Genomic DNA, 72,089 nt, shown 5'->3' with positions numbered 1-72,089 from the left:
CCACACAACACATTAGTGAGGAGAAGCGAGGGCGACAGGAGTTGAAAGGCAATTATGTCTGGTCTCTGATGAGAGAACAAACTCAGACAGACAAAGCCCTGTGATGTGGTGAAGCCATCCAACCATCCCCAGGTACACAGGTAGACAATAGACAGCCGACTCTAAGCCTCGCAAAATGCATTCTTTCTAGACACGCGAACAAACCAAAGCAGACCAAAGAGTCCATACAGAGAGGATGAAGATTCGTTAGTAGGTGAGACAAGAGCAAAAAGCAGAAAATGCTTTGAAAGTACTTTGAAGCACGTGAAATGCACTTGAATAAACCTGTTAAGCACTTGTCTCATTAGTGGGCACTCCACGTTAAAGATCAATCAAGAAAGATTATTTTACAGGACTCTTTATGTTTAGAGGAGGTATTTTAAACATGTTCTTTTTGTCCTAAGACACAAAGAAGACTCAAAGCCCTAAGTGGATTTTCAAGACATCTTCATCTGGATAACATGAGCCAAAACTGCACCCGCGAACCACTAACATTACTGTTTTATGCAGGTAGCTTGGCGAATGTGGAGAGTTCACTGCTCTGTTTTTACTAAATGCAGTAAGATTGCAGAGTCTTGATTTTTTTTAATCTCCATCCGATTATATCATAATTCATATCAACATAGGGGATGCAAATTACTGGACTACGAGTCAACAATTGCAATGTAAGGATTAGTCGATGAACCGATTAATCGAACGACAGAAAAATAATCTACTAAATAAATATATTTTGAGTTATGCAAAACATTTGCTGGTGCCAACTTCTCTAATGTGAGGATTTGATGCTTTTGTTAGTCATATATGATAGTAAACTGAATATCTTTGGGTCTGTACGAATAAAACGAGCAATTTGAATACATCTTCCTGGGCTGTGGGAAGTTATAACGTGAATTTTTCACTATTTTCTTACATTGTAAACAGACAACGTGATTAATCGATTCATTGAGAAAATAATCAGCAGATTAATCGATAATGAAAATAATCACCGGTTGCAATTGAAACACTGCTATACTGAAACGTATGATTACATTAATTACAAAAACATATAATTGTTTTGTCCTGTGGGACAGTTAAACCTTGAAGAAATACTCCACTTTTGAGTATCAAAGAGTGGTATACCAGTTTCGCGGTATACCATGGGATGATGGTTATCATACCATGTACATTTGCTTATCTACGGTATTGAAAAAGAAATGCTCACATGAATCGCACCTGCGCATCTTTTTATTTATTTTCAAAGGGAGACTTTTTATACATACATCTATTTAAAAAACAAAACAAAAAAAAGGTTTCAAGTTTTGTCAGGACATAATATTTTGTGAAATTATAATAAAGTGTTTGTTCAACCCAAAAAACCCTTCTGTTTTTGTTCCTTTGAGGGTCATTGTAACTGTTAATAATGATAATAATTGTGTAATACCGTGAAACCATTGCAACCCTAGTCAAAACATATCAAAATGTCCACAGTAACTTCTCAAACCACTCCCGCTGATCCATATTTCCAATATGTTCTTATTGTTGCTTCTTCTGGTGGTCCACAACATAAAATAAACTACTTCAATGTCACACTATTTTCTACTTTCTATTTTCTAGTTCTGAAACTCCACTGAAAGTGTTGAAGTAATTTACTGGTGAAACAAGGATTGTTTGGAACATATTAAACATAGGGATCAACGACAGAGGAGTGGATTATTGGGTTTATGTGGATGTTTTTGAAATATTTTGACATCTTTTCCCCATGTGATTGGAATTCATTGTAGCTATTGTGATTTGGAGCGCACTACAGCTGCCTTCCTTCTCAAAAGAGCCAGCTATAATCTTTTCAAAGCCACCTTCCAAGGCTACAAGTGGTGAGTATTTGAGACTTAAAAGATTTTCTTTATTGCATTTGTAAATCAAAGTAAAGCAAATATTAATCCTAATATAAACTTTGTAAGACTGCTTACTGGACTACTGCTGCACTGTGCACCCCCAGACAAAGTCACTTGAAAGTCCTACTGTACTGATGTAGCATAGAGTGTAAGCTGTGAGTACGTCTACAATAACCTCTACTGCCAAAATAACTTTAGTCTTTTGTAGAGAAGTGATGTATTTTGATATTGACGTTAACACCTGCAATGCTTTCTCCCTTCAGTCTAAATTTGTTTTGTGATGGTTGATTGATGATATAAGTTGTCATTTGTCTGTAATAACCGTGTTGCAAGTTTTTACAAGGCCAGCATGAACACCTGCAATCATGTGCTCTAACTCCCTTTGATGCCACGCTGGGGCTCACAACAACAAATGCATTTACTGCGTTAGAAGAACTACTGCTACCAGAGATGGTACAGTCATCTTGCACAGACACACATAAAACACACACATGATCCTGCGGTTTTCAAAACCACAACAAACACTTACTCTGGGACTAATCCCATGTCTGTATGTAGTGTTTTCTCCTGTACACTCTCCAGTAATGATAGGACCATTAGACATGAAACTTGGTCCCACATAAAAGGAGTCATCACGCTTCATCATCACAACAGTCTGTTGCCTGTAAGGAGGACAGTGAGGCTGGGCTTCCCCTTGTATGGATGCTAATCTCTTGACTCATGGGTTCCCACAGCGGTTGTCCCTCACATGTCCTGATTGAAGGTAAATACTATACTGTATCTCAGTGGTTCTCAAGTTGAGGGTCAGGACCCCCGACAAGAGGCCACAAAAGCAATCTGAAAGATCTAAATATGTTTAATAAGAAAAGCAGAAACAGCATATTTCTGCTACACAAAATCATGTTTAATTTTTCAGACTTTCACCTAATTTTTGCTTTTATGTTGTGATTTACTGGATCATTCATCTAAAAAATACCTATGTACCTTACATATATAACTCTTTGGTTGAACTGGTCACAAATGGTAGACATACTGTATGCAACCAGTTATGAGGGGCCTCAAGTAGACATTGCTTTGTTTTAATGATATATCATCACATGAGCCATACCATTGCTCATATGAGTAATTTTAAACATTGCTCTATATAATGATACATTTTCAAAGCATCAAATTGTGATTTTGCTCTTAAAGGAAATGTCTGGTGATATTCTAAATGTATATTTTACTTATTGTTAACAAATCCTGTGAAAAAACAAAACTAACAATGTACTGATCCTATTAAGTATTAAGTATTGTCTGTGTAGCCAAATGTTTTTCCAGAGGATGGAGCTATTCCTCTGTGCCACAGACCTTCATTGTTGTCCAAAAACTATTAAAAGCACATAAACACATAAATGAGCCACAGTCTCTATAGACACTATAATTTATGATCTATAATTTATTTTGAGTCGATCCCACATATACTCTCCTGCTACCAACATAGTTTAGCATGTTAACATGCTAACATTTGCTAATTGGGGCGACTGTGGCTCACGAGGTAGAGCGGGTCGTACTCTGATCACCTCCTCCTGTCCACATGTCGAAGTGTCCTTGGGCAAGACACTGAATCCCAAATTGCGCCCGATGGTTGGCCAGCACCCTGCGTGGTAGCTTGCTGCCATCAGTGTGTGACTGTGAATGGGTGAATGAGCGGCAAAAACCTTGTAACCCGTGCTTTGGATAAAAGTGCTATATAAATACAGCCATTTGCCATTTTATTAGCACTAAACACAAAGTGCAGCTGAGGCTGATTAAGCATCATTAGTTTTGCAGGTAATTGGTCATAAACCAAAGTACTGGACAAATTAAAATTTTACCTCATGACGGCGCTAGATAAAAAGTGAAGGGGTTACCAAAGGAAATTAATATCTGTACCAAATTTCACAGCAATCCATCCAATAGTTATAAGATATTTCACTAAAAGCCAAAAATATCAACCTCATGGTGGCGCTAGAGAAAAAGTCATGGGATCACCAAGGTCAGAATAATTCTTCCTCTAGGGACCATGAATGTCTGTACAGAATTTCAAGGTATTTTATATATTTTCTGTAACCTATTTTTAAAGATTTATGAATGGTCTTATGGCTGAGTGCCACAGACAGGGTAGGAAAGTTGGAAAGCTTTGAGTGACAGACTAGCACTGATTTTAGTCTTTTCATGGGATTTATTGACAATAACAAAAATATAGAATTTCACTAGCCTTATCCTTTAAAGTAACACTTCACAAATAATCTTTCTTCTGAGTACATGTATGAAATACTCAGCTCCCATAGGCCTGAAAGATGGCTGTGAAAAGTGCGTTCTTGCTCTTTCACAGAGGACAGCAGCTGTAGTCAGCTTGGATTCACAACGGTGAACAATGTATTCAAATGCTGAGTCACAGTGAGAAAAATGGTATAAGAAAAGACTATACCTTCAATAATATATATTAAGCTATCAGAGCAATTTGAGGATAGTGAGCTGTTACAGATCTGCATGTTCTTACAGATATGACAATGAATACAGTATTGGAGCTACGACATAACTGAATTTCAAAGGGTCTTTTTCATATGGTGGCCAGTGCAACTGGCATGTTGACTTCTTTGTCATCGCTATCAGCATGTGTCAACATGTGCCAAGTCCTTCATATGGAGGCAACAAAACATAATCGACACTGTCCTCTCTCTGAGGTTAACTGCTCTCTCACTCTCACACACACACTGCAATAACCTTTTGCAGTGTGTAAAAGAAGTGTCTGCTGAGGCCAACTCACTCATATGGAGGCAACAACACATAAATATCTTTGATGTTTTGGATGCAGACCCAGCTGAGTCCACATGTTTCCCAAGGATGTGAGTAATGGCTAATAGAACAGAAAAGGATTAACAAACATCACCGCAACAGTTCATGAACTTTATACACAACAAACAAACGTCACATTTGTTTGTATAGTGGTTTTGATTGTTGGTCTTGTCTGAGATGTTAATGAGTAATGAGGCAATATGGGATCTTCCAGAGAGAAAAACCGCGGTGTTGGTAAAGTGGACCTCGCACGTGTGTGTTACATCAGTAAAGTTAATTCACATCACTGCTGGGCTCTTCACAAGGGAATATGGCCTACTTTCTCAAACCAGTAATACATTACTTTGCACCTGTAACTAATTTTAAAGCAACAAAATTACATTCAGTACAGAAATCCTTATTAGGACTAATTGGCTACATTCATTATTATATAACTCTTCATTTATACCCTCACAATCCTTGTTCATCTTCACAGAAACTGAGGTCATCAGGTTATTTTCCCTGTCCATTTCTTTTTTCTTTGTTCTCAAACAAACAGTAGTGCAGTTACAGCTAAGAATACGTACCTGATTTTTATATACATTTTTTATTTATAAATACAAGATTTTGCACTTTGTTTTGTGTCATTTTTAACTAATGTCTGCTTTATTCTTGTCATGTAAGGCTGTGTTCAGACCGACAAAAAATCGTAGCCCTCTTATTCATTCTCAGTTTTTGCACCTTCAGTTAAGTAGGAATACCTCTAAAATAGCACAGGGCCCTTTGACATTTTGTATCCAGGCTAGTTCAGTTGACATGTTTAGATCAACAACGTTATAAGACAACTGATCTGCCAAGTAAATGTGATATTTAGAGTTGTTGACACCAATAACTACAAAAGGAAAAATTAATCAGATATTGTCAGAGTTGATTTTTAGTTCACTATCACCACTATCCTCCCTTCTCTTTCCTCAATCATCTTGTGCTGTGTCACTGGCTTCCCAACATTGTTTGACCTGTTTGTGTGGCACTTCTCTCTGTGTATATCTTGGCAGCAAGAAGAAAGCAGCCAAGTACATGGTATCCTCTGACACAGATAATGGAGAAATACCATACTGTTGCCTCAAACTCCTACATCAGCTCAACACATTCTGTTAAGATGTGGCAGGATAACGATAAAACAACAGAGATTGGACCCAGTCAGCAGTGTATCTTTGATGTGATCTGTCAAGCATCTGGTGTAAGTAAGGCATATCATGGGTAGACTAACAAGCCAGCATTAGCTTAGCATATTTGTTAGCCATGTGGACTGACAGACAGCTGAGCAGGCTACAAAATTAAACTCATCAGAGACACATTAACCACCTGCTGCTGTCATGGACAGGTCTCTTCTTTAATAACAAACTCTGCAGAAGAAGTGGTTTTCTTTCTCTTCATACTGTTTGTTCTATAATTTTACAGCAGCTCAGCTTACTCAACAAGAACACTTGTAATCTTGCTGCCAAGAGACTTGCATTTTCACACCTATAATAGGTCTCTAGTGAAGGCAGAATTTCCAGCAAATGTGCAAGCAAGCTGTGGATTGGTGGGAAATGTACCACTTACAGAGGGCAGAAGGGAGAATGCATGACTGAATGTATGCATGCTAATGTGAACAATTGTTAGATTTGATTTATTTTTGTATGAATATTGAGGGGGAAAAATACCCATTCAATTTTGCTTCTTAGGCTGCACTGACAGTCAGAAAATGGATAGATGTTTTATTGGATACCTTTTATGTCACTTGGGTTGTTTTGGATGTGAATGTGGTTGGTGGAGCAGACAAAGACTGAGGAGAAAACTGGACTTTGCCTAGTGGTGCTACTGGGAAATAGAGTATATGACCCATCTTACAATCATCCTTACTTTAGACATTCGTCTTTGCAAGCATTCACTCATTCACTCACCCTTCTTTCTAATTGACATTCATATTCAACTATTCTGCATTAGTGGTTGACATTCAGTGAAAACTCATACTTGTAGTTAAAGGTGATATTTTTATTATTTAACCATTACCTTATTTTTTTCTGAATACTGTAAATTGTCACATCCTACTTTAGTGGCGACTTGACGACCTGCAGAAAAAAATATGCAGTTGCAAAACTTTGGGAGTTAATACATAGAAGATATGTTTGATATGAACACTCCATCAAGTTTGATGGACTTGTTTTTTAATAATTTATTGAATGGTTTCAATCATAATCATAAATGGATCATGCTGTAAATGTCTTCAAATGGAAATTGATCCATACACCATCAACTCACCAGGGAAATAAGTGAAAATTACTTTTTTTGGATGAACTCTTGTAGAATAGGCTCAGATGACTTCTTGTGTGTGGCACTGGCAAAAATTAATTGAGGGCCCTGATGCTGTATTATATCTATACATTAGTTCCCATTCTACCTGCCTACCTACCTGGATGTAGTTCATTGAAGCTCTTGCTTTATCTGCTTAACTTGTTTTATCTTTATTCTCATTATTCTTATTATTCTTTATCTTTATTCTCATTATTCTTTCTTTCATCAGCTAGAATACATATTTCTTTCTGAAGGAGAGGTTCCCGCACATATGCAGACAGAAAAAAATGTTTCTACAAATTCCCTCACTCCTTTTCTCACTCTCTCTGTCCTTTTCTCTAGCTGTCTGACTCTCTCCATGTCTCTTTATTTATAAGGTCCCATGACCTGAGTTCCTCTCACTGATAAATCAGTTTCATCCATCTAAAGCAACCACGCAAAACACATTTATACTTCATGGGCACTAAGTCTTTGAACATTGCAAGACAACTGAGGTTTTGGTTTCTCAAGACACACATAAACATTTACTTATAGAGGACAAATAAGATTACCGTATCAACTGGTTTTATTAACTGCTACTCTTTTAGATAGTGTTTTAGAAGCTGAGATTTATAATAAACCTTGAAAGATAACATTTGCTTGTCGAGACCCTCAGCCATTTCCCGCTGATTCAATGACTACTCAACCTTTCACTGGTGGGGATTACACTACTCTGAAACCTCATTATATCGTGTCTGATTATGGATTTAATCCTGAGCCTGACATTGACTGGTCCACTGGACCGAGACAAGACATCCGCTCACTCAACAGGAGGGACCTGGATCATGGTCCACTGAAACTTGCTGACAAACTGACAAAGTCTTGAACCGAGTTCTTGAATTCAGACCTCTTTCGCCTGTCAAGATGATACACAGCTGTGCTGCTGATTAAATTAATTAGCATCACACATTTTAGCAAAAAGCATCATAATGCTTTACCACATTTAGAACAAATGCTATATAACTGTACACTGTACTTTATAACTGTAAATTAAGCCCAAAGACAGATGCCCTGAGGGGTTGCAGTGAACGCAAGTGTAACATTGGTAAATCAGACATTCATGGAGGGAGGTTAAAGCACAAAAGTATAGGCAGTGCAAGACGCTGGCTGAGGAGACCTGGACCTTTCCTTCAGCACCACACTGCATAAAAGTTTGCCCCTTTTATAGCAAAAATCACACTAAAGATTCAAGTTGCAAAAGATATTGAATAACGTAAGTCTTTATGCACACTACATGATGTCTCACAGAACTCAACCATAATTTCCGGCCTTAATGTTTGCTGTGGGTGTAATGACACTCACAGCAGGTGCTGAAAAGTTCAATCCTGAAACTTGTTAGTGCCAATCCCAAAAACTCGTCTGGGACATCATCATCATTGAAAATTATGAGACTGTCCTTCCAAGAAAAATGACAGCAGTCGTTTCAGCAAATGCCCAAAAACAACATCTGTTTACCCTCTACCGGTCATAGAAATGATTGCTTTTGTCTGTCAGGAGCAAAGGAGGAAATAGTGTGACGTTATTATAGAGCAACAAAGTCCGCAGAGGGATGAGGGTCAGGGTGGGTCAACCAAACGGCGGACTTTGACTTGTGAGTCAACTGTTCGTTTCCTGTTTCCTTCTGACAGTCAACATTTGGTTTCTTGTTACCATGACGACAACCTTAACCATGTGGTTATTATTGTAACCATGACATCGAAGGTTGATTAACCTTAACAAAGTTGTAATTTTAACCCAAACCACAATGTTTCCCTGACAAGTGGCTTTTGTGACTAAACCTAACCAAACCTTAACCATAACGGTGTCAGATCAGAAAACGGTTTTGTTTTTGCAGCACTGATTGAACGGCTTTGTAAGGCATTAGACATATGTGGACGTCAAACACATATGCTTGTATTGTGTTTCTCTGAAGGGCAGTTAAAACTGTAGGTGTCAGTTGGTTGGATTTGGGCATTTGGTCTTGTTCTGTGTAGAAAAAGTGTTGCCTAGAGCTGCACGTTTTTTCAAAAGTGGAAGGTCATAGTAGTTTGACTACTGAAGTCTCATGTTGGGGCAAATTTTTTTCTGATCCCATAGTATATTGATAGTTACATAATATAACAGTTTTCATGTCTGATTTCTCCAGTAGCACTTTGTTTATCGTGGGAATCATATATCTATCTTCGTCTTCACCGTGAATTATTTGTTGAGAAAAATTCAGTCGATGTTCGATAGTGCCCCTTTCTTAACATTTGAGAGTAGTCTTCTCTGATTAAACATACAGCAGGAGCATATTTTAAAAATGGATGCTATGTTATGCAGCTCATCATATATTTTATTATAAAAATGTGTGGTTAGGTTAAAAAAAAGCAAACATTTCAAAGCAGCTGCTAAATTAATGTTTTTAAATGTCCAGTGGTAAAGATTTCCATTCATTTTCGATTTGGATTACTTATAACATAACAGTTTTGTTTGGCCTGTGTGGAGCCTATTAAAGCTATCTAACAGTTAGTGTCAAATCAGCATGTCGGGACCTCCAGCAGTGGATCATACCAGCCCGGTGAGCTCAGTAGGAAAGGGTGACCCACATTTTGTCTGTCTGTCTTTCTCATTGCCTGCATGTCTGTTCTGCTCACAGAGTATTTTCAGATGGTTTTCAGCAGATATCGCTACACTTTTAATTGACAGAAATAGCAGAGTGAGAGGGGTCTTGTTGGAAGTTTAAATGCAGCTTTACATCAAACCACTTTACTGTTATAGCTTCTTTTACCATTCATCCCTGGACAAGTGATCTAATAAAAAGAAAAGCAAAAGAAGCCTATATGGAGACATTTTTTTACAGTAAACAGACATTCACTCCTGACTAAGTAAATAATCAGGGTTTCTGTTGGATAATGATTGTTGGTGTTGTTGATACAAGAATGGGTTGAGCTTTAATTTAAGTGTCCTGCTTGTTATGCTCTGGAATAAAGCCTGGAAACTGCACAGAATTATTATGTTTAATCTAGCATAAACTGAATTTTGTTTGGCCATTTCTGCCTACAGTATATCTGTGTCAGTCTGCCTCCCTGTTTTTTTTCTTTTTCTCGTTCATGCACACAAACACGCTGCATACACACAACTACAAAATTGTAACATTTTTGTCATGTTCCTGAAAAGTTACAACAATCTTCATTTCCTAAAATTGTTTGGTGCTGTCAAATTATAAACTGAAATCAACCCAAAACCAGTTCCCAGCATGCTCATCTGTTCCACTTTTAACCCAGCAGATGAAGTGATCCTTGCGGTGGTAAATCTGTTAATGATGTTATATACGTCTGTCCCTCACATCTAGCATATGCAGGCACCAGCATGAAATCAAGAGGAGTCTACTTGATGTTGGGAGGTGGAAAAAGGGTGCCGGGGACACAAAATACTGAGCTTGTGATGAAAGGGAAAACGTTTTTTTTTGTCCCAACAGTAGCTTGAAAACCACAAACTGGAATGGATTGCTTCACTGCAAAAATATCCACAATTTTCCCAACTTTCAATACATCTATGAACTCAATCATTAAACTGACTCAGATTAAAACTTTGTTTTAAGCAAAAGTCTGGGTAATCACATTTTGAAACATTTTCAGTGGATTTTATGCTCAAATACTCTAAAACATAAAAATACGAACCATCCCAAAGAATAGTAAGAAAGCTGATGTCTAGTGATAAATTAAGCAATGAGCTAAAGCTTTTAGGGATGTGTGTTAAGAGGGGGAGTATTGAAAAGAGTGGGTGGGCTGTGATATGTGTAACAAGCCATGATGTCATGAGAACAATTTGTCTGGGAGATAAAGACAAGTGGTGAAGTTGTTATCTAAGAAAGATGGAGAGAGAGATAGACAGAGAGAGGTTGAATGCAACAAAATATATCACCACTAAGATACATTATAAGATAACCTCAAGCCAGTATTTGCACTAGTTTGATTTCAGCTGAGACAGAAAAAAACTTTGTGTGCTTGTGATGCATCATAAAAACTAATAAAAGCAACTTTTAATTTTTTTTCAGCTTATTTCTGCTGTCCAAGAGGTTTCTGGATTGTTGCAATACTCCAGCGCTCTTGCATTTCTTCCTTTGTCACTCCCTTGCAAAGCAGAGATCTTGTAAAAGTCCAGCTGTGAAGACGAATTCCAGAGCTTCCAGGAAAAATGCTATCAGACAGCATTAGTCCAAATAACGTTGTTGATTAATCATTTACTAACAGGCTCTGACGTCGCTTCAGATGAGAGACATCCAAAGGCTAAGGCATTACTCACACCGCCTTGTGTGTGTGTCACACACTGACACACACACGGGCATGCGCACACATACATGCAACGGGAACACAGTCATGCACGCGCATACAGAAACACATGTATGCATACCCTCACGCACAAAAACACTACTTGTACATGTGTGCAAACCGCTCTCAGGCTCCTTTGGCCTGTTACCTGACTGTAGTTCGCAGACCAAGTTTGGTTTGTAATTCAACCCTTCTCTCCTCTGAACATTTGACAAGCAAAGCTCCAGCAGGTGACAGAGACAGAGAGCATGACATGGACGAAAGCTGGTGTTTTTGTTGATTTTTTTCCCAGTGGGAAATTAACCTTAGCCAGATAAACAGTGATTAATTTACCTGATCAGAAACACATGGTTAAACTGCTGTAATGCTCTGATGAGAAGTGACTCTAAGGGCCAGATACTCTAGATCTAATTCATTACTGTAAGTACATGTAGATACATTGCCTCAGCAACATCAATGGATCAAAGCAATATCAGCAGATTGGATTACCGAACTTACAGTAATGATGATTGCTTTTTACAGCGAGACAGAGAGAAAGAGGCAGGGGAAGATTAAAAAAAGGGAATTTGATATCTCTTTCTCAGTAATCCTTTATGTGATGACAACATTATTTTCATGCTGATGTCTCCCTCGTTACAGTAAACCAGAACACATGTACGTGGTGTCGTTTGTTTGTGCTTGTAATTAAAGACCCGTCACTTAGAGACACTTACATCTCCCCAGGGTAAGACACACACAAAGAGAGATGTCTGTTGTATAATAAAACTAAATGAATCATTGTAATTATTGTCAGACGGGTGCTGGGAGGGAATACCTCAGAGGCCAACATTATAGTGTCACGTAAGCCTGGGCATCGCTTTAGTTTTAAAGCTTTGTGTGTGATTTATACAGTGTATAGAAAAGCTATTAAAGCAATGAAGTGCTCTAGATGCAGGTGTAAAGCAAATGGCAAATAAAGAATATAATGAACTCATCTGAACAGTTATCCTCTGTGCTCCAAGAAAGTCTCTAGATATTTGATGGCATACCTGCTTAACATATCATTACAAGAGACAAATGGTTTAAACAGTGCTGAAATACTTTTTCATAGATGGAAAAAGACACATAAGCGCTGCAGGCCAAGTTGATTCAGCTACAAATCATATTTTAATTTTTTTATTTTTTGGTGCTGCGGTTGGGTAAAATCCCTCAACGCAACTGCTGCAAAACTATCTGTCCAAGAGGAGAGTAATCAGTGTCAGGTGAAATAACATGGATGGACCATGAATCACTGGAAAAGTTCTAATGTTGATTAAAAATCTGTATTGGAAATCTTAAGCAATGCTTTGGGCAGCTCTTATGAGAGCCTTGAAGTCGGCTCTTAGAAAGTGTTGTTTTTCAGGATTTTAACATTACTGTTCTTGCTGATGTGACTCAGTTTTTGGTATTTGGGAATTTATACCTGTTAATGTGTGCCGTTTTCTATAGAGCGTAACAGTTTAAACACCTGGAGTTATTTGAGCCTCCCAGGGTTTCTTTCAATTTATGTACTGCACAGGGTGATTCACATAAGCCTAAAAGTGTTTCACACTTTTGTTAATGGAGACGAATTACATCTATTATTTTTCAACCATAAATTTCTAACTGTGGTTATTTGTATGTATTTCTTGTGTGGTTCAAATGGTTGTGATTTGAATGATTGACGATAGAGTTTAAATTCTATTACAAATCTGCTGTGGGAGACCTGAGCAGAGCAAACTTCCTCACCGGTCTACAGAAAGACATGATACAGAACAGTCTTTCGTCCCAACATTGTCATTACACTCAAGTGGAATGAATGTCACTGTAATCCCTTTGTACACAATAAGAACTGAACAGAAGTAAACACAACAACAGGTGATTCTACTGGTTTGTCCCTCACATGATGAAGATGAGCTAATTTATTTTAATGATTTCACAGAAAGGTACAGTAAGGCAGTGTTGAAAGATGTGCATATCCTTTACTTATATGAATGTAGCCACAATGTTAAAGATCCTAAATTAAAATTTTCTCTCATCAGTATTGTTTCCAGTGAAAAAGCTCAAAAAAACAACTGTCGGCTACCTGCTCAGTACCAAACAGCAGACAGACAAAGTTAGCAACTAGCTGGAGAACATAGTGGAGCATTTAGCAGCTAGCAGCCAGATATTTCCCTCAGGAGTTGGTGGAGACCAAAACCAGAGCTAAAAGGAGACTTATATTGGACTTCCATTCATTCAGTGGCCAGAAAAACGACTCCAAAAGAATGCTAATGTTGCTCTGTAACTGCTGCATGTGTAAATAAATACTATTTGCTAAAAAAATTACCATATCAACTTTATAAGGTGATAATATGTCAGTGTTGTGTTTACATCTGATTTCTGCTGCCCCCAAGTGGCCAAACAAATCAGTTATTGCAGCTTTAAGTATCAAAAGTAACAAATACTCGTTATGCTGAATGGCCTTGCCTTGCAGCATGTTGTATACAGGCTATATAAATTATATTATTGGAGATAATTATTATTGGGGAAGTAACATAAACATTTTTTTTTAGTAAAATACAAGTACCTCAGTATTGAACTTAAGTACAGTGATACCACCACTGATAAATGGTAACAGTACACATGCAGCTTTATGAGTACTCTATGAGATTTAATGTAAAGGTAATAAGTAAATCCTGTTCTTTTCTTTGTTTTGCTTTTACATTCTCAAGATATTATCAAAATATTTGCTAATATTAGCTCTTAACTATGCATTTGTTTGTGGAATATCACATAGTAATTGGTAGAAAGTCTGTGAGAGTGCATCTGCTTCTCTCTTCTGATTATTTTATTACATGTCATTATTTTTCCAAGAAGCCATGTCACATTTTTCAAACATGTCTTTTTTTTTAAATGTAATATTTCAAGGGAGGAAGTTTGCCAAGAACTTCTGAAAAATTAAACAGATACATAGTTGGAAAGTGCAAACTAGTGACTGTAATAACAAAATGTACTGTAGTAATTCCTCATCTGCAGTCCTTCTGCTGCGGTGACTTATAAAAGCATTATTATCAACTCTGCTGAGTATAAAACCTTGTATCTTGTACTTTCTTCTTTTACTGAAATGTACATAACCTTTGATGGGTTCTCTTTAAAACCTGTGAATAAACAGAAATATCCAATATACAGGCATCAGGGTAGAAACACAGCTGTTTTTCTTGGTTACTAAAAAGTTTAGGTATTGGAGATGTGGGGTTTTCACCCGACAGCAACGATATCGGAGAATGCGAATCCATCTCCTCTGGCTCTGGAGTGTTTAGTCTGAGAGTTGCACTCCCCCATCTGCTTTACAGCTGCCTGTTAGTTGGTCCAATTAGAACAATGATAATGTCCAATCATCTATGCTACATAAAGATAACATCTAACAAAACCAATCAGGAAGTCAGGGAGCATGAAGGCTCAAAGCTCATGAGAGGAGCTGTTACTGTCAGAATTTAAATTAATCACTGCTTTAGAACATTGATAATGTTGAACTTACAAACAATAGAAAAGTTTTGTTTGTAATCATAGAGAGTAGTATTTGCTGATCAATATTGATCCAATGACCAGGAGATGCTTTATTCAGTTTGTTTAGTGTGTGGTTCACACACATGACACGTCTCAGGCTGTTCAAGTATCTTGCAAGTCATATAAAGTCTAAATTAGTGTTGAAATTATTAGTTGTTTTCCATTACTTATATAACTCACACAACCTCTTTTGTCTCAGCACATTTCTCTTTAACCAAACCATCTCTTACTTCACAGCATTGCAAATTTTCCTTCTCAATGTTCTTGCCTCCATCACTCGACGAAAACATCTTCTCTTACCCGGTCTCCCTCCTCATTTGCTTAACTTCTTATTTCTCTTCAGAGCATCTCAAAATCATCGGTATAACCCCAACACTACATTTCCCCGAGTTCTGCCCTTTCCTGGTTATTCCCCTGAATCCCCAACATCACTTACAGTATCTTTTCTTCTTCTTCCTCCTCCTCTTCTTCCTCTTCATCCTTTCTCACTCCCATGCCCCTCAGCCCTGACACCAGCCTCCCTTTGAAGTCCTCTTTTAAGAGCGCAATTAACCCCGTCCTCCAGACACTGCACTCACTTCTCACCTTTTTAATAAGGTACTCATAGACAAGTGTCAGACCTTTCTTTCTCTCACACGCACTCACATGCACACTTAGATCTACTGGTCCTTACAACACGCCTGTAAATTCTTTGTCACTTGGCTGCAAACTCAGAGACCCCTTCCTATGTATAGAGAGAGAGAGAGAGAGAGGGCAAATGAAAGAGAGAGACAGAGGTGGTTTTTGGTGGTTTGACTCAGTGTTAATGTAGTTTCCGGTACTTTGATACAAAGTGAATCAGTGGTGACTGGGGGTGAAAAAAGTCATTAAAGCAGTAGACCACCTAATTGTCGCTCAGCATGTGCTCTTTTGTGCACAATATCTGTGCAGTTCAGTTCAAGAGAGAATATTTGTCTGTTTATTGCACCAACATATACAAAAGTATATGGACAACCAAGGCTTATTCCAAAACCATAGTCATTATTAGAGATTTGCTCCCATTCAGCCACTAGAGCTCAACTTGGCATGTCACGTCCATTCTCCTGCAATTTGCCCTCATACCTCCACGATCTGTACATGCTCAGTGTTTCCTGCGCTGGCGGGATACATGACCTCGGTGACTCTGCGGCCTTTGTGACTCAGCCTATAGCACAGGGATGTTTTGCTCCAGGGTCAGGGTGCTGATGAATATTGCCTGATAGCAGTAGACATAATGAAATAATAATGAAATCGCTTCTCTGCTTCATCTTGTTTTTGTCTTTGTGGGAAATAAAACTGTCGTAGGTGGTGATGTGTCCAAAAACCAAATTCTCAAGTAGGACTAATTTGCTATGACTATTGGGTAAATTAAGACTTTTTTCAAACTAAAAAACATGGCTGACTGAGCAACCACATCAAATCGCTGAGCTCTGTTCAGAGCTCTGAGTCAGAAAATGTTTGTCTTCTGGAAAAACAGTTGCAAGGACACTTTATTGAGGAAAGAGTGTAACAATACAAAAAACTTCCAGTTACATAAACTCTCAGTGCAGGTCAGTCCTGTAGCAAAGATGAGGAGCTGTGGCTGGGCTCAATACTTCCGCTAACTCATCAGTCAGGCTAAGGATAGTTTCTTTGGGCAAACGAAAATGACTGATGATGTCACTGCCGCTGGTCAGCAGGTGTCACTTATTGTTACCATAGAAACATGGCTCTTCAAGTGTATTCACAGTACAGTGGAAAAACGAGGGTCTTGCACAGCGTGTTCCTTGTTGGTCTGCGCTGTATTTACCACTCCAGAGCCCCCGGTAGCGCTGGAACTTTTTGTACATCGTTCAGTTTAAGCAGAAGTCAGCGATTGGCTGCACCCGCAAAGGTCAGCGCAGCTTGGATCAAAGTTCAACAAATTTGAACTTTCAGCGCACCCCCACGGACATCTGCAACACACCACATACACAATAACGAGGAGGCAGGCGCAGAAGCTGTTTGTCCACAAAAATGGGAATATGTCTTTAGTTCTGAGTTAGCCTGGGGGTAGGATGGCTAACTTTTTAGTCTTGAAACTGTCCAACTTGCGTTAGACTAATCAAAGTCTAACGCAATCAAAGAGCAAAATAAAGACTGGCCTACCATGACAGACCAGTCTAAAATATCTTTGTGAAACCAGCTCTTGGTTGCAGTCTGCGTTTCAGTTCATCCCGGAGGTGTTGGATGGGGATGAACTCAGGACTCCATGAAGGCCAGTCAAGTTCTTCCACATCAAACTCAGAAAACCATTTTATAAGGACCTCAGTTTGCGCATGTGGGCTTTGTCATGTTGAAACAGGAGAGGGCCTTCTACCACCTGTAGCACACTGTTGTTAAAATATCATTGGCTGTAATATTAAGATTTTCCTTAATTAGAACTAAACTAAATTGAAAAACAGCCCCAGACCAAAAGTACACAAAAGGGGTGTCCACACACTTTTGGGCATGTAGTATACATCTTTTCATCAGTGTGCATGAGGGTCCAGAGTTCAGCGGCTTTAAAAGGAGTGACATGGGGCTAAGCCTGAGGAGTATTGAGTTAGATTGAGAGGATATTCCATATGCAAACACAGACGTGCTGCCTTCCTATAATAACTTCCTCAGAAGCGACAGCAGCTCAGTGTTGAGCTATTTAAGACCAGCAAGCCTTTGAGGAGGGAGGATTTTCCTTCCCCACTTCTTTCTCACCCCCCCTCTGTCTCTCTCTTTCTGTCATTAATAATATGATATTGTCCCATCTGTCGGGGGAGCCAGCGTGGAGCACGTGTTTCCAGTTAGGTTCATCAGAACCTGATGTGGGGAGGCCGGAGTGAATGAGAGGGACTGCAACTGGGATGCTTGGCCTAGAGTGGGAACGACAACATAGGGCAGGGTAATTAAATCACAGGGTCTCGGCTATTTCAGCGCACAGGTATACACATCAGTGATATATGAAAATTCACAAAGTCTGTTTGGAATAAGAAAGACTCCTGGGAAAGATAGTGTGACCTGCAAAAAGTTATTCTCCAGCTTCCACAATAAATAGTGAAATAAAGTTGTTTTTCCTGACCTCTTTCACATGATCTAACATTGACACGCTGTACAAAACATTTTCCCTTCCAAATTCATTTGTTTCATGGCTCCCTGCCAAATGTTTACAAGCACATATTTTTCACAATATACAAGTGATCACATAATTACATTGTCTTTAAATGATTGGTTTACAAAGTAAAGTGTATGTGCCCTGGGACACGAGTAAGTTGACATTCACATATTTGTAAGATGCCATAATGTAAAACACAAACAAGAAAATAGCCTGATCAAAGGCCTTGTTCTGCCCACTGCTATTACCCCACCTCCAGACAGTATTGCTGCAATCATTCTGTGCTAAATCAGATGCAGAAATAAACATCTCTGGGGTTTGGATCTGTAGCCAAAACTCTCTCAGATCAGGGATCTCATCCAACTATATCCCACATCTATACGGAGGAAAAGAGCACTTCTGATCTGGGATGCAGCACATGATAATGTATTCTTGAATATCATCAATACGTATGCAATAATTGGAGATTTGTAGACACTTTAGAAAGAAGACAGTGAGTCATGAAATTGTTGCGCCGAATCATGTTTAGGAACAAGAGGAATAATGTAACCAAAAATCACATTTAAACACTTGTCTATAAATTCTTATTGTAACTTCCCTCTGTCCTAAATCAGCACAGACAGATAGACTGTGGTCTGCAGTGTTGTGGTCTTGCAGAGTTGTGAGTGTAACTGTATCTCAGTGACCCGGGTTACTGCCGCCAGCAGTCAGGGAAAGCATCAGCGTGTCCAAAGATGGTGTAGTGGTTGTAGGGGAATACCACTCAATTGCAAGAAATCACATCTGCTACCATCAATGGTGTAGCACCGTCAGAGAGCCGAGGCTGTAATCTGTGATGTCATCCTGGTGTGCCGCCCAGAACGACAATCAAGATGAGACTGAATTTTGTGAATTTTTTTGTGATCTTTCGGGGATGTTAGATTTGAGTCATAAAATGCATGTTTTTCCTGGAGGGAATGTTCCAGTGTACTGTTACAGTCACCTTTTCCAACTTTTCCAATTGATTCTCTATGGACCTGTGTGCTGGTCACAGATTTTTATTATCGTTTCTGACTGCATGAAGTGTTCACATACAGTATATGGATTCAACAACCCTACAAATATTATATTGTAATGGTTTAATTCAGAGGAGCTCCCTTTGTGGCTTCAGGAATGCTCCTCCTATATAAGACCAAATCAGGTCGGAGCCTCTCTCCTGTCTCATCATTTCTATTCAGCAATGCTTCATGGGATTCTACTAAGAGCCAAATGTAGATTACTCAAAAGTATCTTTGCATTAATATCATCTTTTATCCATTAGACTTTGGTTCAAAGACCGTCTTAAGATGCCTTAAGGAAACAAAACCCGTAGATTTTGAATCATTTTGATTTGGTTTGCTTCCATTTGGTTTGTTTCAGAGAGAAGGACTTTTGAATGTTCTCCATCAAAGGATAGCCTTGTAGTAGAATTAAAACCTTGTTTTTCACCAACAAACAAACAAAAAATGTGTCTAGTAAGTTTGGGCCGGTGCCGTGACGCAGAGTAAAAAATCCTGCCGTGTTGTAATTTAGTAACACACTTACAACAGTTTGTGTTTTCTACATATACCATGTGTACACATGTTTGATTGTGTGTTTGCATGCTTTTTTTTATGTGTGTATGCACATGCTTTCATGGTCATGAATGTGTGTGAGTGTGTTTGTGGGCCACAGTAGGCTGGAGGCGAGGTTACATCTTGCAGCAATTAAGCTGCATGCGTCTCTTACGCCCCTCCATTCGTCTACTGCAGGGTCTTGTTTCAAGGCCAGCCTGCATTAGACAAACTGAGAACATTTGACGGCTTGGTGGCTGGGGCTAGATGGACGAACACAGCAACAACATGTTGCACACATCAGTTAATTACTTGACAATATGTGGTTGAATTAGATGGAACGTAAGCATGTTAACAATCTTGACAAACCAGAGACGTGCAGCAGAAGGAGGAGATGAAAAGAGAGAGGGAGAGGTGGAAGGAAAGCAAAAGAGTAAAGGGGATAGAGAGATAGGTGAAGTGAGAGATTAGCTGAAGGCTGTAATGTGATGACAGTTGCTGAAAAACAGTTACCAGGAACAAAAAGATTTTAATCTGGAAATGTATCAAACCTGTTTTTATTTATCTGTTTCATTCCCTCGCTTCCACAGTGTTCATTACCGTCAGACCTCCCATCAAAATACATACATAAACACCCCTGTGGTCTCAATGTTCTGCCAAGGAGAGAACCGCGGGTCAGTGACAATCACTCTTTTTCTGCCATTGAGTTCCCCGACGACAACATGACTGTAACCATGCAAGTAGTTGTCATGGCAGAGGTTAGTGATTACCGAAACCTTCCCCTGTTTATAGGAGCCTGGATGCCAAAAGCCAATTGTCCCCAACATTGCTGAGAGGCATTTAGCACAGCTAAATGTCACAATATGATTAATTTTAACTGTACTCCAACGGTAATAAACAAACAAATAGTTCCTTGTAGATGTAGACTCACATAAGTATTGTTTATGGAGACAATGAGTGTACTGAAAGGGCCTGGGCTAGCTCTTTGCACTCATTGATGCACCATGAGCTACACTACGTGCCCAAAAGTATGTGGACACTCAAAGATTATACCCCATATGTGATTGTTGAATAACTGATTCTAAAACATGGGCATTCATATGCTGCTACAACAGCCTCAACTTTTCTTGGAAGGCTTTCCACATGATTGTGTTACCTGGCTGCAGGGATTTGCTCACATTCAACCACAAGAGCATTAGTAGTCAGGCACTGATGTTGAGCAGTAAGGCCTGGCTCCACAGGCGGCACCAGAGATTTTTTCTTGCTGGGGCTTGTTATTGGTGGGGCTATGGAATTTGTTGTAAATACACAAATAAAAGGAGCCAGATATGTGACATTTGAAAGTCAATTTCAAGTACCAAATGCCTACCACAAAACTTTAAAATAATGATAATATCCAGCACTCTGATAGGAGTGGTAGATGGGACCCAAGTGCTGAATAAACAGTTTACTTAAGTAAATACGTCTTGCGTCTTGCGTGTTGTGAGCAACATGAAGTGATCCTAGTACAAAGAAGGTTACTATGGCAGTTGGAGGGGCGCTATTGGACTGGATCAACTGGAGAATGGGGGGAAACTGCAGCAGAATTAAGGAAATCAAGCAGGATTTCCTCGTAATTTCTTGGTGGGGCTACAGCAGTGTAGTATGGTGTAGGTTGAAATGCCTGAGCAGCACATTTTTTGGAATCTGAATATATTACGCATCCTGACATCTAAAGGTCAGTCTGTAGACATGATATAGCAAATCCGGACAATGACATGCTGTGCAAATTTACACAAGCGTGTCAGATGAATCCACCTTCCCACCAGAGGAAAATGTTTTGAGTCGTGTAAAATCACAAACATACAGCACGGTGACACGTGTTGGTGTGTGCGTATCTTTTTATGCACAGATGTCAATCTGTATATTTCCCATGGTGGGTGGAAAATGCAGACCACAGTGGAGCGATGCTCTTTAAAAGTCTTTTTGATGCTACATTTAACTGTGGGTATAACTAACCACAGTTTGATCAGTCACAGGGCAGACTTCAGCTGCAGCCCAGATATGTCGAAGGTTGTCACCGGGCAGAAGAACCTCCCCGCTTTGAAGGGTTTGGATGTAGGTTGGAGCAGCTGGTTATAAGTCAGTTCTGTCTCACAACTTGTAACAGACACAGCAATGTATGTTGATAAATATTTCTGCAAATGTGCTATAGTTAGCTAAGAGATTCCCAGTACAGATGTTTCTATAGCAGCCAAAAATAAATAGGAAATACTTCATTAAAACAACAGCAGAAACAACAACACATACACGCTACTAGCAGATACAAGTACCAACACTTGAGCAGATAACGCAGGCCTACTCACTGAAACCAAGCATACGGCCTATGACGCACATTAGTGAGAAGCCATTCAACAATATTTACTAAGCACACAAGCCTTGATTACTAGGAAATACACAGTATAAACAAATAGTTAGCAAAGACAGATAGAAAATTTAAAAACATTTCTAAAAATTAGTTGGCAGCCGAAACTGCACTACTTTATTGCTGCCATGCTTAATCACTAGTGAGCCATGGTTGTCAAGAAAACTAAGAAAAGTAACCTCTTCATCAGCTCTTCTTCCCCTCCTCAGCCTGTTCCCCTCACGCTTCTGGCAGCTGATAAAGGTTTGTACGCTACTTCAGAGGAGTCTCTTAGTCGCAGATTAGTCATCCTTCCAGTGATTCAATATACACTTGTCCCTCGCCTGATCTGCTACTCTTGCTTCTCCATGTTTTTTCTCTTGGCCACAACCTCGTCTCATTTCCTCCCTGAATAGGCTCCTTCAGCCGCAGTCTTCCTCTCCTGGGCTTTGACCCTATGTTAAGACTTCTTCACATCGTCTAAACTCTCCACTCTTCTTTTCTGAACTCTTTTTCTCTATACATAACTGTCCACTATCCTTCGTTATCTATATAATTTAAAAGGGATAATCAATTCACATGATTTTTTTGCATTCATATATTAAAAGCTGTTTTTTTGTGTGGAAAGCATATGAGTCACAAAACACCTTATGTGTGCTCTGGGGTTCCTCAGGGTTCAGTTCTGGGTCCCCTCATCATTTGTTATCTTTTGGTATTATATGGGCCAAATCCATTAACCCCTTAAACTTTACTGCCTCAGTGGCAAGTCATTATCACAAAGGCTCTATTTTAAATTCTAGTCCAGATCGACAAGTGTGCAAACATAAGAAACATCATGCTGGATTACAGAGAAATGTCAAATTACATGCAAGATATTTAGAATTCTCGTTGGATGTAATAGTGCGGTCATACAAATCACAACATCTGGTTTTGAGCATTTAAATCAGGACAATATGGATTCGAAGTAGGGCAGCAACTAATGATTAATCTGCAGATTATTTTCTCAGTAAATCATTACGTTATTCGTTTTGTCTGCAAAATGTCCAACATTTTCCCAGAGCCAAAGGTAACGTCTTAAATTGCTTGATTGACCAACAGTCCGAAACCCATAGATATTTAATTTATGATCATATAAGATAATGAAAAGCTTCACATTTGGATAGCAGCAACCAGTGGATTTTTTGCAATTTTGCTTGACTGATGATTTAAAAGGCAAGTTTATTTGTATAGCACATTTCAACAGCAAGGCAATTCAAAGTGCTTTACATAAAACATAAAAGGCATCAAGACAAAATGTAAAAGCAATATAAGGCAATATAAAGACATTTAAATTAAAAGTTTAAAAGTTAAAAGTTACAGTGCAGTGTAAGCCTCCAATTTGATTTAATAAAAGGTTTGATTATCCAATCTTTTGACAATTTTCTTTCCATCAATAATCGATTAACTGGCTAATTGTTTCAGTTCTATGTCCATTGGAACAAGCAGATAAAGAACATATGTGTGACAAAATTTTGATCTAACTTTAAAGCCATTTAAAGAAATTTGACATTGAAGGAAAACACTGAAAGGTCAATTTAATCTTAGTTAAATAACCAACAGAAATTACTGTCAAATAGTCCCATGTTTTAACATCCTTGTCAAATAGCAACAAATTGTAATATTTCAGTTTAGCCAATTCACCATTCAGAGTTTGAGATTTTACTGCAGCCTGGGATGCTTGACAAATACGGGCCCTAGCTGGATTAGGATCACAGCGCTAGATCTCTCTCCACTAACCCCCGAGGCCTGAGGGCAGAACGTGTGGGGAAGCAAGATTGACAGGAAGTTGTCGTGTAAAGGCAGAGGTGTACGTGTGTGTGTATGCATGTGTGTGCTTTCTTGCGTGCATATGTGTGTGTGTGTGTGTGTGTGTGTGTGTGTGTGTGTTTGACCAGCGGGCAGAACACAGGGCCAGGGCAGGAAACGAAGTGGTTGTGCCACCGGTTAGAGGAAACAGAACGGCAGATAAATTACCCAGAGTTGGGCTGGCAGGACTTCTGAGAGCCAAAGCTGAGTGGACATAGAGGGAGGACAGAGTGTTGACATGGGAGGACGGTGTGCCCAACCCAACAGGAAGATAAACAATGCATCTGATTTTTCTTATTCACCCAGTATTTCAAACTCAAAGTGTATATTTCTTACTCTGATTCTGGAAGATGTTGCTGAACATTAGATACACTATATCATGTGTACATATGTATAGATGGGGTTTAATTAAAGAAGAAAAACAACATAAAGTGACTTAGTAAGGTGTTGGACCAGAACAGCTTCAATGTTCCTTTGCATAGATCCTACAAGTCTCTGTAACTCTACTGGAGTGACACACTGTTCTTAAAAACAATATTCCTTCATTTGGTGTTGTGATGATGAGAGTTTGTCTCTAACATGTCTGTCCCAAATATCCCATAGTAATTCAATTAGGTAGCAAAATGGTGACTGTGAAGGCCATAGTGAATAATTCACATCATTTTCATACTCATCAAACCGTTACGTTTCTTATGTTTCATTTCATTTCATGTAATTTATTCAGTTTTTTCCTTTAATATGTCACCCATCGATAAATTGTGTGAGCTGAGAGGTGAGAGCTCCAATTTTGGCAAAGGCTGCCATCTAGTGGTCATTTATCGCCTGTTCAGTCTTTCTTTTCCTGCTCTTGCACTTCACTAAACACTTGAACATAAGTATGTTTTTAATTTTACAATGACTCTTGAATGAACTATTGAAAGAAACATTGTGGCCCATTCTGGGCTAATAGAGGAACAGCTTCTGTCTTTGCTAGCAAAGGTTTAATGATACTGAACATTTAATCTCCATCTGACGTAAAGCCCTGAATCATATGTTATATCTTGTTTATCTAGAAGCCAAAGATCTTTAGTTGCACAGTAAAGAACTGGCATTGTTCTTTGTGGCCATTGAGGTTGGCATATAAAAAATATTCAGTAGGAAAATAGATTGTGTGATGTCTTTTAAGTTTGCCAACTACGTCTCTACAGCCTGGAAAAGAAGGCAGTGTTGTGTTTGAAAATGTATGTGGCGTTCTGAATCTGGCTTATAAACCTGTGCAGTCTGGGCATACTGTAGCTGTACGCATGACACAATAAAATACGTATTTCATTCAATCACTTCCCATTTTATGCTGAAATTCTATTACAGTTTCAAATATAATGTGGTCATTTTCACACATTTTGATATTTTAGAGATGGGAAACAAAAAAACAGACACACAATGGTTCAGTATCTTGAAAATTTATTAATGGGGGCAAAAAAGCAGTTGGCAAACAAGCATTTTTTTTTAAATCGTCATTACAAGACTATTAGTGAAGAAACAACCAACAGAAAAGATGTCTTTCTTTTCCCTTTCTTGTTAGAAAGCATTTCAGTCAAGGCCTAGAGAGAAAGAGAGAGAAGTTGTTTATGATATTCTACAACCTATGAAATAAAGCAGAAGCTCTACTCAGGGTCGAACAAATCTCAGTCAGGTGTAAATTGTGTTCAGTAAAAAAGTTCCTGAGTGAGAAATAAGCTTAAATCAGTCAGCCAGTCAGATACAAATTAATTTCATCCGACTACAGTTAAACAGCGTTAGTGTATTAATGATCTCAAACACTGTTCACTATGGCTCTTAGTACAGTACTAAGGCAAAGGAGTGTGATGTGAAAACAGTTCAGAAGACCTGTTCAAAGAATTGCATTTGAAATGTAATCTGAAACATTGCACAGTGTATATCCGTACCTACGAAGAAACACTGAAAGAGATGGGAGTATCACAAACAGTAAGACAGAATAAAAGACATTCCTGGTATATGTAAATAAATTAATAAGATGGTACAAGGAAGCCTAGTGAGATTGGCATCTATGACAATTGAGAAATACTGATTATTGACAGTAATTCTCAGTTGAAAGTACTGCAGAGCCAGAAAAAAACTGTCTGATTACAGGCATGTGACAACAAACTCAACCATTTGCTTTCAGCAAACACATTTTGCATGCTTTTCAAGTAAGAACAAAAGACCAAAGTGTAAGAGTAGACAAGAGGAGAGGAAATATAAGAACTAAAAAGCTTACCTCCCAACTATCCTCTGAGTCAAAAAGACAAAAATATTGAGCCCATACTGTTGGGCTTTTGTTACAAGTGAAATCTTTTGTTTTTTTCATTACAGTAAACAATTATATTCAAAACATTATATGTAAAGTATGAATAATAATGGGAAAATAAACTAATTCAGGTGTCACTAGACCAAATAGTGCGTTGTTATACTCAAGGGAAAAAGCATTTCATTCACACAAAACACACACACACACACAAAACAAGGCCATCAAAAACACAGCTATCAAACCTCTTCATTAAAGTACAGTAACTTAGAAAACATGGCATGATAATACATTTCAGTAAAATACATTTTTGTGCTAATAGGAAAATAGCAATACAAACAGTATCATGCTTTTTCCTCATAGAAGTGCAGCCAAAAAACATTTCTATGTGATTTTTGGGCTGGCGTTGGGCAAAGTCACATGCATTGTTAAGTGGGCACAAATAATTTAGATGGTATCAGGAAAATGTTGACAACCATGAAACATTTAGACAACAAGTAAAAACACGGTTGTATCATAAAATAGATACTATTAACAGCAGCGCCAACTGAGGCTTTTATTTCTCTAAGCACACATTGTAACAGGAACAAACGACAAACTCACTGTTTTCATTGGACTGATTAGTGCGCACATACATGTATGTTTATGTCTGAGTACATGTATGTTTGCATTATCACACTTGTCCAACTGCATGTGATTTAAGGTTTGTGCACATTGACAGTGTAGTGTTAGTGTGCACATACTGAGAATATAAGTTTGGCTGGTACACAGAGGATACCATTCATTTGAATGGTCAGTTGGCTGATGTACAGTATCTGTATGCTGGGCTGGTGTGTCCCAAAAACATCTTCCATTGTAACATTGACAACCTTTACATCTTAGTCAAAATGGCAATGAACCTATGATTGTAAACCTATTCCTCATTAACAAATACTCAAGGTTTATCCAGAGGCACCATGTGTTGGCCTTGCTTGTAATCAGCACAAGCAACGTGTGAATTCAGACATGGAGGACATGTGGCGACGAATGCAGCTGACAGCAGCAGTTCACTTCAGTTTCGTTCCCCGACATGCTTTTGGGAAACCAGACCCAGTGTGTCTCAGCAGGCCTCCTTGGCTTGGCTTGGCATTTTGCACATCATCAGGATCTGCTTCAAGGCTTTCTGGACATCTTCGTCCATCTGACCCTGAAGGCACACAGCACAGGTTCAGTTAAAAAAAAAAAAAAATAAATAAATAAATTAAAAAAAATATATATATATATATATATATATATATATATATATAAAATATATATATAAATAAAATATAAATTATATATATAATATAAACATTTTCTCACATCTTGTGGTATCCACCCACACAGACACTTTTGGGTTGATTTGTCCAGATTTTGAGATGTCTGTCTGAGATTTCTGCTGCCACCACAATACAATGGAGGCGAATAGAATTGTAAAATTACACTTAAAAGGTCCAGTATGTAGGATTTAGTGGCATCCAGCGGTAAAATTGCAGTTTGCAACCATTTGAATACCGTTAACAGACATGAACTTTCTACCAAAGAAATTATCCAAGAAATGGTCTTCTGAGCACATCAAACGCAATTCCATTCACCTCCATTGTATTGGGAATGTATCAAAACCATGGCAAATATAACCAAAACTATCTGCATGGCTAGATAACACAACTAGTAAGTCAGAAAATGTTTGTTTTTTCATAATTTGGGCAAACCATTCCTTTTAAAATTTAAGTTAACTTGCAAGCTTTGAGCAAACTAATGGATGGATTTACCTGGACAGCATAGAGCAGGTGCATCCTGTAGACTGACACTATCTCATTGTGCTGCTTCTTGGACTCCTACAAAGAAAACATGAGGTAAATACACATTTTAAAGGTCTTCAAGAATCACAAATGTATATAAGTATTCAAAGTACAGTACACTCTTGCGTTTCAAAAGGGGAATTATTGTGTTCTATCCAAAAATTATGTTGAACAAATCTTACAGCGAGCTGGGACTGTAGTTGTTTGATTTGTTGCTGCATCGTCTCCAGCTGCTGGCTTTGCTGCAGTCTCTTGGAGGGAGAACCAGAGCTGTAGGAGAGCTGTGATAGGCTGTTTAAGGCATCCTTCAGCTTCCCCACCTCCCGTGACAGGTCATCTATCTGAGAGGTTAATGAAACAATGGTATGATAACAGAATAAACAAGCCCTGATTAGACTAAATAAATGAATGTCTCAGTTTGTCACTACAATAGTGATGGTACTTCTGCATCGGCTACCAGATGCTTACTGACCCTCTTGTTCTTCTCTCTCTCTGAGGCAACATGATTCTCCACCAACTGTTTGAGTTGACACACAGCATCCTGGGACTCAGCCAGCCTGGAGGTAAGCGTCTGGTTCTCCTTCTCCCTCGACATCACCAGCTCCTGCAGGGCTTCCCGCTCTGCACGATTCTCCCGTGCCTGATGGATGGATAAGGGGTTGTAAATTATATGCGGGAAGATTATTTATAGTCAACATTTGAACAATCTTGTTTTGATCTTTCCTCTCACCTTCTGCCATGCATCAGCAGCCTCCAGTGCCATCTCATCCTGCTTCCTGAGTGCCCCCTGGAGGAGCTGCGTCAGGTGGTTCACCTCTCCCTCCAGTTGCTCTCGTGTGGTCTCATGCTCCACACGGGAGACTGAATCATCTAGGGTGACATCTTTCTCTGCTGTCAGCCTTTTTGTGAAAGAGACAAGAACCACATGGTGACAACTAGTATTGGAGTACATTTTTTCTAGCATACAAGACAACTATTAAAGCTGACAAAGTAGTTTGACTAGTGACCACAAAGTTCTGATGCATGGTCAACTTGATCAGCCTGTCCACTACAGGACAAACAATCTTCATATAAAAATCGCCTTTTAGCCCCCCACACACTGTAAACAAGTTATGGAGTAAAAAGTACAATATATCCCTCTGATATGTACTGGAGTAGAAGTATAAAGTAGCATAAAATGGAAATACTCAAGTAAAGTACCTCAAAACTGTACATAAACATAGTATTTACGTACATGTACTTAGTTACATTCCTCCACTGCTCTAATTGCTCATATACCCAATCATAAACCCCACCTCCACACCAGCATCCAGCTGTAGTCTCTAGTCTACATCTATATCTATCAACAACATGACATCGCATTTTTCTTTCTCACCTGTTCTGAAGAGCCTCCACCTGCAGGGCTTTCTGGTGTAACTGCTCCTTCAGGGCTTCTGACTGGCTTTCCAACTCTTTGATGGCATTTCCCAGAGATGACATCACCTGTGTGTGGTCAGTGAGGGCCACAGAGCTCTGTGCCTGAGCTTCTGCCTCCTGCCTCAGCGCTGAAATCTCCTCTTGAGCGGCAGAGTACTTCTTCTCCGTCTCAGCTAGTGACGTCTGCAGCTCCTCCACCTTGCTGTTTAGCACCTGGACCTGTTGTTGCTGCAGCTGTTGTTGTTCTGAGGAGGGGGATGAGGCTGCGCTGCTTTCAGCTCGGGCCTCAGCCAGCTGTTTCTGTGCAGCACTTAGCTGGCTCTTAGTTTCACTGTAGGAGTGCGAGAGTTCCAGCAGGCGGCGCTGCAGCCCAGCAATTACCTCGTTTAGTTCAGCCTTCATTTCTTCAAAGTCTTTGGCTGCAGCTTCAACTGGCACTGTGCCCCTCAGAGCCTCCTGAACAACAAGAAGGAATAAATGAAGGATGAATGAATGAAATAAAAGCAAATATATGACAAATGAAAATGAGGAAAAGTAGGAAATATGTCACTGAATTCACAAAGTGAGGTACAATAGGTAGACCAAAAGAGTGAAAGAATAACTGAAAGATAATGAATAGGGATAAATTGACGCTGAAGCAATTTCATCTGCGCTCTTCTACACATTCAGAGTACTCCACCGATTTAGCATTACACTCCTGTAACACTGTCAGATTCATGATGGACAGTTAAAAAAAAAGGATAAAAATCGATGCAGCAGAACCAGAGATATTGTCTTTTTTATTCCACAGTCTTCTTCATTGTCAAAACCTGGCGCCTAAATAACCCACAAAGCAACTTGACTATCAACAGTTCGGCAGGTGTGTTTTGCTAGTAGCGGCTAATGTAGCCTCAAGCTGCTAGTCTCAAGCAGAGTGACATCACTTTATTTATCAGACTTTGCACAGCTCCCTCTGGATTCACAGAAAGTTTTATACAACTTTTGTCACGTATGCAGTAGCCCTCCCCAAGACCTGCAAACAGACGATGTGTAAAATCTGGAGTTCCCCTTTCAGTCAGAAATTCAGAGAGGAGAAGAAGAAGCCCAAATCTACCTGGAGCATCCTAATCTCCTCCTGTGCCTCCTTGTACAGGTCCTCAATCTGTGCAGTCCTCTCTTCTTTCTCCTTTACACTCAGTCTCTCCTCCTCTACACTCCTCAGCGCCTCCTCCAGCTGTCTGATTCGTTGAGCTGCTTCCTCTTGCTCAGATCCCGATTGGACGAGCTGGGCTTTCAGCAGTTTTACTTCATGTTCAAGTGCGGATGACTCGCGTCTCTGGACCTCCTGTTTCTCCATCAGCTCACCTCCTCCCCTTCCCATCATCGCTCTCAGCTCCTCCACCTCCTCCACAGCTTGGTGGTATCTCTCCTGAATGTCTGTCAGCTTGGCCTGAAGCTCTGCTAGACTCTCCATCAACTCTTCCTCTCTTCCTTTCTCCCTCATGCATTCATACTCCTCTCTTTCTCTGCCTTGCTCAGGTTTCAGCTGGGCCTGAAGTGAGCGGTTTTCCTTCCTGGTTTCTAGCAGTTTTATTTGAACGCCCTCTAGCGCCTGTCTTAACAGTCTGATCTCCTCTTTGCTCCCTCCTCTCGCTACTTCACTCTCTTCTTCCTCCTGTCTGACACCTGAACTGTCTTCCCTTTCCACTTGGGTGGTGGAAGGGACTTGTGGCAGTAAATCAAACTCATCCTGGGTGGAGTGGAAGGAGGAGTTGGAGGCCATGCTGTTTGGACGACTGGTCTCCTTCGGGTCCTCACCTCCTTGGAGGGACGGATATTTCTGTGAGGTGAGAGGGTGCAAGGAGGAAGAGTAAAAAGGGCCCATAAAAAATAAATCTCACTAACAAAGCACAGACCGCTTGTATTCTGTCATTACATGGAGCGGACCAAGAGAAGCAGCACATTCGGGTGCCTTGAAACAAAGAATGTTTGGCATTTTTGCTTAAAAAATTACTTAAAAGGATTAATCGATTGTCAAAACAGTTGCTACTAACTAATACAAATTTTCTGACGATCAACTAATTGTTGCAGCACTAGCAAAAAGTAATTTACTTCAATTAAAAATGAGAAAGAAGTCGGAAAGGGAGGGCAATCTGAATATAGCTTCCATTGATAATTGAATTGATTTCCAGTATTTTTATGATGGGTTAGGGTTCATTTGTGAGATTAGTTGGATCATGTATATTACACCTTTACGGCCATCATTTGTTAATGTGAATTTTTTGGTACATTGAATATCATCATGGTACAGCCAAGTTTCTGATTTTATTTTGTCTTTGTTTTTTACACATTTTTAGAGCTGCAACGATTAAATCGATTGACAGAAAATTAGTATCCAACTATTTAGATTTTTGTAATTTTTCAAGCAAACATGTATGTTAGTTGTATTTGATAGTAAAGCGAATATTTTTGGATATTTTCTGACATTTTATAGAAGATTAATCAATTAATCTAAAAAATAATCTGCAGATTAACTGATAATGAAAATAATTGTTAGTTGCATTTTAATTATGAATTATACATGAGACACTTAAACGGATAGGTCCACACCTTAAAACAATGCTCATCTGCCCATATGTACATTGGAAGCGTTTTAAGTCGCTGTAATTGTTCCTCCTGTCCATACTGGCTGTGAAGAGATGCCTTCCAAACGTGATTCAAATATAAGTGACAGAGGACAAAATCCACAGTTCTCATTCTTTGTAAACTGCATTCTAAAGTTTAACCAAAGATAATATGAAGCTTCAACAGTCTGAGTTAGTCAAACAAAGTGGCTTCTTCCAAACTCACCGTCTTTTTAGTTCAAAATTCCCTCTTAGTTTTCCCTCGACTGTGTGTTCTTCCTGAGCCACAGCTAAAGAGAGTAGGAATTTTTTTTTTTACTAAAATCACTAATTTGGGAGATACCCAGTTGATTAGGCTAACTTAGACTGCTGAAGCCTCATTTTATCTTTGAAGAAGAAGGAGGACTGTGGATTCTGTCCCCATACACTGAAATAGCATTAGAAGGGGATCTCTTCATGGCGAGTATGGACAGGAGGATTACAGTGACCAATAAGTCATTCAGTGTACATATGGACTGACTTGAAAAAATGTGAACCTATTTTTTCATTTTTGTGCTTGTATTTCTTTTTTCTTAAAATGTTATTTATATGTATTATTTTAATTAGCTATTATTATTATTATTATTATACAATAACTACATTATTTGTATATGCCTTGTCACATCCAAATAAAAAATGAATTTCAAAAAAAGGCTTATGTGAATTTTATAATGCCTTTTTTTTTTTGCTATAGTTTAGCTCTCACATGAAGAATGCGCCCTCACCTTGTACATGTTCGTTCGTTGGTTTATGGTTTAACTCATGGGCATTAATGAATGGGTTACATACCTTGAGTTTGCTTGCAAGTTGCTGGTTCTCCAAAGCTAGAGCATTAATCTTGGCTTGCAGAGCAGAAACCAGAGCTGCAGATGCTGTAACACTGTGCTCGACCTGTCAACACATACATTCACATGCAGAGGCACACAGAGACATAACAGCAACGTTAAGGACCACTAGCTACCTCCTGAAAAACAAAACCAGTTGTGACACGTCTAAAGCTTAGGTTAGACCTCCTTCAAGAATGCCCAAGGTGAAAAGTACACAGCTGTCTGTTGAGTATAGCATTAAACTTAGAAAAGCTGTGTTGATTTTAAAAACCAGAAAGACTTTTAGTTAACTTGTGATACATACAAAACAGTTACCAATGAATCAAAAGTCAAAATAGCCACTATGTAAAAATGGCTGGCTATATTTAGCCCAAGTTTTTGAATTCTCTTTATCCAATTTTTAGTTGGATGGGTAGATGATTAATTTTCAATATGTTTATACACCAATAATTATATTTAATTCATGTGCTGTACTCTACACTGTTTTAATGCTCTACTTTTCAAACTAAAAGTCTGACCTCATTTACTCAGCCCAAATCTTCTGTTCTAGTCTCCACATCTGTTCTCAGATCTGCTCATATGTAATGTAAACATGTCACTATAGCGTTGCTTAGTCGTTAATCACCTTTGTATCCTGTTCAGGAACAGTCACCGTCTGCTCTACCGTCTGCTTCAGGTCTTCGATAGTCTCCAGCAACATGTTTCTCTCCTCATGGAGCTTGTCAACCTCCTCTTTCAGTGCCATACCTCTAACTTCATCCTCCTTTGAAATGAGAAAGGGGAGGAGTGGGAGGGGAGACGAGCAAAAGATGGACAAGAAGAATAAAGAGAGTAAAAAGTGAGAAGGGTAGGAAGGTTGAAGGCACATGAGATGCACAAACCTTTACCATCCACAATGTTAATGCTGCTTTCCACCTGTTTTTTTTTAATTATTCATATTTTTATATTTATATATTTTAAGGGTCAGGAACGCTTAACCACAGTACTCTTTTATTATTTTTAGATTATTTTTTGTCTGATTCTCTTGTCTGACTGTGTATTTAGAGTTAACCTACTTATAAATGTATCATACTTAATTGTGTATTTACGCATTTTCATTGCTCTTGTGAACCTTTTCATATATAAATTGAAGTTACCATGTATAATATGCTGTATTTTTTCTATGGATCCTGTGAGTCTCTTTCCTCCCATTATTTTTTTTACCAATGATACAGGGTTGAAGGCATTACTTTAAGTTTGAAACTAATTGAACATTTTGTATAAATACATTAAATCATTTTGTATTTATTCAGCTTTTGATTTTGATAATTTTGTACATCTGGATGTTTTTATATTACCTTGTAGAGGTCTCTTTTGTTGGATGCAGGGGTGCCAGTGGAGGTAATGTCTGAAGGAGAAGAGGGTCCAGAGCTCTAAGGAAGGATTAAGTTGATTAGTTTTTGGATTTGTTTTCCTGATAAACCTTTGTCATGATTTGAATCTAAATCTAGATTTAAAAACACTTTTTTAGCAGTGTTAAAAACAAATGAGTGCATTATGTTTATAATCTGTTGGTATAGAAACACCAGGAACTAGGATTCAAAATGTTGGTCTTGTTACAGCAATTAAAGATGTTGTATTAAGTACATTTTTAAATCATAAACGCTGGAAAACAAAAAGACTGATTTAAATGAAGACTGACTGACAGAGAGAACAATAACAGATAATATGTAAACAGGCAAACACTCACAGACCAGACACATACAGGTCTGACTGCTCATTTTATGAATATACTTCAGAAATGCATTAATATAAAGAGTGGCATACTGATACAAGCAGACAAACACACAGAGACATGCATTTACCTGCAGTGGACTAATAGGAGGTGGAGGTGCTTTTCGTTTTTTGGGAGTTGTGATCCGTTCATCACTTAGCTTAGCTACTTGATCATGCTGAGGAGCCAGCAAAAGAGACAGAAGAAGAAAGGCAACGAAAAGAGAAAAAGAAAGGTGGGATTCAGTGCTGGTTAGTAAAGGAGAGTCGATCAATGAGTGCTAAAGTAAGACTTAAGTTTTGTTTTCCAAAAATAGTAACTAAAAGATTTTTCAGAAAGCTGAGAAATTTGATATTGACACATTAGAAAAGCTGACACTAAACTGTCCATGAGGTGAAGCTACACAACAGAAATTAGTCAAAATTTGGAATTTGTTCATCATTTTTAGCTCTAATTCACTATGAATCATATAGTAGTTCTAAAAACTAATTTAGGCTCATTCACAGTAATTAATAGTTGATTGGTTGTGTTAAGTTCAGGTGTCTTAGTATCTTTGATTGCCTATTTGTGAGGACCTCTAAAGAAAAGTATTGAACGAGACTGGTGTCTTACCTGAGGACTTCTAGGAGACTTTGTATCTGTCAAAGGAGACTTTGTATCTGTCAAAGGAGACAGGAAGCATTATTTTACATTTTTCTACTACAGGTAACATATCTCATTCACAGAGAACAGCTTTCACCAAACATGTAAAGAAAAGTAATACTAACGAGAGAACTCCTCCAGATGGCAGTGTTGACTTTGTGTTGAAACCAGAGCAGTACGAATCTCTACCACACAGAGGCACACCTGTGTGTGTGTGTGTGTGTGTGTGTGTGTGTGTGTGTGTCTTTGCATAACTCTTACCTGAGGCCTGTTGTCTGTTCAGGGCAGCAGTGAGGACAGCTTTGACCTCAGAGTTGCCCGACAGCTTGGCGTGCTGTGCAACATCATGGCCTTGTGAATCTACAGCAGACAGATCTGCTCCTCGCTGAACCAAGATTTCAACAACAGAAACAGCGTTGGACTCGCTGGCCAGCATCAAGGCTGTCCTGCAACACAGAAAAGTACAAATATTGATCACCAATGTAACATCTATCCATCATCACAGAACACACGTGTCTTTAATCAGTCATCAGTACTGTTAACACGTGTCCTTTCTGAATTTTCCGCATGTGTCTTGACTGTGTTTGTACCTGCCACTGTTGTCAGAAGCGTTGACTTCAGCACCGCAGTCCAGCAAAGTGCTGCATACTTCAGCATGAGCGTGTTTGGCTGACAACAACAATGGGGTGAGCCCATCCTTTGGGACAAAAAGACATTATAAACATTAGATATGACTGAAATCATCCTATGAAGGCCACAAGCCAACATAACACACTCCTACATAACTTATCTGGAGTGACATCAGGATGTTGGCCTAGACAAGTATGGTGAATGTCTGTGTAGTGAAAGAAATCTCAGATCCATGTGGAAAAGGAGTGAATGTCTCCTAAATGAATTTCCCAGCAGAAAAACAGAAAAGTCAAGAGATTTTGGGAAAAATACCCAAAATGATATATTTACAGTTCTAAATGAAGGGCTGGCTCAGTAGTTTGTTGCAACTTCAGCATTATTTCATGCAATGTAGACATCCCACATTTTTCACCAGGACTGACAGATCCTAACCCCAAGCATGACATTTAACCTAACCTTAACCATCTATGACCTGAATCTAACCTAAACATTTGATTGGCTGGGCTTGTGGAGCCTAAAGGGAGCTGCTGCCTAGAAGGCTACATCATCTTCACTAAGATGACATTATGAAATAATATGCATGTCAATAAATGAATTAAGAGTGGACTTTAAATGCATAGTTTATAAACACAGTAAATCAACACAAGAAAAACAAAGACAACAGATAAGTAACTCAATATTAAACTGTACAAATAGACATTTCCACAGGTCGCTGATGTCAAAAGTGAAACAAAGTTAAAAAAAAAAAAAAAAAAAAAAAAAAAAAAAAAATGTATATATATAAAATCTGAAGCCATGTCTAACTGGAAAAAAGCAAAAGAATGTCAGTAAACAGAAACAGTAAAGTGTGTCAGCATAGCTTTATGTTTTATATTACAAGGCTGCTGCTTCCACATGCCACAGAAAACAAAACTATGTTGTGGGTTCCTCTGAGTTCTGCTAAAGACTTTAACAGCCCTGCGTCTGCTCTGCTCAGTCTGTGTTTCTACTAAACTGTTTCTTCTCTGGAATCTAAAAGACAGAAACCATTTGTTTGCCTCAGGTAATAGATTCAGTGTCTGTGTGGATGAATGTGAGAGCACAGGTATATAAAATGTTTATTTGTCTATGCTATTAGAGTTACGTTTAAAACTTGCTGCCATTTTGTCAGTTTAAAGCCAGAATACCAAATTTGGGCAACGAGGTAAAGCCTGGGCAGAGCTGAAGTGGAGCAAGCAACCATCACAGCTAAGTGTGATAACTTGAAAGGCCTGTCAATCAAGGCAAACACACACAAACACGCCCCTATTTAAAGCTTCAAACACTCCCTAATGGGACAATTATTATCAAAATTGCCACCCAAACAAAAACTGCAACTTGTGAGAAAATAATTGTCTTTTATTATATGAACCACTGGATCTTCATGGTCAAACTTTAGCAAACATAACAGAGCTTCTAGTATTAAGTTTGTGATGTTGTTTCACCTTGTTGTTGTTGCAGGAGTGCAATAAAAATGTTTCTAAAAGTAGATATATAATTTACCGTGTTGAAGTTGGATGACAGTGAATTTAAATAATTTTAGAGGCATGACAAGGTAAAACTATCCACACAAAATAAAATATTGGAAAAAAGTCCCAGTCTGAAAAATGTATAATTTTGCGTAGCAGAAACATTTTTTCCCTCTTTCCTATCCTGTCTTGCAAGTAATTAATGCACTCACCGGCTACTTCCTGGTAAACTGCTAAGTTAGCATGACAGCTAACATTTTGATTAGCAGAATTTAGTGCTTTCACTGTATACTACAAGCTCACATAATACCTTATCACATTTTCAGCAGTTTAAATGGTTGTATTTTCAGACTTTTTAAATTCTGTTATATTGCAATAATTTATTCAAAACTCTATAACAGAGCTAGACAGATAAATCATCGAGGCTGATATACATATATATTTTTTTAAGTAATGGAGAAATATATTTCTTTCAAACTGAAAACATAAGGAAGCTTTTCTTCTACACAGCACCACTGTCTCTGAGCAGAACTGAAGTTTACATTTACTTGACTTTTTATAAACATTCTTTGTCCGACACATGTAAGACCTGGCAGATGTTCCGCTGTTTCTTTCTATATTGCTGTGTGTTTATTTAAGTCAAGTATAGATCAGGTATAGATATTTGTTATAGCCATGATGTATGCCTGAGGCTATAAGCCGGTATGTTCTGCTCAGCACAGAAACAGCAATATGTTCCAGACGACTTTGTGGTTCTCAGTCTTTTATGTTCACTAACAGCAGACATAACTGCTCAGATCTCTCTCACACACACACACACACACACACACACACACACAAAAACACACTTTCAGATGATTATGGCTGGAAATGTCAATGATGTTTGATGAAAATGACATCACACTCTTCCTGTCCACAGAAAACAGCTACAACAACATGGTTTGTTGTCTCTCATCTATAAAACCTGTGTGGAAAACATGTAAATCTAAATTTTGTAGATTTGCCCATGCTGATTAAAGTTTCCTAAAAGCGCAGACAATGCAAACATTTTGCTTAAAATATTTTGGATTGATTAGGAAGACATTTTGAGACCACATGTAAATGCCAAAGAAAAAAAACCCTAAAATGTCTGGTTGGGCCCACTCCAATAGTAACAGTATTTCATAAACCCTATACTTTAGCTTTAAAATCCTTAGAGCCACTGGTACAAAGTGGTAGCAAGAACCAGTTTCAAAAGCCACAACATACAACTTGTCACAGGCTTAAACAAGCATGAGGCAACAATAAATTTTAATTAGAAATAACATAACATCTTTACATGTAGCCTAAGAGACCACGTGTGTGTGTGTGTGTGTGTGTGTGTGTGTGTGTGTGTGTGTGTGTGAGTGACAGTGTGTGTTTATCTCCAACAGGCCAGCTGTGGCGTGACAATAAAAAGGGAAATAAATGGGTAACACATTCTCTTATCCATTTCTTTTCTCTCACTTGCTTTTTTTTCTTACACACACACACACACACACACACACACACACACACACACACACACACATTCACTCACTCTATCATGCTCACACACAGTTGGGTAAATACCACAGGCATGGAGCATCACTGCAATGGAGACCACATGTCTGCGGCTTGAGTTCCCACAGTACACTGACCCGCTAACTCACATACATGCACACACACAATGTACAATATTAATCAATCTTTAAAGAAAGAAAGGCAAACGACAGGAAATGTCAGTTAATGGGGATCCTTCATCTTGTAGATTTACAGCTGTGAGAGACAACTGCAGTTAATTTAAGTTTTTAAACAATATTGATTTACATCTGCTTTCTTAACAAACTTAAAAAGAGATGCAGACAAAACTATAATTAGGGAAATAAGATATCTGACAGCAGATAAATACAGAAAGCATCCTGCTGCAAACACAGGAACAATAGACAGGTAAATCTTAAAGAGAATCCAAAGAATACAAACAGTGATTACCCTTCCTTGAACAAATTCCTCTGGAAATTCCGCAGTGGAAAGTGATATGAATGAGACTGAATGGAGCATTTCTGTGGTCTTTATTCTGTTTCAGAGGCCGTTACAATTCTGCCAGGAAAAATAAGTCTGGGAAAGAAAGAGTGGAAGTAATAATGAAAATACATACTGCATCTTTCTGGTTGATGGGACTTTTGAGTTCACACAGCAGTTGGACAGTCTGGATGTTCCCGCTGGCAGCTGAGGATAAAATTAAACAGTCAGACAATGAAAAGAAGCACACAGGTGTCCAGAGATCATCAGTGTGGTCCAGGTTTGAATTTAGCAAGACATTTCTCTCCTCTGTCTCCCTCTCTGATTTCCAAAAAAAAACAAATTAATCAAAAATTAAAATGAGTTAAACTGTCTACTTTCCTTTTCATTAAAAGCATAGGCAGGCTTATGGTAGCTATACTGTAGTATGACACTAATAAGCCATTTCCTCTTCTTTAAAAGGGCAACATTGATAAAAATTTACCTAAACAGCCGTGTCAACTAACATCAGCATTGTAACACAAACTGAAAAGAAGCTCAAAAGAGATTTGTCATATTCAATGTCGGCAGACATTATTTTTAAGAGACAGAAAGTGGCAGCCTCATGAAAAAATAAGCAATGATGAAGTCTATGAGAATCTTCTCATCACTCAGAGACAGTGTAGTGTTTGGTTTGAATGAAAACCTGCAAGAGTATTATGGGAACTTTTGACTGAAACAAACTGGGCTGAAAACACGTTTAATCAATTCATTTCCAAATGTGGTAGATGGTTTCATCCAAAAGAAATTAGAGCTTAAACTTGATCTCGCAAGATATTTTCCCACGTCCTTGTCTAAGCAGACTAATCTTCAATAAAAGCACTTTTGTTTGATTAACTCTCACAGAGACACTTACCAGCATGATGCAGAGCAGCCTTTCCTGAGCTGTCTACAGCATCGATAGGGCATTTACTCTGGAGGGGAAACAAGCCACATATCACACACGAAATATGAATGATTATGAAAGGAAGGTTCCATTGGTAAATAGATTGTCAATACAGATAACAAACTGGACTGGACCAAGAACACTCAGGCTGTTTACAGGAAGGGCTAGAGCCGCCTCTATTTTCTGAGGAGGCTGAGGTCCTTCAACATCTGCCGGACCATGCTGAGGATGTTCTATGAGTCTGTGGTGGCCAGTGCTATCCTTTATGCTGTTGCATGCTGGGGCAGCAGGCTAAAGGTAGCGGACGCCAACAGACTCAATAAACTGATCCGCAAGGCCAGTGACATTGTGGGGGTGGAGCTGGACTCTCTGGCGGTGGTGTCAGAGAGGAGGACGCTGGCCAAACTACATGCCATCTTGGACAGTGTCTCCCACCCGCTCCATGACGTGCTGGTCAAGCAAAGGAGCACCTTCAGCGGAAGACTCATCCCACCAAAAAGCACCACAGAGCGCCACAGGAAGTCATTCCTGCCTGTGGCCACCAAACTATTTAACTCCTCCCTCTAAGGATTAGTCTGTTTGACCCTAGGTCACTAAACTGGACATTGAGCATTACATCTCCGCCATAATTAATAATAATTGTGCAATATTCTCAGTACTACTTCCGTGCAATATTAGTTTTCCCTTGTTAGTTTTTTCTTATTTATTGCTACTGATACTATATACCTCAATTACTCTTCGACAGTACATGCACCTCCGCTTATTAATATTATTTATTACATAATTAGTTACATTGTATTTTAGACTGTACTTTTATCATCAACCAGTAAACCCACTTGGTACTCGACACTTAGTTTATCTTATACTTATACCGACATGATACTTAATTTATTTCTGACTTGTTTTATAGTGTTTATAGTGTATCATATCGTTTTCTAGTACTTTCTCCTGTGTGCACTGACGTAAAGATGAGCTACTGTAACAAAGAGTTTCCCTACGGGGATCAATAAAGTATTTCTGATTCTGATTCTGATACATTTCAGGGCTTGTTATGTAACGAACTGCTGTGATTATATTTAGTCTCCCTGCCATGTCTACTGCCAATTTAGTGGATTTTCCCTAAATGACTCAAAACTTTTCAGAGAATGTGCGTGACTATGCCTCAAAATGTGTCCAAATAATTCTCAAAAAGCCTTGTGGCTGCAGTGGCTTGAGTATCAGCGGTAATGTTAGAGGAGTTTATTTTCTGAGGAACTAACACCAAAATCTATTTGACAGTGGTGTTTTATATAGATGATACATTAGCAGCAAACAATATATTACTGCATTCACATGTTTTTTGTTCTTTTCTTCTTCTTTCTCAAACTTTAGGAATAATACCATTATTTGTTGCTAGTGGTAGGAGTTTGCAAGAGTAGGACGCAGTTTGGGACACAAACGGAGGTGTTTAGAGCTTTAAAATTTCACTGTGTGTACCAGTAGACTTGCATGGATGTCTGAACAGGCAGGTGTGTGTTGCTGAGATACTGCAGATTGTCATGGGATTGTTAGGTCAGCAGATCAGAGCAGGAAGAGTGTGTGTGTCTGTGTGCCTGTGTGTCTCCTGCTGAGATCTGCTGACCTGCGCGCACACACACACACACACACACACACACACACACACACACACACACAATCAGCAGACTGAAGAAAATAAGCAGTGAAACTGTCTGGTTTCAGACATCTTAACAGAATAGTGAGACTATTCACAGAGTAGGTTTCATACGGTTCATGCTCCTGCTTTCACACATTCCTTATTTGCTACACCAAGTAATGCGTCCAAAAAGAAGCCCTGCTGGGTGACTAGATGCTCTGCCATTAAAACATTCTTACTTCCATATTTATTGTGCTTTTTGTTGTACAACACATCTTGAAAACATTTCACTGAACCTAAAATACTATATAGCCATTACTTTAAATAAAATACCATGTAGTGGCTTATCACTGTGGGATCCTATTGTGTGCAAAATACATGGATTAATAGACTGCAGCAAGTGCATTAAATGTGACATAGCAATTTTAGAGATACAAATCCCAATTTGTTACTCACAAAAGCCTCATTTACTTTATCCACCTTACCTGAATTAGCTTTTTACAGCACTCGATGTGATTGTTTTTGACAGCCAGGTGTAACGGATTAAAACCTGAACATAAATCAAGAAAGGGCTTAGTTAAGATCTTCATTAGGCCAAAGAATTTAATGACAAATTGTATAAAATGAAAAAGGTTAAGTTCCTTTGAATTTTCTGTATAAATTTGACCTCAAATATTACCAGACCTTTATCAAGTGCCAAAACCAGATAACAATCTCCCAATTAAACAAGTGACACAACAACATTATACTTTTCTATTTACAGTATTTATTCAGAAAAAATATCACATTTTTGTAGAAATACAGAAGATTCTAAACAACTCCCACATGTTCTATCACTACTGAATATAACTACAGTACATACCTGCAGCATCAGTGATAGACATGTCAGCTCCATGGCCATGGGCCAGGATGACAGATAGGCAGTCTGTCTGACCGCGTGCAGCTGCCACATGAAGACTATACACAAACCCAACACAAAGAACAAATTAGAAACGCAGTAATTGTCAGTAAATCACAACAACAGAGATGTTTGAAACACAGCTATTTTACTACTACTCTGTCTTTGCTAGTTTTCAGAGTAACATTAAAGATCTCATGACATGGGAAATCAAAACCACGACTTATAGTTTTTACACTTTACATTGTCTGTTTGTGCCTAAGTGTGCAGTGGGCTATCAATACAACCACTTTCCAGCTCAGCGAGCAGAATGAAAAAAACACTACACATACCCAGCCTTCCCTTGGTGTGTGTGTAGGATACACACTCACGCAAACAGCTATGCCTACATGCCTTTTAATCAGGTTTTATCACCATAGAGATACTGTAGACTCCTCCTTTGTGCATCCTGAAAAGATTGGGTGCGTTGAGATCCCAAACCACCACATTCATCGTGATTTACAAAGGCTGTGAGTGTGCATCTGCATGTGTGTTTCTGTGTTCTAGTCACACACACACACACACACACACAGAAAAAGGTCAAGGATGTGAACTACTGGTGGAACAAAAAACCCTGTGTGTTTGTTTCAGCATGTGAGAATCTGCACATTCATTTCTCCTTGCATTTGTTCCTGTGTTTTGATGGTCCTGGCTCTGCGTGAGCTGCTTAACACATTGAGGTCAGCGGGTGTTGTGTTTCAGAAAAAGATAGAGGTCAAATATTAACACTGAGCCTCTGTGTTATCAACAATCTCAACCGATGGCAACGAGCTCTGCAGAAATGAACTGGCTTTCAAATCACTGAATGCCAGAGAGGCTGAATGAGTGGTCGAGAAATGTCAACCTTTCAGGAACTAAGAAAAACAGCCACATTTTTAGACTGGCCATTCATTTTTAACATTGTGCTGTGGAGCGTGAAAGCAGTTACATAAGCCCAAGACTTGAGAATTTGAGCGTATGCTCTATATATATATATATATATATATATATATATATATATATATATATATATATATATATATATATATATATATATATATATATATATATATATATATATATATATATATATATATATATATATATATATATATATATATATATATATATGAAACCCTTGAACTGAAAGGAAAACACAAAAATCACCAAAACTGGATAATGTTTCCTGAAATGTAATACACACACTTTTATTTTACCACAGTCATTTCTTATCACATCTTTGTTGTTAAAGTGTGAGCTAAGTTCCAGGTAGTGCCTATGTAGCTGCATTTGTATTTACTTGTCAGATATTACTAAACCAGGCAGAAAAACTGCAGATTTGCACATTTTGTGACTGAAGCTGCTTCCCCCAGCTCATACAGTCTACAGAAGTCACTGCAGACTATTGTCTCTGTCAATTAATTACTCTGCAGGATTAAGTTTTAGCTGTAGGCATGTTGTGATTCTGATATACTTTACTGTCCCCATGAGCAAACTGGGGTCTATTGGGATTCATGCACTGATTACAGAAATATGAAATATATAAATCAATATACCGCACAAACATTTGCTAAAAAGTACATTTCCTTGATTGCTAAATCTGTACCAATCTGCCATTTTAACTTTATTCTTTTGTAGATAATAGTAAGAATGCTTACGCCGATTTGCCCTCGCTGTCCAGCTTTGCAGCGCTGGCACCTTTCTTGGCAAGAAGTGATGCCACCTTCTCCACCTCGCCATGCTCCACCGCAGCAAGCAGGCGCTCGTCGTTTTTGTTCCACTCATTGACCTATAGGGGATGATTTGTAAAAAAGGGGAGAAGGACAGAGAAAATAAGAGAGATGAGGTAAGAGAAGTCTCTAATGTATACATTCCTAACAATGACGTACTTCATTAGACATTGACACACACATTATCAAATCTTACTCTGCGGCCAAAACGAATGAGATGCCTTTAATGTGAGTAATGTTTCTCAAAGGGAGAAAATGTTTTTTTGGCTCTGCTATGGCCCATACAAAACATTTGTGTCCATATGTGAGAACACACACACATAAGCAGCATCCAATGTGGGCACACACACTGACACACACACATACACAAACGAAATGGCCCCACATTTGTATCACTGACAGGCTGTTCAGATAGAGAGAAGTCAGCTATTGGAAAGCTTCAAGCATGATCTCATACAGAGAGTCTTGCTACACTGCAGTCTGAGGGCACAAAATACAGCACATTGAGCTTTAGGAGATGTCCGCTACAGCGTTTACCTCTGGCCAAAAACAACACTCTAAAACAATTTTAATCTACAATAACTATATAAAAATGGACAATGGACTCACAAACTGTAATAAACCAAAATCAGGAATATCAAACTAGGAAAGAAGTAGCCAGGCCATTAACATACAGTATAACTGCTCAAATGAAGGAAAACTTATTATATTAAAGACAGATTTAAAAATGTGTTTAAAGAAAAGGAGCATGTTGTAAATGCCTTGCCTTAACCTGATAGCAGAGTAAAGTGGAGAACTGAACCCATGCACCCCAAACATGTTGGCAGCACAAGTTCATTAGTCAGTTCTTCCTGCAGCCACCTGTGCATATTAGGATGCAGCACAGTATTAGATCTTGACCTGATAGCCTACTGACCTACACGTGTTAAGGGGGTGAACTCTCTGACTCCATAAATACTTGTGGTGGCAAACTGTACCCTATTTTAAGAGAGCATTAAGCCAACATGGCGATACATGGTGTAAATAGCCTCTGTGGCAAACACCCAGATTGCAATCACTGCAATACATTTTGCACAGCTGGTGGAAAAATGCAGGGCTATAAAAACCCCTTCTGTCACTGAAACAGCTAGGATGACCACTGAACTCTGCAGCCTAAGCCACAGAGTCATTAATGTGGACCAGTGGGGAAATGAGAAATACTACATTTTTGGTGTTTTGAAAACTGAAAATAAAGTCCAAGATGACTGAGAGCGGAGAAACATTTTTTGGTTTTCTGACAAGGAGCTCTGGAAAATTGTTGTAAAAGAATACCCACACTCCTTCTGATCCAGGCTTCAAAGCACCAAAGCAAGAGATACTATTTAGGAGGCAGTGTAAAACGAGAAAGTTCTCTGACAGACTGGAAATAACAGATTGGATATAAAAACACGCTGACAGAGACTTGTGAAAAAGATATGTGAATCTACCAGGTGCCCTACCAAGTCTATGATGAGCAGTGATGGGCAGACTTCACGGAGTATTTCCAGAAATATCCAAGACCAGTTCAGAGTTACTACAAAATAAATGCAGGATCAGGGAAAACCTTCTTTATAACACATGTACAGCGGTAAGAATTTCAGCATATTCATTACAGAAAACTGACGAACAAACTAGGATATGAGAATTTAACCACTTGTCAGTGGTGTTGGAAAATCTGCTAACGATGCGAGTTCATCTGAGTTTTAACATTCCGACTGGACAATTCCTATATACTAGAGATACTGGCAATACACCTAGTATTAGCCCTTCACCAATTACTAGCGTGTTCATCAGTATTCCCCAGAAACTTCTGCTCTGTTGTGACGACTTACAGCGTTTCTGTATTTACAGTCCATACTGTAATTTTTGTCAAATTTGTGACAGTGTCTCAATTTGCAGTGTTTTTTTCTACATGCAACGTGTTGTCAAAGTGATGTTTTCTTAATTTGCTTGTTCACTAGTGAGTCCCAGTTTTGTTTGTATCTTGCACACGCACAAGGATGCACGTACATGTGCCCAAGCATGCAGGCAACGTGATACACATTCATGCCACCGGTTTCATGCTATTCCACTGAGTGACTGGTGGCGGTAATGTGCAACTAAGCGAAGCAATGCACCAACAAAGGCAAGGAAGAAAACTGCAAGCTAGCAAACATGGATTGAAGCACTGCACAATTGTAAATATTGGAATGTGGAAGAATATACATTCAACACGTTTGTTAGGCCTCAAGGACACACAATGTGTTATGTTGAGAAACACTAAATGAAAGCATAACTTTAGCTTCACAGGGCACCTTTAAGTTGCAGTTCGTTGAGGACCCACCATACTCTTATCCTTAAAAAAAAGAACAAAAAAAACAAAACAAAAAAACAAACAAAAAAACACACACACACACAATTGTGCATATAGGCACGTCTGACAACAACACATAACTGTGATCATGCACTTGAGTTTTACATTTTATAGCGTTGGTGGGCCACCTTGCCTAACATGCTGACCACCTCTGCAAACATCAATCATCAAAAAAAAAAAAAAAAAATCAATACAATTTCATGAAATAAAACCCTGACCTCAAGGGAAAAAGAGCAGAGGAGGTATTTCAAACAGCAAATGCCATTTTTGTTTTTATGAATATGGCAAATGTTTAGACTGTCATCTACTAACAGAACAGATCATTAGATGAGATGAATCAGGACCTCGGTGGCTTACCACCTCTGCTAAACTATTTCCTGGGGGAAACCCTGTGGTCTGGTGCAAAACATTCACAAAGGTACTGTGGTTGTTAGGGGGTAAGTGAAAGTGGAACAGAGAAGTCTGAGAACATGCATCTGTCTGTCACTATGATTGTTGTGCAGTGAAACAAGACACAGCAGGAGATAGCTGAAGCTATAAAAAGGCAACATCCCATATGGTGTAGTGGTTAGTATTCCTTGTTTTCATAGAGGTGGGCTGGATTTGCCTCCAAGTATGCTGGTATGAAAAGTCTCATGATTTTCATACAGACAGTCATGTGTTGTTCAATCAGAGTGCAGGGCACCGAGGCAATCAAATACTAAAAATAGGTTTACTTGAGAGATGGTAGAGGAACTGAAAACAAAAAGATTAATATACACTACTATAACTGAGGCATAACTAAAGAAAATGGAAAGAAATATGTCCATACATATGGATGTACCTCAGCCAAAATCTTCAAAGAGAATGTAAAAGGAACTTCGAGGGTGGTTTGTTTATGTTATTTAACACAGTACCAAGTACTGTTCTTAATCATGTTTTGTGGACATCAGGAAGGGTGGACCTTGGTGCTGTAATTGAGTGTCTTTGTGATCCAGAAACAGCAGCAAAACAAACCCACTCCTATACCTGGCAGATTCAATAACAGGAGCAGTCACATCTTGCAGATGGTGAGGTGTCACTTAATGTGACTTAATTCAGGCTACTACAGTTGAATTTAAGCCTAACTCATATAGTGTGCACCTGAATAGTTCAGTAACTTGTCATATCTCAAAAAATAAACCTTATAACAAATTCACTTGATGTTGCATCTGATTCTTAACTTGGAATCGACACTCTTGTTAATATTTGCATGAAAGGTCTGCCAACTGAGCTGATTAAAATAGATGGATCTGAATCTACTTATTTCCTATATCTAACCCTGAAAGTAAACCCTACATTGCTTGTATAGGTGAAGCCCTGTGACTGAGGTTGCAGGTTGAAACACTATTATAAATGTATTTATTGTATTTTCCAATGTCTGTTTGAATAGCTGTTCGAATAGCTGAATATGCTTTTCTCAGTGACATTTTCCACACACTCGTGTACAGCAGGACAGGAATAGGATCACCTATGCATTGTTTTCAATTGTGAATTAGAGGCTGCCAGTTCTGTCTTATCCCGCTCTAAGTACACACGCGTCCTTAATGAGCATAGTGCCTCAAAATTCTGTACACGGTTCAATCCTCCGGGCAGTGTGTTTCCCGATTCCTCCAACACCAACGATTTGGTTGATTATTTTAACTACCAGTGTTCTTCAACATTAGATCTCATAGCTCCTCTTAAAAATAGACAAAACTCAAAGACTAGAAAACAGCCATGGTTAAATGACAGTATTTGAAGCTGTAAAAAGAATTGCAGAAGAGTAGAACGCAGATGGAAGAAATCTCCAGGTCCACTTTGTGGCCATGAAAGAGTTATTACGCCTTTATAATAGGATGGTGAAGGATGCAAGAACATGCCATTTCTCTGCACTTATCTCTGCCCATCAGCACAACCCCAGATTCCTGTTTAAGACTGTGGATCAGTTAGTTAACCCTGCCTCTCCTTGTGCCCCTGCTGAGTGTGATGCTGATTGTGAAAAGTTTCTTTTGCACTTTGCTGGTAAGGTGGAGTTAATAAGATCTGATATCACCCCCAATCCTGCCTTTTTAGATGTGGATCACCCGCTCAGGGATTCTTTGAGCAATTTTTCTGCTGTTACTCTGCCCGAACTCGCAGACATCATGTCTCTTATGAGAGTATCCTCCAGCCCTCTGGACAAAATCCCAACTAGGTTTCTATTGGAAGTTATGGATTGTATTGCGCCCCTTTTACAAATTATTTTTAACAGCTCGCTGTCTACTGGCTGCGTCCCTGATTTCTTTAAAACAGCTTGTGTCCAGCCAGTCTTAAAAAAACCTGGGCTTGATCCCACCCTCCTGGATAACTACCGCCCAATTTCCAAATTGCCTTTTATTTCGAAGATTCTCGAAAAACTTGTATCTAAGCAGCTCCTTGCTGCTGTGGAAAACAATAATACCTTTGAAAAGTTCCAATCTGGCTTTCGTCAACACCACAGCACTGAGACAGCCCTTCTCAAAGTCACTAATGACCTTTTAATGAATGCAGACGCAGGCATGTGTTCAATTCTTGTGCTGTTGGACATAAGTGCTGCCTTTGATACAATTGATCATGGCATTCTTTTTTAGACAGACTGAGGCACTGGGTGGGCATATCTGGAACTGCACTAGACTGGTTCGCATCTTATCTGTCCAATAGGAAATTCTGTGTTAGCATTAATAACTTCAAGTCATCCTTTTTCCATATCAAGTATGGTGTGCCTCAAGGTTCAATTCTGGGACCAATATTGTTCTCCTTATACATGCTTCCCTTGGGTGATGTAATCCGCAGACATGGTATTTCTTTTCATTGTTATGCGGATGACACACAGTTGTACCTCCCTGTCAAGCCCACTGACCTTAGTACGCTGAGTTCTCTGCAGGACTGCCTGTCTGACATAAAAAATTGGATGTCGATAAATTTTCTTCAGCTCAACTCAAATAAAACTGAAATCCTTGTTATTGGGCCCCAACACATCACTAAACAAATACTGCCATCCACTGGTAACCTGTCACAACATATCAAGCCTGTTGCACGAAATCTTGGTGTCCTGTTTGATAGCAATTTATGTTTTGAGCAACATATCACTAAGCTTGTCCAATCATGTTTCTATCACCTCAGAAACATTGCAAAAATACGATCTATTTTAAATCTTAGTGATGCAGAAACTGTTGTGCATGCTTTTATCTCCTCACGCCTTGATTATTGTAACAGCCTGTTCACTTGTCTTAATCAAAAGCTCTGACACGACTGCAGACTGTACAAAACTCAGCTGCTAGGCTGTTAACCAGGACCAAGAAGTATGACCACATAACACCTGTTTTAGCCTCTTTACACTGGCTCCCTGTTGGTTTTAGGATTGATTTTAAGATCTTGTTGATTACTTTTAAGGCTCTTCATGGCCTGGCCCCAGATTATATTTTAGACCTTGTAATCCCTTATGAACCTTCACGTAGTTTGAGATCTTCGGGCAGGGTCTCCTGTCTGTTCCTGAGTCCAGGATGAAAACTAAAGGGGACAGAGCTTTTGCTATCAGGGCCCGAGGCTCTGGAACAACTTGCCCGAAGAAATTAGGTTGTCTGAGTCAGTGTCTTCGTTTAAATCTCGTCTCAAAACACATTTTTATCTGAAAGCATATCCTGACTTTACGTGAACTGGCTGTTTATTTTACTGTTTATTTTATTGCTTTTCTGTATTTCATGTGTTTTATTTCTTTATATTTCGTCATTCACTGTGTTATTTTATTTTTCTTGTTGTGAAGCACTTTGTACTTTGTTTTGATAAGTGCTCTATAAATAAAGTTTTATTTTATTATTTATTATTATTAATAAGATCTTGCCCCATGCTATTGGACATCTCGGTTCCTGGTTTCCACTCAAGCAGAAAATATTTAACTCGTGGTATGAAATGATTTTCAGAGTTGCTCAGTCGGAGGAGCATGTCACAAATGATCACAAGATTGATATCAAAAAGTCAAAATACTGGTAAAATGCCTAGATGGAAATCATTCATTTAAGCTACAGAAGTACGCTGGGAAAATGTCTCACAGAGAGAAGATATAAGCTTTTAAATGCACCATGCAATGCAACTATTACCATAGTTTATCCTTAAGATGTACCCACCAAAGATTTACAGAAAAACCCAGAGAAGATAGAGCAGAGTTGCCATGAAAGACGCTCAACCACACAATCATGTACAACCTAAGAGGGCAGCAAGAGGAGTAACCTGGCAATTAGAAAGTTAGAGTGCGGTTTTACGGAGACAGAAAACCAGAAACAAGGTATGAGCTAGTGCAGTGTTTTAAAACTAAGGTCCAGGGATCTGGGCACTGTATATTTTCTTGGTTCAGAGCTTTGTACTATCATTAAAAACATTACCAGTCACACTAGACAACCAGTTCTCTGTACTTGTATATACTCACTTCAGTAAAGATTTGTTCATGCTGTCAGTGGATGTCAGTTGCTTTGAATCAACTGAATATTTAGAGCAAAGAAAGGGTAGAAAGGCCCACGACCCTGTGGCAAACGTTTTACTCTAAAAGTATGTAACTCTTCAAAAGTTTTTACCCAAGGTTTTACCTCATCTGAACCTCCACTGTCTACAGTCAACATTTCCCTTCTTTATCAAATAGAAATATGTACTGTTATTGTTTATCACCATGCCATTTATTATTACCCAAAGCAGTTTATATGACAGAGAAACCAGTCATACAACAGTTGCACAATTTTGTGTACTTTAAACATTTCAAAAATCTGCATCTCAGAAGTACACTTTCTCCAGTGTTCATGATTAATTCGTGAACACTGGAGGACTTCCTCTTTGTGCATCACACTGGTCACGCTCAACTGCAGCAAGGAACAAAAGCAGAAATACATATCTAGGGCTGAAAATAATGATTATTTCCTTGTTTGGACTATAAAATATTAAAAAATTGTGAAAAATATCCATCACAATTTCCTAGAGCCTAAGGTGACATAATCAAATGTCTTGTTTTGGCCGAACAACAATCCAAAAAAAAAAAATTCAAATGACTATAATGTAAGACAAGGAAAAGCAGCACAATCTCACATTTGAGAAGCTGGAACCTTCAAATGTTTGCTTGAAAATGGACTTTTAATCGATTATCAAAATAGTTAATACAATAAATTTTCTGTTGATCGACTAATCGGCTCGTTGCAGCTCTACAAATATATATACACTGCACTGTGGGTGACTTTTTTGGTCAAAGTAAACGGTTTGTGGGTCACAGTTTGATTCTTTATATTACTGTAAAACGAACATCTCCACCCAAAAACTGACAGTATACAGTGGACATTTGCAGTGAATTCTCCTATCACAGTCTCATTAACAAGAACTGCATGTGGGAGAAAAACTGGAATGGACTTTGAACCCCTCCCAACACAAATACCCCCTACCAGCACTAATAGAAAAAATTACAGGGGAAACACTGATGTACTGTATCTCACGATCCTGCCTAATGGCCTCTGTGATTTTAATAGGCTGAACAAAAAAATCAAGGGCCGTCACGATAGAGCAGCATGACACCGATAGCATTAGACTACATTGTAATGGACAGGTTTAAGTGGAGCGGAATGCACTGCTCCAGTTTCAGCCACATACACAAATGGTGTCGTTGCAGGGAGGCTGATGAAATAATCATGTGCTGGCAGAGATGGTGCAAAATCAGCACAGGCCTCAGCTCCAACAAAAAGTGATTAAACAAAGTGTATTTAAAAGTTTTCTAAACCAAAAAGGGGCATAATGCAGGAACATGGTTACCTGTTACCTGTTCTGAGAGAGCAAACAGTGTACCATACCTTTGCAATGCACCAAAAGGGAAAATATCAAAGCAAATGACAGTTTGTGATGCTTCCTTGGATGCATATGAGCACTCGACAACAAGAAATTAAATCAGGTACACACCGTGGAGACATTTTTGTTTAATGTAATATTATTAAATTATTAGTACGTATCTCTGACGTGGTTTAAAAACATTCCTGAGTCCCTGCAATGTACAATAGCTGCATATAAGGTAGTTAAAGACTAGTAAAAAGGTAGACTATATCCGTAACTGAAAGCTGGTAGGAAACTAAATACGTAGTTCCCATGGGAAAGGGCTTTTTTGTGATGGGAAAACAGGTGTTGAGACAAGTAGCTGATAGGGTTAGATTTCGAGAAACCAGTTCTGAACTGAAATCTTGAAAACATGCTGAAAAAGGTTATATTGGGGAGATACCTTTGATACATTTTATCCTAAAATCTGTGCCAAAAAAAACAATAATACCAGACCAGACCTAGCAGCTGTCATCAGTACTAACCCAAACCCCTCATTAGGGCTAAAACGATTAATCAACATAAAATTAATCAGCAACTATTTTGTAATCCATCATTTTTCAAGTAAAATAGCCCAACGTTACCTAGTTCCAGTCTCTCAGTTGTGAGGATATGCTGCTTTTCTTTGTGTTATGTGATTGTCGATTGAACATCTTTGGGTTTTGGTCGCTAACTTTGTCTGTCTGCTGTTTGGTGCTGAACAAGTACTGTACAGTGGGTTTTCAGAGCATTTTTGCTGAAAACAGCTGCTTGCTGCCACCGAAAATGACACTATGAGAGCTGTGAGAGTAAACCAAAACAATAAGTTGTGGGCCGGACAGCTAAACAATGAGCTGAAACTCACTATAATGCAATGTAAAGCTGACTGGAGCTGCAGGTGATAATTCTCTGTAGGCTCATCACTATGAGCAACCCCTTTCACATTGTCACATTGTTTTTACATTGTCATTTGATACAGTGTTATTATAAAAACAATGATTATATTTGAATTAAAACAATCGTTAGTTGCAGCCCTGCTCCTCATGATGCTATAATGTGGACACAACACATTCACCACACATTAAAAAACCCCAGCTAAACCAGCGCACAAGACATGTAAATGACTTCGGACAATATCTGCCTGTATTGTATACTGTAGGCTTAGCCTACATTGGCTTGCACTGGACAGCAGGGGTTTAGCCCACTTTGGTTTGCACCAGCAATAAGTCATGGGTCACTAATGCTGAGATTATAAACCAGTAAAACCACTGTTGGTCTGTGTGTACCACCAGGAAGTGAAAAGGATCTCACTTCCTGTCTTGCTTTCAGTTGTGTTCCCCGTCTGCCCCCATCCTCTCCGGCTCTGTCTGTCCGCCTGCCTGTTTTTCTGGTTCTCCCTCTCTTTTTTGTTTCTTGTGCTGTGGTAAGTGTGTTTACAGTGGGATCAGGGTGTGGACGGTAGTGTTTGTTCCCTCTCTGTCTTTAGTCTGACACTCATTAAGACACACAAAGAGTCGGCTGATAACACTAAGTGTTTCCTGTTTGTCCAGGCCTGAGGCTGGCTACAAGGACAAGGACAGAGAGCAAGAGAGGTAAAGGGGTAAGGAAAAGAGAAAGCACTTAATGAATTGGTAGAGACATGTTGAGAGACAAAGAGAAACAGAGAGATATTGGACTGCTATGAATCAATCATGAATCAATTTTTACTATGTATTCATGTTCTGTGTGTTTGAAGAGTCTATTTGTGACATCTTGAAAACAAATAATGGAATCACAACTTCACATCCAGTCATTACTACAGTTTTAGAATAAAGTGCAAAGAAAATGCTCATCAAGTGTGAGTGACTGTTTGTTAAACTAATGGTTTCTGCATAAACATGTCTGCTCAGAGTGCTTTTTCTGCTTCTTTGAACTTCCTCAGTTCTCTGAAAGAAAAACAAACTAAGATCGGGAAACAGTAATTCCTACATTACATTCTGTATATTTGTAGAGTTCAGCAGGTGGAATTTAACAGAAAAACATTTACTTTAGAAAACCTTTAGTAATTCTCTCCAAAATAGACAAAATAACATTTTTGTTGATCTACAGATAAAAAGGTGTTTGTTCTTTGATTTTCTGGGTATTCCCATTTGCCTTTGCTATGTTCTAAATCAATACAAAAAAAAGATGAAGGAGGGAGACTGTATTTCAATGCAGATTCTTTAATTCCACACATAAAGTGGTAAAAGCTTATAAAACTAATGTAAAACTAGGAGTTTTAACTAGGAGCCCAGGAGTCCTTTTGGGTTGTTTGTCAATTAACTGCATCTGTGACTTTGTGTCACAACTTTGGTGACACTGAAAAAGGAAACTCATGTTAAGCAAATCCTTTCCCAGGAAATCTAAAGATTAAAAAAATGTGTGAAAGGCAAAACCGGGACTATACATATCCACAGCAGATGTCATAGAAATCCAGGAAACACTTTACCAGATGCCTTGTGATGGATTAAAGTGTTGTTTAAGGGAAATTTGACCTGACGGTGGCACCAAAATCACTGGTAATCATACTCTGGGGATGAAAAGTATCCCTAACAAATTTCATGGTTATCTGGCCAGTAATTGCCAGGAAATCTTGCTTTGGACTGAAGTGTTGGACAGACAGACCAAACAACTAGGCCCTGCTGTTAGTTGGGGAAAAAAAACTAAAAACCTTTGACATAAAGAGAGAACAGAAGGGAAATAGATGGGGAAAAACTGAGTAGACTGAGTGAGGAAGTAAGACTTAGTAAAAGGCTAAAACATGGAAAGAAAATAAAAAAGTCAGGTCATATCAAGTACTAAAGTAAAAAAACAACCAAAGTTGCAGAAGATATTAGGATAAAAATACAGAGAAACTCTATTAAAGTATTTTCTTCCTCACAGGTTCTCAGAGAGGTGACTGAACACAACATGAACACACAACACAATCCACTGCTCCATTTCACACACTAAAAGATTTGTCTTTTGTGTAAATGATAATTATGTTGTCTATGGGATTACATGCAGAGATGAAAGATAAAGCTAAATAAATGCAGAAACAAAAGTAGGTTAAATGGGAGGTAAGACACACAAGCAACATAGACTTAACTCCAGAGGGGAATAATCTCTATACAGATTACAAGAATATTCTTTGTTTGAGAGAGTGGTTTAGAGACAGAGGAGGGCAGTACTGTACAGACAGGAAGTAAAGGAGAGGATGGAAGAGCGAACAATGTAGAGAACAAAAAGGAAAGTAAACAGTGAAGGAAATACAGAGATTGACACATATACAATATCTCTGCCCTTTGATCAGTAGTGGCTGTTAACTTCAAACCCCTTATCTGCAACAAAGCAGATGCTCAAATGTCCTCAAACAATACATCCCTTCTCTCGGGCCACAGCTGAAACCGCTTACTGCCCTCTGTAGTACAAACACACATCAACACAAGTGCACACACACACACCACAGTAGTTTACTAGACTCTGAAACTCAAACCCAGAATAAGAGAGTTAGTAGACAGAACTGTTAAACAAAGACCAGATGGTTGCTCTCATAATGAAAGATGCTGCTATGTATTTCACAATACTGCCCAATCTGGACCGCACGTTTAGATGATGAAATAAATTTACATCATGAGAACATTTTTCTCATTTGGAAACTTTGTTTTAGATTAACAGCAATTATAGTGGCACCACCCTCACCCCACTAAATGTCTTTTACTCTCAAAACTAGTGAATGTTGACTTGGTACGGTCCATATATGAACATCAGCCAATGGTTTACATCAGAGTACTCCATCGATTTAGCATTGCACTCCTATAACATTGTGGGATAATATGCAAAAAAAGGAAATGTTATGATTAGACATCATTTTGTAAGGTGAGATAAAGCAGTGCTTTGCACAGCGTCTCTAAGTACTTATTTCAGTTATTTTTAGCTTTCCTCCAGTTGTGTTTATTAATACTGAGAGTCATTCAGTATTTACTTGGATTTTTCTTGGAATGCTAAATACAGTGTAGTGGAGACATGCCTCTCAGATGGAAGTACTATGTGTGCCAAATAAGCACCGTGTTTCTGCTTCACACTTACAGTATTTCAAAGATTAGGCACTTGAAGATTGTTCTGTCCTAAAGCTGGTAAAACTATTTATTTTTTAATAAATTAAATATATGATGTGATCTTGTTATTGTTTTAAAGGTCTCTCTCTCAGCCTTTCCACTGTTGACAGGGCATCAACACTAAGACTTTACAGAGAGGAAAACAAAAAAACTAAATTGTCATCACATCATCCATCAGCCGCCCTTGGCCTCTCTTCACTTCACTTCAGTATCGGAGCTTGAAAAACTTACATTAGTCAACATTTCCCTTTGACCTCCCTAATTACCTCTTATTTTACTGCTTTTCTAGTGCTCCTCTTATAAACAACTAATGAATACTATGAGGCCACCGTGACTCTAGGAACAGAAATCCACTGTATCCTATTCACAGATGCTGTGACAAGCATTGATTAGTTAAACGTGTAAAATTAAAGCCAAGTTAATATATACTGTGTTTTGCTTAGTGCATTATAGGCTGCCACCTTGTTAGAGATGCAAAAAGAAACTAGCCTACTACATGTACATGATCTTACCACTGGAACTCTTTATATACAAGTTATTACACAGTTCTTTTCACTGAATGTACTTGTTTAAAGCTAAAGGATTGATGCAGAAGTCCGGCATAGGACATTTATGGGTGCAAGACGACCTCCAGTAAAAAAAAGCCCTCATGCAACACTTCCTCCTGACACAAATAGCCTTTCCTGCCCTATAAATAAACACTGCTTGGACTTGGAAAGCAACCAGCCTCATTACGCTCAAGGGCTGCTCATAAAGTCAGTGGAGTAGGGCAAAAAATATACTGTATCCCTGACTTCAGTCAGGATAGGTTAGTTCATACACATTAACACACACAGATGCACACAGACATCAGTCAGTGTACAAAGAGTCTAAGTAGAGTCAAACAAAAAAAAAAAAAGTTACACAGTCTCATTGATCAGGAAACAGTGATTGTCTAGCCGCTCTATTTAAAAGGTGTATCCATAAAACAGTCTGTCGCTTCCATCACCATTAAATCATTAGACAGAACTAAAAACACATCTCACGAACGTTTGCGAGCAAAAACAGTTCTCTGAAGTACACTGCAAATCAAGCCGGGCAATGCCAAAAGTCTCTCATGAAGGAAAGTTCTCATAGTTTTTTCAGGTGAACTGAGTCTAACCCTCCCTCCATCCATCCATCTCCTAGCTCGAATATTGTTCCAGTTGTTCAGCACAGGCCAAACTAAACAACCCGTCTGAACCAAACTGGGGGTGGGGAGCCTGACTGCCCTTCTCGCCCAGGGTAGGGATAGGGTTTCTCTCCATCACTGTCTTCCCCATCATCCCATATGTCTCCTCCTTTATCCGGTTCTTGCTCCTCATTATTCCTTCATCTTTGTCTCTCTTTTCTCATTATTTTTACATCTCCTCCCCCTTTTCCACAACCTTTCAACTGAACTCCCCTCATCCAACTTATCTGCTTTTGTCTATCTCTCTGGTGCTGCCGTCATTATCAGTGATTAGTTGTGTCTCACACCCTTACTTCATCTAAATGTAGTTCTGAATCATGTCAACAGACACATCAGTTCAGTGAGTCATGCTACACTGGATGTATATACAAATTCTCATAAAACACAAATACATAAAGCAGCACCTTGCATCACCACCAATGTCCTCACACCCACACCAGACAACAAACAAGCCCATGCACAAACACACACCTACACATAAATGAACATGCAAACACATGCACAGACATAAAGATTGCACCCGCCTGCTTTTACCATGCTCAGTGCTTCATGTATTTGCTGACGAGCAGGTTTCCTGGCTGTGTGTCTGTAGTTCATGTACACAGTCGATAAGGAATAAAGAGATCCCATGGGCAATTCCTGCTTTAATTGGATCCATGTTTAAGCAGGCTCTAAGCCATTTTCCTCTGCCTTTCCTTGGATTCATTTAAACTAGTTCAAGTCTGAATTTTTTTTACATTCTTTGTAGTCAAAATCAAAGGTGAAACTTTAGGATAACGAGCACAGGGCAATCAACAGCTAACTAAATATTGCGACTAAAGCAGCAGCATAGGTGGACTGGTCGTCTACACGCTACATAAGTTACTGTAAGCAAGACTAGTACAAACACAAAGAAGATAGTCTTCATCAAGAGACTATCTAGCCAGCTCAATGAAGGAGACAAAAATAACATTTGGCTAAATGACATTTACTTTCTGCTTAAGCCTTATCAAGATTGACAAATTGTATTTATGACAAGGACTGCTCTAATACCTTTGAATGTGCCACATGAAGCAGTTGAGAAGCATAACAATTAGGAATGTATTTTCAACCAGTAATCATGTAATGTCATATGCTACTGAGATGATTACAGGTTACTGCCAAAGGCTGAATGCACCTTGTGAGACCATATCAGTCTGTGTAACATCTATCAATTTAATTTTCCATTTAAATAAATCAATAATAGAGAGTTAGAAAACTTTTTATAGTTTGTCAGAACTGTTTAAAATTAAGATTTTTAACTTGTTTCTGTTTATTTTCTTTAATTGAAAATGGACATTTGAAAAGTGGGGTAGTTTTTATTTCTGTTTAGGATTGCAACTAACTAATATTTTCATTATTGATTATTCTGCCAATTATTTTCTCAACTGATTGCTTGGTCTATAGAATGTCAGAAAATAGCGAAAAATGGTCAACTCAATTTCCCAAAGTGTCTTCAAATGTCTTGTTTTCTCCGACCAACACCCAAAGATGTTCAGTTTACAATGTTATGTAATATAAAACAGTGAAAAGCAGCAAATATTCACATTTGAGAAGCTGGATCCAGAGAATGTTTGTCATTTTTGCTTAAAAATTGACTTAAACGATCAATTACTAAAATAGTTGCTGATTAATTTTCTGTCAGTCAACTAACTGATTATTGGACTAATCGTTTCAGTTGTAAATCCAAGCCACTGTTTAACATGCATGTGATTGGCTGGTAGGTCGCTCATCTTCCTGACAATCTTTATTAAATCAAACTGATAAGTGCTGTGAACCCATATTACCCTTAATGTGCATTGGCTACACATGTATTTTTACATCAATGTTGACACTCTGCAATTTCTCTCAGCTGGATGTAGCTATATTTTCTGAATACACAGTATATCTAGAGATAAAATACTGGACTGAACTGGGCCATAGTTATCCCTTGGACTGCTGTACTATCTCCTGCTGACAATTGACAACACATGACACACAACTTCCTCCACCGCCTCTCCCAGATTAATGCTGGGCTGTCCCTGAGGTTTTACGGTCACTCCCAGTACTAATACTCTTTAACTACACCCATCCAGAACAAATCATTCCATGCCAAACCAAGTCAGACTGGGCCAAATCAAACAGAGCCAAGTGGATATACTTCAGGCTGTGCTTCAGTTAAAAAGAAGCCTACTATAATTGAAGGACTGCTGCATTATTGTGTTTTATTTTGTGACTGCAATATGTTTCAACTTTCATGGAAAAAGTAGGGTGTAACATTTTTCTCTGGCTATATTTTCCTTGATGTACTAAGAAGGAGGAGAAATATTATGGTTTAATATTTTCAACCACAATGTAATATTTAGAAATGTTTTCAGATGATCGGCATGTGATTTTCTTTGCAGTGCTGCTCCAGTTAACACAGCAGACACATTTCATAACGCCTAATGAGAAGGACTCCATTCCTCCCATATTTACATATCTAAATTCAGATTCTATACATGCCAAAAATACAGCAGACTCCAGTGTCATGCAGCTTGGATGAACTGAAGCCATGAAACAGCTGTGTGGAGTGAGAGGAGACAGCATAATCCACACTTCAATTAGACACAGAGAGACTGGATGATAAGTGTGCACATGGATGTGAACGTGCACGTGTGTGTGTGTGAAAGCCTTGAGTAATCCTGCTTAGACTAGCAGCTGGGGGAGCAGGTTTAAGTAGTGTGACTATAAAGGGCTGGTTGAGGGTTTAATGCTAGAACCCATTTCAACAATAGAATACACACATAATAACCAACAAAGATTGTGTATGTGTAAATATGTGTGTGCACAACAGCACAGCCAGTAAGTAATTGGGGGGTGGTAGTAAAGGGCTAAGTAAGATAGTCTAAGCAAATTAACTCATTTAGAGCAGCTCTGCTCAAGCAGCAGGACAGAGACGTTAATGTGGTCTCAAAGGGTCGATGCACACAACAACATTTAATTAAGATTTCTCAAACTAATTACACATGACTGTTTTTTCTAACATTAAGGTTGTTTCAAGAAACCCTGAAGAAAAAACGTTATGTTTGTAGAATGACTTTCTACATTATAGAATGGTTTTTGTAATTGTTTTACTGTATGTAAAGTATTGCAGAGTACTTCCGGTCTGGTTAGCGAACCTCAATAACTTCTTATTCTCAACAAAAATGTGTCCGTAGCCCTAAGTATTGAAAGCTATCAAGTACCGAAAGCTGGAACCGAATGTTTGTTCAGAGTCGTAGTCTTGTTAACTTATTCTTTGATCAGATATTTCCTGATTTAAATAAAAATTCAATAGCATTTTTTTAGGCAGAGTACTTGCACAACTGAACATTTGAGAACTTTATATTTCTTTATATAAGTACATATTGAAAAAAGTATCATTTTGGTATCAGTGCCGAAACTCCGCCTAGTAATACTGAACTAAGACAAATCTTGGTCTTCTTGTATTCCAACTAAATCTAATAAAAAATATTCACATAAATAAAGATTGTGCTATTTGGCCCACATAATATATGTGAATAAAATCTTCTACAATTGAATTCAGGCTTAAACAAATTAAAAATATATTAGCATAATTACAGGAGGAAGAACTAGTGATTGATCAATCGGTAGACACCATACAGTGTCATTTGCATTCTTGCACCATCTTACTTTGCAAAGGTTGTGTGCACACCTCAATTTCTCATGCATCAAAATAAAGAGCAATTCATTGATTTGGCTGAATTGACATTTACATTAAAGAAATCAGGTCTAGCTTGAACCCAACAAAGAAAACCATTCTTATAGACATTATCAGTGCAGGTCCCACGTCAAAACCATTTCTGACAGCTGATTGTTCAGACATGGCTGAAGCAGAATGCCTGTAAGTCTCTCTGTGGCTGTTCGCCAACCCCATTCCCAGAAACCAGATTACACCGTCTGCTTGTCTTAAACACTGCTCACACACAGACACACACACACACACACACACACAGAACCTCCCTCATTATACTGACTGTTTGGACAAATAGGCTTAGCCGAAATGATCCAAAATGTCAATTCTGTATCCCAAAAGACATAGTCGGGCAGACACAACACTCAAAACACAGACACACAGTCTAGCACACAGATGTGCAAATATTTCAGAACACGTACATACATGGACACACGCTTAGAAGAATTCCTCGGATTCACTTTGACCTTGCAAAACTACACACCTGCTCACAAAGTCTGATAAAGCAACACTGGTGTTTCTCCCTTTTGGGTACTGGCATGCGCAGAATTTTGGTGGACAAAATTCATGTGGAAAATGTCAGACCACAACACAGCCACAATGATCCCAGTGCAGTTATTACCACTGCTGTATAATCTGTGAAGAAAATCACACATTCAGTTGTGTTCTCAATTAATTTCAGCAAAAAAGCTGTTTAATATTAAGGTTGGAAATGCATGAGCACCTTAAGGGTAGGCGGCGTTTTCACACTGCTTAGCCTTACAGGGCATTCACAGTGCAGCATTTGAGAAAGCCGATCTTCTTAACCTGGTGACACATTCTGCTGAGTCTGCCTGGCTAGTTTTAAGCTAGTTTGCATGGTATTTCTACAGCTAGGCATATTTTCATATAACAATCTAATATACTGGAAGGTTAAAAAAAGTAATAACAAGCCTATTAAAAACATAATGTGGTAAGAAATGGTAGAAAACAGCAAATGTTGACTTAATCAATGTTAGGAAGTGGTAGGTCATTCAAGCACTGCTTTAACTGCCACTTATCAATGCATAATGATGACAAAGTTTGCACTCTGCAGCATGCTGCCTCAACCATCCCTTACGGTACAAAAATTACCAGTATACCACAGTATATTGGCAAATGGGTGCATGTGTGGTGTGCATTTTTTTTCTCTGTATGAGTATGTGTATAGTCTCAGAGGATCACACTGATCACACTAATCTTCACACAACCTGACCTTCACATCTTTCCTATCAGTAAGCCACTTTTCATGTAGTGGTTTGATTAGGAGCTGGGGTGCCGTTCAGAGTTAAGGTCTGACAAAGATAACGTTTTTTAGTTATGTACCAGTCAACCCTACAAAAGGACCCATGTCACCCTTGGAATAACAATCAGTAACAACCAGATATCTCAAAGGCGCCAGCAGACATCAGAAAAACACAAAGCACACAAGAATTTGAAGTTCACCACAGTGTATCATACAATCAGTGCAATCAGTTAATATAAAACACACAGTTCCACCACTAATGAATGAGTCCTTATCTCAGTTCAAATCTCAGCAAGAATCCATATTTCAACAAAAAAGTCATCTTCGGGATCCAAGCAAGCAAACAAAAAATACTCAGTTTGAGACTTAATACAAAAGTTGGCCTTTAGTTCTATAGCAACACAATCTGGTACAACAGCCTAATTAATAATAGAGCACCTCGTAACAAAGTATAGCATAGGGCAAGGTGATAGATTAACCTCCTAATCTTACAGTAAATATTCTCTAACCTTAAGTGCCTATAAAGTTAGATAAAACACTTTAACACACTGTACCACAATGTCGTGTACATAAACATTCAACTTTTTATCCTGGAGGGAATTGGTGTGCAGCCAGGAATTAACCACAATCAACAAGGCATAAAAAGCACACACACGCACACACAACCTATATGACCTATTAAACTACCATAAATATCAATGTATAAACGAAACAAAGAGAACTAAAATAAGACCACCAGACAAAACATCCCTACCATCTGAATTTTAAAAAATGAGGGATTAAGCCCCATACATGATGAAAAGTACAAAGTGCATGTGCTAATGTGTTTATCAAAGGTTGAGTCTTTCATTAGCTAATGGTATAAAGGACAATCTGGTGTTGTATACATATTCTTTATCTCCCGCTTAGTAACTATCACCCTTACTGTATATTAAGTTTAACATTCAAACCACAAGATATCATTAATGGCTGTATCAAATGGAAGGTTCTAGGTGTCTTGTACATAATTAGTTACGCATTTCCTGCAGTTCAGCGTTAAATTAAAATTCATGATGTGGAATAGAATTTAAAATTAAGCTCTGTGGGTCTGCACGGTCTGACAGTCTGACTGTGTTCCAAGGCCCTGGTATTGTGCATGATGGCTCACTGTCATGGCTTACTCGGACACTTAAATAGAACGAAGCCATCGTTAATGTTATTAGTAACACCTGTGCTTTTCTTGCTACAAGTAAAAATGTCTGCTATGAAAAAGCCTTAATGAGTTATCATTTTCTGTGCAAATGTCATCATCTATCTATTATGTGGACAAATGCATGGATTCTGCTGTTTTGTTATTCGTGCACAGCTGTTATTACATGGTAGGTCTGGTTGATGAAAAATACAAAGTCTATTGTATCTATGTGTTTGAATTATGTTGTGGTCTTTCTAGCTTGAATAGAGAAACACAAAAAGATCTATTAAAATTGTGAACCAGCCATGAATTTGAAAAATATACAATCAAGGTTTTGTTATCAGGCCATATCATCCAGCTGCCTGTATCATATTACAGTAATAATACATCTTATTCTCTCCTCCAGTCCCATTTTTAACATTTCTACCTTATTTAGGCCTCGTGTTGTAGAGGTGTTTGAGTAAAGGTTTGGCTGCATTCGGTTGGAGGAGGATCCTCATAGTGAAGCACTCAGTAAAGATTTGACACTAAAACACAGATTCCATTACACATTATCTGGAAATGTCTTGACTTCATAGAAAAGCTATTTACGGAGGCATTAAGTTTCTGTTATTTTGTTTTTAAAAAATGAAGGGCTGGTTTTGGGGGGAAACATTCCTGGGTAATCTGTCACTGACACACACAGCCTAAAATAGAACCAAGGAGATATTTTCTTTCTATTACGGTTGTTTAGGGTTTCTAAAAAAAGCAATGGAATGACTGTTGGCTCAGAGGATAAACATGTTGGCCTGTGAAACATTTATTCTACATATCTTAATCAAGACCATTAATTTAATCACCATGTGTGCACTATAGTGTTGGCACTGTTTTACTCTGCATAAAAAATTATATGTGTACTTCTCTGAAAGTTACGTGTTTTTGAAAGTACATCTATGGATCTTTCTTTTAATTAAAATTGTGTATTATTGTACTGTATTTCACAAAATTGCTCAAGAGAAAATTAAATATCTAATCTCAGAATATAGTTGGTCATATGCTTTTCAAAAATGCAGCAGAACAAAAATACACTCTTTTCTGGTTATAGTACATAATCAATACACACAACGTGACATACATACACTGAGGGTGTAATATTAACTTGGACGATAGGCAGGGCTTTGCTTGAAACACAAAATACACAGAAATAAACATGCTTATGCAGTCAGATCTGTTATAAAATTATGTAATTCTCTACAGCAAAACAATTAAAAATAATAATAATAATAATAATAATAATAATGATGCCTCATTGCTGTCATTTCATTATATTATGTGAGTGCAAGAGAATTGGTAGATCAATCAAAACAGCTGTTTTAGATGTTTTACTGTGACTAGTGCAGCACAACAGTTCAGTCGTTTTCTTTTCCAAACAGTATCATATCAATGCACAGATATGAAAACAGGGATTTACTACAATTAAAAAAAAATGAAAAATGAAAAATCAGAGATCCAAGCAATCAAATTGCGACAATGTATGTGGGTGTGAGGTCTGTAAAGGCACGCATGACTGCAAAGGGTTTCAGTCGTGTTTCTAAGCAACATTCACATCCACCACTCTTCCCTTTCTTCTCTCATGCCGCCTACGACTGGCTATTTCAGTGAGAACAAGCATTTCACTCCAAAAGTATCCATCTCAAACTCTTACTGTAACAATGCAGGTTTTGACTGGAGAACACCCAGTAAAGGTGAGACAGCCACCATCCATTTTACACACTAAAGGTGGAACTATTGTAACCTTGCAGCTCAATGCTGGACTCAACATTTTCTAGAACAATGGACACTATTGTACTCCCCCACATAGTTGACTGAATTTGCAATAATTTACTAATATTAGGCTGAGGGCCCATGTGAAATTGCTGGCTGTTAAAGATAAAATCAGACACTAGGAATAAATGGTTGTTTTTCCCATTTTCTATTGATATATATTTACATCTGTATTCCTTATAAACAGTTTTAACTATACGTTTGAATGTTCTTCAAGATGATCTATTAGGTGGGTCTCTGGTGATTTGATTTTGTTCTCCACTAACAGAAGTCTTGCTCTCTACACATCCATGCACTAGTTATGCCTTGCAGTATATTGTGGCTATAATTGAGTAAAAGCAGGGATGTAATCCACCTAATTCTTACTCTGCAGGACAGTCTCTCAACAGAGCATGCCATTTTAACCAGAGATCATCATCCTGCTCTGCCACATACTCTTAATCTCATGGAAACTGACTACATAAACCAAGTGTCTCATATAATTGGCATTCTTCTCTCCATTCGCCAACTTCTCTACTTCTGAACCTCCCTCCATCCTGTAAAACTTATCCCATTCATCCGGCAAACCTCCAGATTTTTCCTGTCTGGCGTGTCATTACGGTCACCGTGACAACAGATGAGTCAGACAATGTGGAGACGCCTCACTTCCTGTGAGTGTAGAGTATCTTAGACCAAATGAATGACTGAACCAGCATAAAGAAATTCCTCCCTAAAGACTGATTCATCGTCAGCAGGATAAAATACTCATTTGGAGCGATGCAGAGTCACAGTATCTGCAGATATTTGTGGTCTTTGTAGGATCAATCTAAAAAATTCACATCAAATTCTACAGTAAGTGACTCAACATGTCTGTATAAAAGTCTGTGTAATATCACCAACACCACAAATCATGGTTTCTCAACCTCATGATCCTGTTTTTAGGTCCTTAAATTCTCATGACACCCACTATTAGAGCTGACAAGTTGTCATGTGAAATTGAGCTTTTTTCAGTTTACAAGAGCATGGAGGAAGCTCTAAATGGATTACACCGACATCATCATTCAAATCTATTTATTTTTGTTTTCAAACCTATTTTTTTTTTTTTTAAATAGTAAAATATCAACAAGCCGCTGGGTGCTGCTGACCTCAAGGTTGTGAAAATCTGCCATAAATCATGCTCAACTGCTAACAGCCATACATACACAGACACTGACTCAGCCAAGCAGACATACACAAGTGTGCACACATGGTTGCATGTACACACACTTTACATAGCCATGAACATGTGTTACAGTACTTACATCAGTTTTTCTAAACTTGGCTTTAAGGCTCTTCATGTTCAGTCCGGTCCATGCAGTCACCCACTCAGTCACTCAGTCAAGGCTGTGAAGAAAAGAACACAGATGTTTAAACTCTGCCTCAGTGATGTTTGCTTCCATTTCAAATGTGATTTAGGGTTTCTGAGAAGACTAAACTACCTGACTCATCAGGCATTTTGTGACTCTTTATCCACACAAGTTACAGTCAATATGAGGTGTAAATGTGCAGCGCAACACGAGGGATTTACAGTGACAATAGTCTACACCCTTAGTAAATCAACATTTTCCTTATAAAAACTAAAATATGCTGTTTATTAAAGCCTTGTCAGCAGCACGACTTCTAGTACTACAGTAAGTGACAAAAGCAAATGTGTAAAAAGTTTCCATAATGTGTTTGATCACAGAACTCTACACTTGAGCTGTAACAAATCTGAAGCACTTTTACATTTAACTATCCCTCTCCAATTAATGTGTAGTTTTGGGAATGGACTTTGCGAATAACCAAATTTAATTTAAACCTGTTGCTGGAAATGGTATCCGGCTTTGTGTTGTTTCCTATAAGGATGTTCTAAATCACCACAGATCCCTTGGGGATGTCTGATGACTGTAGCAATTTCCATTTTTTCAAGCCTGAAATGACCTTGTCAAAGATTTACTTCCAAAATATCCTTGTGATCAAAATTAGTCTATTTACTTACTTCATTATTATTATTTCCAGGGTCCTCTGTGTCTGCATGTATTTCAACCAAGAGCACCATGTAAGCAATTTGAGCCTCATTGCAATGATTACTGGCAGTTAGGTCCTGAAGGAATAATATTTTAAAACGTTTTAAAATGCATTCATAAAAGGTTTTGCAGACACATTGCGTAAGGTAGAAAGAGTTATTCAAATTTCAAAGAGTCTTTAGTTTTACGAGGGCAAATAATGTTGCGTTAGAGGGGGTGTACTGTAGGTGGGTGCATCAAGCACAGCCATGTCTGGGTTCCTCTGGCAACATTCAAGCCATTCAGATTATTCGCCTATAATTGCCTACCACATTCATAAAGCAAATGTTCATTTTCTGGGGACCTGAGATTTACTGTAAAATATTAGCAGCCTATCACTGCAAAACAATGAAGTGGTAGTGGATTGTGAACTACTCCATTGTCAAACTACATTAAATCACGAATTAAGTCAACTGCTACCAACAAACAGTTCAGAGTACAGATTATCAAGTAGTTACCTGTGCATATTTGCCTACTGCTCCTCAAACAATGGAACCTATGCATGGATACATGCACAAACATGGGTAAAGCTGCAACTCGTTTAGCACAAAAATTATCAAATGCACGCGACGTGTATTATTGTACATGAAACACTTGAATATCAGATTGGACGCTTTGAAACTGCGCCGTGGGACTGCATAGCAGCGGTTTCAATTACCAAGGAGGCTTACAAACAGTTACTTCTGAGGCTTTTGTAAAAAGAAAATGACCAGACATCATTTTCACCAACAACCACTTACAAGATATGAAACTGCTGGACACACTTACCCTGTTTTGCGTTGGGAGTCGCAGGAAGGCTGGATACATAAAAGAAACTGACACACAACCGCTTTTTGTGCCAAAAGCAGATTAGCTGGCGAGCCGGTGAGAAAACAGCGAGCTGTTGTTAAGCTAAGTCGAGCAGGAGGATGCATAAAGGAGAAGAAAACTGTGCAACACACTGGCCCAACTCGGCACGCATACATTAAAAGTTGAGCTGCTCACGGAGTCCTGCCAGTCTCTCGCTCGGCACTCAACTCAACTCAACGGCTGCTGCCTGGTTTGGGAAAGTGACGTCACTCTCCCAGTGCTCTCGTGACCGCGGCGAGCGAGCCCTCTTGTGTTCGCCATTGTGCCCCATTCATGTTCTGGTTAAAGGGGTATTTCCCACAAAACACACACACACACACACACACACACACACACACACACACACACACACACACACACGCACACAGAGCTAGAATAGAATAAATTAGAATTGAATAGAATCTTTCTTACTATTTTACTGACATAATGTTTTGTTAATTCACCACAGTGCCACCCCTGAACGCCCATGACCCCCGAAAAATGGCTAGCTGTCCCACTCATTAATGCAACAAACTTCTATGTAGAAGGAGCTCCAGTATAACTAGCACATATTTCAAAACCGTTTAATGTATTTTTAATTTAAACTAATAAATCAGTCAATATGTGTATTTTCTTAATTCCAGCATAATATTACACCTCCATAAAGTTGGGGGACTTGCAATAGACAGATTTTTAATAGGAATGGCCAAAATAAATGAAACAGGGGCAAATATATTCTGATGTTTAGTCCCTATGAGCCAAGCTCCAAAAAACTGGATTATACATTTCCCATAATGCATCTCAGACTTCACAAAGCTCCTCCAGAACCACAGAAGATATTATGCAACTGTTTTTACAGGCAGATATACTCATAATGTGCTAACTGGTCTTCATGTGTAAAATCACTGTGTATCATCTCTAAGGTTGAGAAATTGCAAATCAGACTAGTCATGTTGATGATGTGGGTCTATGTCGCAACAGCACTGCAATGAAACTTGTTAATGCAGGTAAGAACGTGTCTGAGCTATAATGTTGTAATGTTGCTGCTATTTGGTAAGATGAGATGATGTTACCAAGGCTACCTCACTGTCTGCATGTCTGTCATAAACCAAAACCATTCATTCAAAATTTTCATTTACAGCCAATGTCTGTTGAATAAATCAACAGCTTTTCACTCAGTTCAGTATATATCATTTATATACATTCTAAGCTGGTCTGTTCAGGTTGTCGTGGCAGATCTGAAAATATTTCCTAAGTGAGTATGAGCTGTATCTTTGAAATGATGTAATTTGGGAATTTCTGTGTAAACAATCAGAGAAAGGAAAACGAGAGAGAAAACGAGACAGTGTGGCACAGAGACACAGACGCCTGCTCATAGGTTAGTCTGTTTAGCCAAGGCGTGGCCCCTTTTGTATGAAATTTTGACTCAACGAGTACCATGACTGGAGTTTATAGGCCACTATAGGCAGTGGCATAAAGTCTTAGTAAATGTCAAGCCAGTGACATCTAGTGGAGAAACTACATTGTTGCTCTGTAATATGAAAAATGTATTTAATGATAAATAGTAATAGTAATAGGTAATAAAATGTTGTAGCTAAAAGTAGCTAAAATGTATTGCTGCACAAAAGTGTCATACAAACCATTGAAACATAAGCTATTTGCATATGTGAGAAAATATTTGACTTGTTCTTAGCCTATGGATATACACCTGCTTGCTGAATTATATAGTGAGTGCATGCATACACACACACACTTCACTTATTATAAGAAACAAAACAAAATATCTCATTCCAGGTGCATGGTTTGCATGTTATTAAGAACCCTCAGTAAAACTGATGGTTCTGTCTTTTCTTCTAGGTCCTGTCTGCACCTTTCAGGCAAGGATGCCTCTAACACTGGAATGATTTGAATGATAGGTAACGAGAAATTAGTTATTTGGTCAAGAAATGATGGCAATTAAGTTCCTTGCCCAAGGGTATTTAAGCACTGAAAATGTAGGGATCCACTGTAAGTATGGAGAGGTTGAACAACATTGGGGAGAGGAAAGTTATGTAATAATAATAATGATAATAATAATAATGAGGCAAATACAATCAGGCATTTAAAAATACATCAATACAATGAAATTAAATGAGATCAAATAAAACATAATAAAATAAGATGCAATAAAATAAAATAAAACAATAAATAGAAATTACTAATAATAAAAAAGATACGATATGTTGGCAATAAAACAGAGTACTAGAATTAATAAAAGGCTTTTTTGAAAAGATATGTTTTGAGAAGTGATTTAAAAGACGTCACTGATTCAGGAAGCCTCAGATCGTCAGGCAGGGAGTTCCAGAGCCAAGGAGCCTTGACTGCAAAAGCCAGGTCACCTTTAGTTTTGAGCCAGGATACGGGAACAGCCAGCAGAGCCCTGCCTGAGGATCTGAGGCTGCGCCCTGGCTCATAGTGGAGCAGCAGTTCAGCAATATAGCTAGGAGGTGAACCATGAAGTGCTTTAAAGGTGATCAGTAAAATCTTAAAATCAATTCTAAAACTAACTGGTAACCAATGAAGAGAAGCTAAAACAAGTCTTATATGATCTTGTCTTCTGGTGCTTGTTAAAAGCAGAGCGGCTGCGTTTTGTACCAGATGAAGGCGTGAGATGTTTTTTTGGCTCAAACCTGAATACAATGAATTACAATAGTCTAACCGAGAATAAATAAAAGCATGAATGATCTGCTTGAGATCAGGTTGAGAGAGAAAAGACCTGATCTTTGAACAACATTTGTAATTTACTTTTCAAAAGAAAGTTCACTGTCAAATATCACACCCAGGTTTCTGGCTGCAGGTTTGATGTTTTAAGACAGGGATCCAAGATGTTTCTGTATGACAGGGATGGACTTTGAGGGACCGAAGAGAATTATTTCAGATTTATTTTCATTTAGCTGGAGAAGGTTTTGGGACATCCAGCACTTAATTTCAGACGGACTGGATAGAACAACAAGGGGCCAAGGATGGCGCCTTGGGGAACACTAAAGGTCAGAGGGGCCACAGAAGAGAAGGCATTACCCATGACCACAGAGAAAGTCCTGTTTGATAAATAGGATTGGAACCATTTTAGAGCAGTGCCCCTCATGCAAA

The 72,089-nt window shown here is 38.6% G+C and overlaps 1 protein-coding gene across 3 annotated transcripts; it reads right to left on the bottom strand.

The window, feature by feature from the left end:
- Positions 1 to 25,269: 25,269 nt before the first annotated feature.
- rai14 (retinoic acid induced 14) lies at positions 25,270 to 69,225 on the bottom strand. Of its 3 annotated transcripts, XM_044175215.1 has the most exons (22): positions 68,901 to 69,225; positions 68,066 to 68,170; positions 67,350 to 67,431; positions 44,499 to 44,629; positions 42,787 to 42,881; positions 42,410 to 42,474; positions 40,262 to 40,319; positions 39,503 to 39,573; positions 35,821 to 35,927; positions 35,492 to 35,676; positions 35,201 to 35,247; positions 34,680 to 34,766; positions 34,173 to 34,247; positions 33,461 to 33,598; positions 32,798 to 32,899; positions 30,460 to 31,185; positions 29,326 to 29,822; positions 28,681 to 28,849; positions 28,423 to 28,590; positions 28,133 to 28,291; positions 27,921 to 27,986; positions 25,270 to 27,316 (listed from the first exon to the last, which is right to left on the bottom strand). In XM_044175215.1, the coding sequence occupies exons 3-22, from the start codon at positions 67,383 to 67,385 to the stop codon at positions 27,230 to 27,232; spliced, it is 3,069 nt and encodes a 1,022-aa protein (XP_044031150.1). In that variant the 5' UTR covers positions 67,386 to 67,431; positions 68,066 to 68,170; positions 68,901 to 69,225; the 3' UTR covers positions 25,270 to 27,229. The 3 variants fall into 3 exon arrangements, with proteins under 3 accessions (XP_044031150.1, XP_044031151.1, XP_044031152.1); XM_044175216.1 differs by lacking the exon at positions 68,066 to 68,170 and having other exon boundaries at positions 68,901 to 69,224; XM_044175217.1 differs by lacking the exons at positions 34,680 to 34,766; positions 68,066 to 68,170.
- Between the last annotated feature and the right edge of the window lie 2,864 nt (positions 69,226 to 72,089).

The sequence above is a fragment of the Siniperca chuatsi genome, linkage group LG18 (assembly GCF_020085105.1).
Source record: "Siniperca chuatsi isolate FFG_IHB_CAS linkage group LG18, ASM2008510v1, whole genome shotgun sequence".
Taxonomy (NCBI): domain Eukaryota; kingdom Metazoa; phylum Chordata; class Actinopteri; order Centrarchiformes; family Sinipercidae; genus Siniperca; species Siniperca chuatsi.
This window is presented reverse-complemented; position numbering and strand designations above follow the sequence as displayed.

Coding starts and splice junctions, on each gene's coding strand:
- rai14 (XM_044175215.1), bottom strand. CDS start 67,385: ATGAAGAGCCTTAAAGCCAAGTTTAGAAAAACTGAT. Junction 34,767..35,200: donor AGTCTCCTAGAAGTCCTCAG/GTAAGACACCAG, acceptor CTGGCTCCTCAG/CATGATCAAGTAGCTAAGCT. Junction 33,599..34,172: donor ACAAAAGAGACCTCTACAAG/GTAATATAAAAA, acceptor CTCATTTCAAAG/GAGGATGAAGTTAGAGGTAT.